At 38.6% G+C, this 72,089-nt stretch overlaps 1 long non-coding RNA gene across 2 annotated transcripts; it reads left to right on the top strand.

Moving 5' to 3' along the window:
- The first annotated feature begins 18,769 nt into the window (after positions 1–18,769).
- On the top strand, positions 18,770–36,716 carry LOC140686600 (uncharacterized). Of its 2 annotated transcripts, XR_012060436.1 has the most exons (4): positions 18,770–19,186; positions 23,825–24,010; positions 35,235–35,390; positions 35,738–36,716. It is a non-coding gene; the product is annotated as an uncharacterized lncRNA (long non-coding RNA). The 2 variants fall into 2 exon arrangements; XR_012060435.1 differs by having other exon boundaries at positions 35,235–36,716.
- The last annotated feature ends 35,373 nt before the right edge of the window (positions 36,717–72,089 follow it).

Below are 72,089 nucleotides of genomic sequence, written 5' to 3' on the forward strand. Positions count from 1 at the left end.
ACAGACAGAAAACAAACTTATGGTTACCAGGGGGAAAAGAGGGTGGGAAGGGATAAATTGGGAGATCAAGATTTGCAGATACTAATTAATATATATAAAATAGAAAAACAACAAGTTTATGCTGTATTGTACAGGGAACTATATTCAATATCTTGTATTAACTTATGGTGAAAAAGAATATGAAAATAAATATATGAGATACATGTATGCTTATGTATGACGGAAGCCTTGTGCTGTACACCAGAAATTGAAACAACACTGTAAACTGATTATACTTCTAAACTGACTATACTATATGTATATATATACATACACACACACACACACATACAAAAAATGGTCTATAGGTTCTAATGGGGAGAGAGGTTATATTTTGTAATAACTTCCATATGTAAGCATTTTGAGGTTTTTTTGTTTGTTTAACTCATAACAACATGATGAGTTTGATTAGCTGCGGAAACGGGTTCAGAAAGATCAAGTGACTTTCCTTAGATTGTACAACTTATAAGCAAAAGAATTAAAATCCTTACCCACCTCTAACCTTCACTTGCTATACTTGGGTTCTTTTATGGTTCCACCAGCCTCCCTTCACCATACCAGGCACAGGATTGATGCAAATAAGCAAATGAACCAAAAGAGATCTTCCAATTTGCTCTAATCTCCCGCTTCACTTTAGCAGTGGAAAACCAGCCTTGCTGGGCTAATGTTTATAACTTTAGGGAAATGGAGTGGTTTCACCATCATTTGCTATATTGGAATATCTAATATACCAAATTGGAGTATATTGGAATATCCAATATAGCAAAATACAATATTTGCTCCAACTCTGTCCTGGGCTCTGTGCAGATTCTCCCAGAAAAAGACACATGGACACAATCTGTAACTAATTCGGTTTTCCCATCCCCCACTTGACTTGTGTTAATAAGACTGAAATCTGGTTGAAGCAACTCTTTCATGAATGCATGCTTTCTACGCCTTCCCCAGGACTTGGTCCCTTGGCTTTCATCGGGCATGTCCTCAGTTTGAAGAACCTGACCACCACCAGGGTGATTTGGGACCACTACTGTACCGTAGCCTCTGAGTCTCCTTTGAGAATATCTGGAGTTTATTAACAACGTCTGTCAAGCAAAACAATAGAAGGATGACAACGTTTTGATTGCACTCTTCATTAAGGGATCTTTGAGAAACCAGAGCAATTATCACTTTTAAAAGTTATCTAATCCCAGCAGGATTTTATCATAAGATCTTAACTGGCATCAGAATAGAAGTTAAATAATTATAACCATTATTTTTGGAGTGAAGAGGAGTCTAAGGAAATGCTTTATTTTCCTAAGGTTGGCAGGCCTTTGAGAAAGCATCCATCTTTCCTCTATAGAAAAAAATCTATAAAAATCTTGTCAGGGAGAGCATTTCGCATCCTTTTTGGCAATACTCATGGTTTGAAGAGGTGGGTAGGGATTTAGATGTGAAACTCCCCCAGATTTTAAGGCCAGTTGTTGCAGCTACACAGTGAGAACTGCTTACAAAACCTGGTGTCGGATACCTTTGAAATAAAGGGCATTGTTTTTCAGCACCATTCCCCCTTGTCACTTTAATTAAACTAAATAACAGACATGTTCAAAAAAATGAAATGCAATTGGCAGTTTCACCCATTCTGTATATTTCCCAATTTCTCAAAGGGTTTTGAAAGAGCAAAAACTTTAAAGTGACATTCTGTGATCCAGGCACTGCTCTTTGAAGATTAGTCCCACGCTTTCATGAGATCCTCAGGGCACATAAAAGCAACACACCCATCTCTCGTTTCCCCTGATGTCTCATACAGCCTGGTCTGGAGTGAGGCAGGTACAAGTGAGCAGGGAAGTTTGGAACAGAAAATGACCTTGGTTGTCAGGCAGATACTGAGGCTGTGTTCTGGGGCCTGCTTAACAGCAGGATCAATGGGGGTCTTTCTTGGAACTAAAAAGGGGTCTTGTATTCAGCAGGCAGCCTTACTCCGGCTGCCCAAGGCTGAGTGTGTCAATACAAAGTGCACGTTCATTACGGCAGTGTAGACTACTGCTTAGTAACAGGCACTGGGGCCAGGCAGATCCAGCTTCCAAATCTGCTCTGTCCCCCCAACAAGCTGCATGACCTTGGACAAACCCCCTGATGGCTACAATTCTGAGTCTTCATCTGTTTTGCCGAGATCCTTACAGCCCCTCCATAGAAGTGCTGCTATGCAGAACATAAATTCCATAAAATCATCCCAGTTTTATTTACTGGTATATCCTGATGCCTAGCACAGGGTGGTGGCACATAGTGCCCAATAAATATTTATGTATTTAGAACAAAGAATAAATTGTTTTGTATCAATTTTAGTTAATGAATAAAATACTTAATCAATATAATTTAATCAAAACATTAAAATATTAGTGATAATATTTGATTAAAACATTTAATAATAAATAAGTAATTTTTATTAATAATGAATAAATAAATATTTTTACCTAGAATAAATGACATGATAAAATTTTTAGTATATTTGCAGTCTATTAAGGCCCAACAAATAGTTGCTATTATTATTTTTTAGTCCCAGGTCTTTCAAATTGGCCTCATACAGACTAAACAGTATGCATGATTGACACCTCTTTCCTTCTTTTACCTAGAGCTTAATTTTCTCTATTTTCAAGTCTCTATGAGCTATATTTCAGTGACAAATACTAAATACTTCTTGAGCATAATCATCATGTTCGACGTCAGCTATGTAAAAATTTTTCATAAAAATGTATTTGTAATTTAAATGGGAAAATAGATGCTGACACTATTCACCTTGCAAAGCTTTGATGATTCAAATAATTTCTTTGGTTGGGTTTTAACAGCTAAAGTGATGGAAGGCTGTAAGGATTCTTTGAATAAATTTCCTACTCCAATTCACCAATTTTTCTAATACTGTTTCACTTACTTCCTACTTAATTAATTTATGTAAAGTTTGTGAAACTTTGTTGAAATTTAAGGGGAGTTTCCCCTCTTTAATTAGACACAACTCAGATCTTTATGGGGTTTTCACATTCTCTGATCATCTGCTATATTTTATTTAAATAAGTTCTACTTTCAGTTTACAGAGGAATGAGTCTGTACTGAAATAGCAGCCTTCAGTTAACTACTATGACCAGAAGTGAGTCGAGGGCAAGGTGAGAGTTGGTAGAAGAGGAGAGGGTTAGGGATAGAAGTAGCAGAGAGACAAGTGGAGAGACTGTCTTCAGTCTGGCGCTCTCCTCTCCAGAGAGATGCAATAGGATTGAGCCAAGTTTAAGAAACCAGGGCATTCTTTCTTAAAGTATATTAGAAAGAGTCCACACATCAAGTATCTCCTAACACTGCAGCTACCTGAACCATAAAACAGATATTTTGGGATAGAGGACAAAAATTTGTATTTTTAAAGTCTTCACGTGGACACCCTTAGCACCAAAGCACACAAACCCAGGACATCCCACATGAGCAATGAGAGCTGGGCTGTAAATTCATCAGACCCCAAAATCCTTTTTATAGGTAATATTTTATAACACTTCCTCGAATCTCTTAGATCATTAATAGAAAAAGTAACCTACCTATGCACAGTGCTGAAAAAAATCCATATACTTTCCTAAATGTAATAAAAACCAGAAATAAAAAGCAATTTATAATGGATATACATTTGATACGTAAGTGTTCATATTCAACTACACTAGAAGACAATGAATCAGGTCATGCTTGTATTCAGATGTTATTACCGTGAATATAACAGCTAGGAAAAATGTTGCTCCAGGTGTTTTGTGTTGGCAACTCAAAAACTAAAGCACCGCTGCCATTAGTGATATAATTTTCCACAATGCTGAACAATTCTTAGTAAAATTTTGAACAAAAGACCATTTTCCTTTCAATTACATTGTATTTGCATTTTTGGCAAAATCAATTACATATAAAAATGATGCTAGGAATATTCTGTCTTTGTAGATCATATGGAGTTAGTTTCTTAGCTCAAATAATTACAAACAGGCTACAGGAATGTCCAACTCTCATGCCAAATGCAGGATGGAGCACAATTCATTGTGCAATTTTTTTCTCTTCTGTGCAGGAATTCCAACACCCCTAATCCACACCCTCCAAATGCAAGGAAGATTCCCTTCAATACACCAATTCCTGCAACAACTAAAAACAATCCTTTCCTCATTTTGTACTATTCTTCCATTTAGAACCATTGCACTAGAGAGCAAGGAACCAGTGAGAGACATCAGAGAGCAGAACCTATAGAACACCTGTCATGCGGTCACTGAGCCATGACCGAACAGTCTCTGTTCATTTGCTATGAACACCCAGAAATTCTTTACCTCCAGTATGTGATCTCATTGCCATAAAAACCCTTTGAAATAAGTTTATATCCCTCACTTCACATATAAAGAAATCAGCGTTTGGGGTTATGTGGCCTGTCCAAGGTCCCTAAGTGGCATGGCTGACATATGAACCAAAGTGTCTGATAGCCAAGGCATGGGCTTCCCACGGCACCTGACATCCCAGAACAAGAGGACAGTGCTGATCATCAGCAGTGCCAGTCTATGGTGAAATAGCCCACAGGAAAAAGGGAAAAGTTTAGGTGTAACTTGCAGCAGTGAATTTAATAGTATTTAAGGCTGGAAATGAACACACAAAGGAGCTGGGAGAATGGCTCTGCTCTCATGATCCCTTGTCCCAAATTGGATTTTCCAATTATCATTTCCTAGCCATGGGAAAGAAGAAGGAAGTGTGAGACATGCACACCCACCATTTTCAGGTGCAAGGCTCAGAACTGCACCCATTACTTTTGCTCAAATTCCACCAGCCACAACTTAATCTTATGACTATCACTAGTGCTTGGAAGGCCACAAGATAGTCAGTCTTTCAGTAGCTAGGACCAAGACGAACTTGGGGTGAGGGGCAATTCTCTTAGCAAATGAAGACCTCTATTTTTTTCTTTAACTATAGAAAGAAGGAGGATGGATATTTCAATGTCTCATATTACAGGAGAAGAAGTTGCATTTCAGAGAAGTTCAACATGGCCACTCTCACATAGCTAATAAGCAGAAGGCTTCAAATTCTTGGCTGTCAGAGTCCAGGCCCTTGCCCTCCAGCAGTTGTTACACGGGCCCTGCAACTCCTTTTCACATCCATTCCTCTGTTCATCTGTCCATTTATCACCAGGTTTGGGAGTAGACTTGAAAAGCAGGGCAGCAGGAGAGCCCACCAGGCCTAAGAAAGAGCCACCTTACCACACACTGCTCACCAAGCACACTACAGGCGGTTGCACTGAGCAAGGCCATAGGAATCCCAAGGCAACCCCAGATTGGGCAACGTTTTTGGGGGCAACACAAATCCAGCACAGACAAAGAGCCATGTGTACTCCACTCTCCATTTTTTGTGGGGGAGAAATTGTGGAGAAATGCAGCAAAGAGTCAAATAGGAAATGTTGCTTTCTTATTTCACTATTAATATACCAAATTTTGCATTTTTTTTCAGAATCACTATCATTTTGAAAGCATGAGATAAAAGAATCTGTTCACCCAGAAAGAGCATGTTAAATTAGGACAGTCTAGATAAAGTCCCCAAATTTTGAAAAATCTGGAAACCATCAAGTAATTCCAGCATAGTTAACAAAAGTGAAGGAAAGGGGCAGGGAAGAGAAAGAAAAAAGAGGCGAGGTGGTGGGCTGGTGGGAGAGGGGGGCAAAGGGAGAGAGTAGGAGAGGGGAAGGGAGGGGAGGAGAGACTGTTTCCCCAGCAACAAAGAGAGAGAAGAACATTTTATTCCTTCGAGCCTGTTCTATAAAGTCTAAGATGGAAAATGGTAAAAATGATATGTGTTAATAAAATCAGGTAAAGGCAATGTGGCCCCAAATATTTTATCATTTAACCCTCTAAGGGAGTCCATTCCCTCATCAGTGATAGGTGGAAGAAAAATTACCTTTCTAAGTCTTTTTTAGTCTGAAATAATATGATGTTATTCAGTTATCAGGGAAAATGACATTCTGGAAGCAGCCCTTCAACCCAAACACGGCTGCTATTCTTTGCTCTGACACTTGCCCTTCTTCTAACTGCACTCGTTTTTAGCTTTCTTTCTGGGTGATTCCTCTGAAACACTCATTTAAGGTGCATTTGGTGGATTTGTCTGAAGTTTCCCTAGGACCTGAAGTGAGGAGTGGCTCAGTCCCACCAAATGGAACATTGCAAACTTATCTCCACAATGATTGGTTCAGGGAAGGTCATATAATCCAACAGAACCAATAACAGGCATAGAAACTTTCATAGGTGGTGTTTTAAGGAGCCATGCTGTAGCTTCCGTTCCCTTATAAGAGAAGTTTTAGAGTTGTCATGGGTCTCCACATAGAAAATGAAAATGCAACTGGCTTGACAATATGAAGAGATTATTTTGTTTGAGAACCCAATAATGTGACTTCTACTCTGGGACTTTTTAGTTACATGAGCCAATACATTCTCTTTGGTCAGTTGTTGGCTTCTTTGGTCTCTCTGGTCTCTAAGTCAATTTGATCTTTTTGGTCTTTCTGGTTTTTAAGTCATTTTGGGTCAGATTTTCTACTACATGAATCAGCAAGAACTTTAGATGATGAAACTGATCAGGACCCTGCTGTGTCCCCTGCCTCCTGTTTGTAAAAATAAAGCTTTAGCCTTCCAGGCCTTCCCCAAGTCCCAAAGAGCAAGTTTAATCAGAGAAATGAGAAAATGTAGAAACAAAGGAAAATAGTCAAGCAAGACAAAATATTAACAGTTTAGCCATTAAACAAAGTCCAAGACCTTGAGTTCCTCCTCAAGGTCTATATACAATACCCTGAGTTATATCCTTAGTTTGTTTTGCAGATACTGAAACCCCCACCAGGAGGAAGAAGTTAACTGCATGCTGACCACAAGCAAATAGACCACAGACAGGTTGAAACCAGAAGGTTAATGATGTTGACTCCGAGTTACCTCACCACCAACCAATCAGGAGAATGTTCACAAGCTGATCAAGTACCCTGCAACCCTCTCCCTCACCATGCCTTTAAAAACCTTTCCCTAAACACTATCAGGGAGATTTGGTCTTCTAAGCATTAGCTTCTAGTACTCCTTGCTTGGCCTTGCAATAAATGCTGTACTTACCTTCACCACAACCCAGTGTCAGCAGACTGGCTTTACTGCACATAGGCTAGTGGATACAAGTTTGGTTCTGTAACAATGATGGGCATAAAATGCATCAAATCTAAGCACTGGAGGAGCAAGACGGAACACTGAAATGAACCAAGTCTACAGTATTTGGTATTCTAGAGTCTAATAGAAATTTATTCACTGCAAGAATGCTAAGAGGATGATCAATTTAATGTATTTGGGAATGAAGCTGATAACAAATGAAGGCAAAATTCCCTCCTAGATATTCTTTCCTTTTTCATTGAACAAATATAGTTATTGACTTGGCTAGCTCCTCGGCCTGGCCTTGTTCCATGTGTTGTGATGGATCTAGCTTCCTTGTGGGGAAACCTACAGTTCCTCATTGATGAGCCTACTCAGACTCATATCCTGGGGACAGGAATGCCATTCCTAAATGTTATGACTAGAAAAGACCCTAGGAATAACCTGGTCTTTCTTCTCAGACCCCAGTTTAGGGAATTTGAGCCCCCAAACATTAAGAGACTTGTTCAGTAACAGAGAACTAGAAACAACCAAGATCTGGACTAGAATTTGGTTCTCTGGCTGCCTGATCAGGAAATTACATCCAGATAAGCAGGTTTATAGAATGTCAGAATTATTATATCCATAAATCAGTTTTGACAAAAAGGAGAAGAACTATCGTTTCCGGTAACTTCTCAAGTCATCTTGCTGAGCTCAATGGGCAAGAGAAATTCAAAATGTCAAGACAACCTTTAAATAATTTCAAGTAAATATCCTACCATGAATGCTCATCTGAACTCCTCAGTCTCTAAATGGCACATCATAAGAGCAAATACACTTTAGGCTTCAGTTTCTCTAACTTTGTTAAGTTTTTACTTCTTTATTTGTAATATAATAATAATACTTCCCCATAGACTGTTGTGAAGACAACATGAGATAATATAAGTCAGCTGCTCAGCACACATCTTACACATGATCACTCTACTATTATGAGCACCATTATCACTACTATTTCTAATGGTATTACTGCTCTATGACTAAACCGGGGAAAATGTCGTTGAATAAACAACGCCAAAGTACATGTTCTTTACTTTAACAATAACTAAAACATGATTTTCTTTCCATCCATTGGTTTAACTAGTTAAACTCTTATCAGAAAAATGTTCTTGTATAAATGTCAGGATGCCCAGAAACTCTGTTGAATTGTATCTTTAAGCTTGATTTAATCACCTGTGTGAACTAGCGCCCTAAGCCAATCTAACCATCTTCTCTCAGAATTGCATTGATAAAAGATAAGGATTTTCACAACATTTTTGTATCTTTACAATTCAGTAAGTTTATTCTGTTGACTTGCTTTTTGTAAAAATGTTTTCTTATATGCTTTCTAGTCACTAAGCAAAGAGGAAATAAAATGAAAATGGAATAGTTTAGTTTCTTAACAAGATTGAAAGGAAAGTGTGTCTAACCAGCTTGGAGCCCTAGAAGCATCAATGCAAAACACATCTGGTGATAAACACACTCAGTTATTCTTGAATAACAAGAGGATTGCACAATTTAATAGGAAGCATTCAGTCCACAGTTTAAGTGCTATATTCTTAGACACCACAAACCATCAAAATGGTCCCTCTTGACCCAGGTAGGAAGAATGAGGTAGGAAATAGCAGATCCTTTTTGATGTAAAACCAAAAGTCAGTGTCTTTACTTGTGTCATCGAGAGAATGTACCAGCATAGCAAAGCATTCATCTTGTTTAGCCAGCACTTAGACAACATGGTCTTGACAGGAAGAGTCTAAGTCCTTAACCCATGAAAATATCTTCTGAAAAACCAATCGTAATATATTTTCCTCTGTGTTCTCAGTGGAATATAGAGGAAGAGAAAGAAAGGAAGGAACAGAAAGCTATTCTCTAAAAGGAAATGAAGCAGAGATCTATAAAAATGCAAAATCCCACAGACATATCCAAGATGGTTCTGGTAAGAATTCAGTGATTTGGCCCTTTGATTCTTGAGATTCTAAGTCATGACACTTTCTCTCCCCTTGATTAGAAAAATTATGCAGAAAACTTGAAAGGTTTAAGCATGCACCACCCACCCAAGATAATCAGTGTGATTATTTTGGAATATGCCCTTTAAAGAATTTTTTTCCAGGTCTACAAAATCATGACAAAACTTCATAATTATTATTTTTTGCTTGCTTTTAAATAATTATCATGTTATCATGATAATAATTCTCCTACAATGTGGTTTTCAATGATTTCTCACCACCCCCATTGCTATCATGATTATTCAAAGTACCATCATCTTTCATGGATTATGGGGAATCTCCCAAATGGTCTCCCAGCTTCTGCTCTTTCTCCTTTCAGATTATATCTCAAGAGATAGCACTTAAACCTATGTCAGACAGGCTGCTCTTTGCTTCAAATATTCCAGTAACAATAGCTTTACACTCAGAGTAGAAGACAAAATTTAGTATGTCTCCCCAAACATCCTCAGTATTTTTTTTTTCTGACCTCGTATCTTACTCACTCTGCCTCAGCTACACTGACTGCTGTCCAGGTATCCTCCTGTCTCGGAGCTTAGCCTGTAATCGTTCCTTCTGCATGTGTTTTTCTTCCAGGCACCACAAATCTGGCTCCTTTGTTTCCAGCTGGATTTCATGCCTGCCTCTCTCTCATTGTGACTTTCATGGGCCATCTTATCTAAAATTGCAGTACACCCCCATCCATACTTTCTTTTTTTTAGTTCCAGTTGTTTATTTGAAGGTAACCCCAAGAAATGCTGAGCAGGAATGGGAAAGTGAGACAAGGAAGGGAGAGGACCTTAAAGAATATGTCAGAAGACCACTACCATAGGCAACTGGGATGAATCCACTGGCGAGTTCTTGAGATGCTTCATGGAATATGCTACTGAAATGTCTTCTGGAGGTGCAAGGATGCTGAGGTATTTATCTAACCACCCACGTGGCCCAGTGTGTGCTCTTAACAGAGAGACACACAGGAAGGCATTAGCATGTATGGGGACTGTCTGCAGCGATCTCAGGGCATGGGGGTGTGGTGTGCTTGGCAGCAGTATGACACAATTAACATCTTCCAACTGGCTGTCCTATCTCTAGTCTTACCCTCTCCCTCCCACCCCCAACTGCTGCTCCCAAACTGATCCTTCTTGAACACCAAAAAGGTCAAGCTATTCACACGTCTGAAATCTGTCAATGCTCCTCCCTGCTTTTCAGAATAAAATCCAAATTTTGCCATTTCACTCTTAACCGCTCTTCAAGCTTCATCTTTTACTCAAATGAGGCTCTAGGCAACGATGCTAACTCTGGATTCTCTCTTAAACCACACTCTTGAGGTCCTCATATACAGCTATCCTCCCGTCTGAAGGCCACTCATAAATATTTAACAGACAGTTTACAATTGGCTACTCTATGCCAGGCACTGTGCTAGACACTGCTGATACACTGAGGACTAAATCACAGCTCCTGTCTTCTAGGAGCTCACTGTCTCACATCCACCTGATGCTTTTTCTCCTTTCCTGTCTCACTTTTCCCCTAAGCACTTTATTATTTAACATATTTATTTTGGTTATTTGTCTTGTCTATTGACTTTCTGTCTCACTATATTACGGTTTTGCAAACACAGAGATTTTTATTTGTTCCCTTGAATCTCCAGGGTCCAGGATGGCACATGGTATGTAATAGGAGAGGAGCCCAATAAATATTTGTTGAATGAGTTCTTTATTAAAACTACTTAATGAATGGCTTCATAGTATTCTTTTGTTTTCAGGTAACATATTTTACCAGTCAGCTTTTTGGCCTCTTACTTTGCTTCCATTTATCTTTTTTCAATAAGTGACACTTAGGTGAACCTCTGTGAACATACATCTTTGCCCATATTTATAATTATTTCCTTAAGTTCAATTCCTAGAAGGAAAATTGCTGGATTAAACCAGTTTATAATTCTATATCAATTGTATGTCAGTCCTGCTATATATGTAAGACAGTATTTTCTTTTTCACACCCTGACCCTGAATATAATCATTCTTTTAGCCAATCTGATAGGTATTTCATTGTGGTTTTAATTTGCATAGTTCTGCAAGCTGCATCCCTTTTTGAAAAGTTTTGCTGCGGCCTGTCCTATTTTACGTTATTTTCTAAGATGGCATGGAGAATCAATTACTAAAAGAACCACACTGAAGTCTACTTTGTCCTCTCTTGATCTCTACTCATTTTCTATTAAAACACGACAATAAAAAGATGTCACACTTAGAGATGATGGGATACTTGGATGACTGATGATGTTTTATCTCAAAAGGACACCACACCATTTTGGTGATAGACCCAACCGAACAGATAAACCTTTGGATAAACTACCGTAAGAAGGCACAGTTTCTGGGACATCTCCCACTTTGGACTTTGGTGAGAAGCTCTCAGTACCCCTAATACTGGGCCATCTGCTTTTGAGCTCAGAAAGCCACTTAGAACACCTATCACCTGCAATAAACTCCATCTTTCAGTATTCACAAGCAAACCAAGAACCCACCCAGAAATCCAAGGTATTGGATCCTCTTCTTTCCTCCTACTCTGTTTTTGTTTCCAGCGTAAATACAGGCAGGCAGAGTGAGAAATGTTAAATCAACTTGAAAGAAGTCTCTACCTATTAACTTTGAGCTAAAACTGACTGTACATGGATATCCAAGGCTTCAACACAGTGTTTCAAAATTCAAGCCCACCGCACAGATTAGTTCTGTTCTGGAAGAATCGAAACCTTCAGGCATCTTGGCTAGACAGTGGATCCCTGGACACACTATTCATGCCTAACACAGCCCTCAGTGGCTCCAGTGTATGTTTTCAATGAATCACATCAGGATCTTGACCAAGAAACCCAGAGTTGGTGCTCATTTTGGGAAGCCAATTTCTCTTTCCAGCTTAAAAATTTATTAGCAAAAGAACATGATCAAAGAGTCTACTGCTATGACATCAATTAGCGTAAGGAATCTACAAGAGGGGAATTTTTCTTTAATGTTTTCTCAGAATTCCTCCCTTTTATGAATTTGCTTGAAAAGGTAGGTTATATTCAAAAGCCTCCTTTAGGAAAACTTATCTTCCTTTTCTTATACTGTTAGTTTTTTTAAGCAGACTCTTAATTTTTAGATCTTTTTGAAGAACTAGTTTTCCCCTGGATCACAGGGGAAATAACCTCTCCCTTCCATTTCTAGTTTAGCTAAATTTGAGGCTGGGGCTTATCAAAGTCATCTGTAGGGAAATAAAGAAGCTGTCCCTGGTCTCTGTGCCAAATTCATCATGCTTAACCTCCTCTGATGCTAATGAGAATCGTAGTTGACTACTCCCAAAGGAATGCCACAGGAAGCTGAACTGTGTTCCTTCTGCATTTGAAAGGACATTAAAATGAAACCTGCAGCTGTTTAGAATGTGGTCAGGAAGACTTCCCAGGGACTTTTTCTCAGAACGCTGGGGCAGATATAATGAGAGGTCTAGGTCTAAGCTTTAGGGGAAAGAGATCAAACCACAGGAATCTCAACCTTTGTTCTTCCAGAAAAGTGAGAGAAATGTTCAGAATATAAACTGTAAAGTGCACCTTGGATCAGTGAGGACTCACAGCTTTGAGCACTTTATTTGCTGCATTTATCCATCCCTTCATGAGATGAACACGAGTTTTAAGTAAATGCAATGTTTCAGATATGAAATTAGATGCCTTAGGGAATATGACTAACGTGTTACTGAAGAAGATACCCCAAAGGGAAATAAAAAGGACCCTTTAAAATCAGCACTCAGTGGCAGGTGTATAGAAGGAAATGAAAGAGGTGCTATGATGGAGAATAGCTGAGAAGGATGCTTTACAATTAGGGTAGTCAGGGAGGGTATCCAGGAAGAGGAGACATACAGGTAGAGGGGTTAAGAATTAGAGGGTGCTGGTTATTCAAATAGCTTTTTATTCATAATATTACAGCGACTCAGAAACTTAGATCTTACTTGAACGAGTCAATATTCCCTTTTTGTCTGAGTGGGACACCTTGCCATTCAATTTCTTCGGTAACTTTAGAGGACCAGATGCTCCTGGTAACCTGCCATTCTAAGGCTTAGAAGACAACTCTGGACAAAGGGTTATTAGAGCCCTTCCCCTTCTGCATAAGAACTTAACCTTTCAGTTAATTTTCTAGTTCTGTTCCCCTGATAATCAGATAAGGGTAATATGTCAACTGTTGCTAGGCAATGTTGTAAATGATAAAATGACTCCACATGGGAAGATAACATATACACTGGGAGAAGTGCATCTACCTGATGGGAAGTCATAGCTATGAACTGTCCTGAGAGGGATAAGTACTCATATCTGGGCATGGCCCTTGAGTGGACCTCGGAAACTCTGCCTATGCTGCTATTACAAAAGATACTGATTCTGGTGGGCCCAGGGTGCTCACACACCTGCCTAATGTAGCTTCCTTGCACTCGAGCTATCATCTCCAGAAACACGCTCTGATAACCATGAGACCTGTCCCATGGACACTACAAGGATTTCCAGATTTCCACAGGAGAAGAATGCCTGCTGCTGCCCTCCTGGGAGTTTTGGATTCTGAATTCCAGCCTTTTTAGTGGACTGTGGCCTTGGTAGCTCTTGAGTTGGAATATTCATTCAAACCTAAGAAAACCCCTGGTAGGCGCTGCCCAGCAATACTTAGTGGAATTGAGAGCAGTGGAGCCCTGAGAATTTTGGGCGCAGAAGTCAAATGCAGAGTGATGGCCCTGAGTTAGGAGGAAAGCAACAAAATTCATCTTCACCTGAAGCTTACTCCTCTTCCTGCCACCTGCAGAGCCTCCTTTTCTCATTGATTCTATTACCAGCCATTTGGCAAGGCTGACAAAGAAGACATTGAAACATTGACTAGCATCTGCTCTGGTCTGTAATTTCAAGTCTCCTGGATTTCACAGCACAATCAATATTAAAAAATAATGAAGGAGCAAACACCAAGTTTTGTCAAATTTTATTCTGCCAACTAAGAGTATGAATATTGCAGCAATAGCAAACACCCTCAACTTTTAATGTCATTTGCAAGAGAAGTGAAATCTCAACACAAATGTTGGAAGGAGAAAATTCTTACATTGAATAAATTTAGCTTTATGAAGCTCTACTTTAAAACCCTCAACCAGCTTGTTGTGATTTTTTTTTTCTTTTTGTTGGTAATTAGGGGAAAAAAAATTCATCACAAGCTGACACTGGCCCGTGGCCAGTGTCTGGGAACCCCTACATCAGACATTGTCAAAGCTGCCTTCCAGCTCTGATATTTTCCAATTCAAATCTTGCCCACTCTACAAAGTCCATTTCCATCAAACAGCTTTCTGCAATGGCCCCAGTCTAATCTCTCCTCTCTGAATTATTTATATAGATGCAATCAATGCTGTGCAAATTTGACATTTGTTCAATTCTATCTTATATCATTAACTAAAATAAATATCTCCTCTGTGATCAACTTCCCAGTCTAGAAAGATGACACGCTCCTTAAGGCAAAGGAGGCACTCTTTCCCCTTTCTTACATATTACTTAGCAAAGTTCTAGGCTGAAGGTTGGCAAGCTTTTTTCTGGAAAAGGCCAGATAGTAAGCATTTTCAGGCTTATGGGCCAAGTGGTCCTTGCTGTAATGACTCAACTCTGCTGGTAGAGGGCAAAAGCAGCCATTGACAATATGTAAACAGACTGGTGTGGCTGTTTCCCAATAAAACTATACACAAAAGCAAGAGGCAGGCTAGATTTGCGTCATAGTTTGCCAACCAGTCTTGGCAAAAAAGACAGGCACTCTTTGCCTAGCTGCAAAAGGACCAAGGATTCCAGCTAAACTATTGATGTCCCACTGGTGCTGCTTAGTACACAACTGATTTACGAGCTGTTCACTTCTACATGGGAAAGTCATTTTCTCAGCCGAGATCCAGATGTTAGAACTAGAGAGAGAAAGAACACCCACTCAGTAAGCAGACTGACAAAATTAACTTCGGGTTAGGACCTCAGGGAAAACTTCCCCCTATTAATTTGTAGCTGAGCCTAGAAGAGTCTTTTAATAGATTCTGAAGGTTAGACAGTAAAACCTAGTTTTTTTTTTTAATTTTTATTATTACTTTTTTAATGGAGGTACTGGGGATTGAAGCCAGGACCTCGTGCACGCTAAGCATGCACTCTACCACTGAGATTTACCCTCCTCCCGAAATCTAGTTCTTTATGGCACTGAGGATGTCCTCCATCAGGAACACTAAGAGGCAGAGGTAGAAAGGTAAGGAGCAAACGATGAAGATGAGGAAAGGGAAGAAAAAGAGGAGGAAGAGCAGAAAAAGGGTCTGACTTCTTATTCTGGAGGATTACTTTAAACTATACTATTTTGCTTACTTTTCTATAATCTCTAAAAAAAAACCACTATGATGAGAGAATGCTGGAGGTGACAAGTTCTCATAATGTCTTTCTCTGAAATGAGACCGATTCCCCATTAGAATAAAGATTCATGTGCATAAAAGGGTTGACGAGGGGTTTGGTCTTCACGGAGTTTATCCCGTTTTGTAAAGCACTCTAGACAGCAATTGTTGAGGAACACAATGTAAATTCTGGGGACTGATTGATTGATGGATTGATCTGGGGGCTGCCCTACTGTTTTTAAAACATTTTAAATTGCCAGCAGTGGTTCTGACCCACTGTGCAGACATTAGGAGGCAGGTACATGCTTCCATTCTTAAATGACAGCCTGATGCAAGCCTATTGTTTTAAGGTATTTTGTCTTTATGGGAATTTGATAAGAATTGATGGCCAGACAGCCAGTAACAGTCAACTCTGTTTACCCGTGTGGGAGTCACAAGAGAGCACACCTTTCACAGCCCCTGCCTCACAGTTCAAGTTCAAAGAAATGGCATGCAATCAGTTCATCACTATGTATATTTGAAATAATGTGTTCCACTGCAAGGCATTTATTAATAGAACAGCAAAAGGTAGTGTTTTGTTCCTACTGTTTGACACAATAGCAGTGTAGTTCTTTTCCCTAACCATTATGTCCTCACACAACAGGCACTGTGGCCACAACTTTCAGCATATTTGTTTCATTTAAGGCAACTACTCAGATTGTCTTAGCAAATCTGAGCAGTCTCCAATGAGAAATAAGTTCTCTCACCCAATTAATGACTGTATGACAAACATATGAATAAACTAACATCACCACTGCACACTTAAAAGTTAACTGTATGAAATGAAATCAGAAAATGGACCCCAGGGACACAAATTTGGGGGCAAACCAACACTCACGCCTCCTTGTGGAAAACTGCAATCCCACTCTTACATACACTCATTGCTTTTTTGGTGAGATTTCCATTCAAGAGCCCCTGTCCTCCCTTCTGCTAAAGGCCAACCCAAATTAAGCCAAAGAGAATTGATCTTCTGGAATGTGAGTCTTTGGGAAGTTGTACAAAGATGGAAAGCCCACAGAAGGTCTTTCATCACAATGCTCATGCCTTGAAATGCTATCAGTTAGGGTCTGAGACTCACATCCTTGGGGCCATGAAGGCTCCTGTTTCCACTCAGTGTCTGTAGCCTTCTTTGGATTCTGTGAGCTGCCCTTCATACGTCTAATACATTCCTTTTCTGCCTAAATTAGCCAGAATCCAGTTCTGTTACTCACAACCAAAGGACCCTAACTGAGGCAAGGGGTGAGTAAGAATTTTAAGGAAAATAACAGAGTTTATAGTTCACCTTTTATTTTCTTTCCTATCTGAAAGATCTATAACTATAAGGTGGAATTGACCTTTCCAAGTGTGAAAAGATAATAAAAATGTTACAGGCTGCTAAAAAACGCTGAGGATTCAGTAGGTTTTAAAAATCAACAGCTTTTTAAAAATAATAAAATAAATAATAAAGTTTATCCTCATACCATCCGCTGCATATGGTCATGCATTTGGCGAACATATGGAAAGGCACATTTGCTTTAAAATAAGAGTGTAATTATTGTGAAAACCACAAAGATCAGCATCAATATGTTTCTATGGCTCCATTTTATGGGAAAGTTGGACAGATAGGAAGTTGAGTGACTTGCTGTCATAAGAAATCTTCAGTGGATGTGGGAAAAGAAATCAGGTTTTACAACTCCCTGTTCAGGCATTTTTCTTAAAATACTCTTGCTACTGAGCGATCAAGTCACTTGTGAGTGAGTTATTACCAATTTTGAGTCCTATGGCTTTGTTTAACTGTAACCTTTACCTCCAAGTTCCTGTCATTTTTATTTTCTTTTGAACTCTTATTTCAACTAGCTAGAGCACGCACCTCTTCTTTTGTTATTTTTCTGTTCAGTATGACTTGAAGTGGATTCAATTTTCCAAAAATATCTCTCTGGTTCAACAGTTTCTACACCGAATATGGTAATGTGACTCTTAATGAAAGCATTTCTCTCTCTTATTCTGGTGAATCCTTATCTCTGCTGAAAAATTATTAAATAACCGAATCATGATGCCTCTCTTTAGGTGAAAATGAGCTCTGCCTTCATAATTTAAATATATGGGCCTGGAAATGTACTTCTCCACTTGCTGTGAACCACATTCTACGCAGAGTAATTATATGCTTTTGCTGTTCAACTGCAATGAACTTGTAAGGCAATAATACTCTAATCAATGTCTCATGCTTATATTCAGCCAGACTATCACTCCCTTTAATGTGCAGTGCACTGACTTCTCAGAAGAGCATCAATGAATGACAGCCTGTTTTCCTTCTTAACTGTAATTGTGTATTTACCTTGAACCCTAGGATGTGATCATAACAGAGGCTTAGTTGCTCCTTGTGCTTCAGTGGGGCTTTGCGTCCATGGGTAAGATGCCTAATTGAAGGTGTATTTGGCCACCTGAACTCACAAAGATTAAGCAATTTAGAACTAAGAGCAGCCACCATGGTGCTTTACAGGGGCTATTACAGCAGTAGCAGTTTAATTTTCTGAACCAGACATCCAATTACAACACAATCTTTAGCTAATATGTTTTCAAAGAGAGAGAGGGAGAGAAGAGGTGGGGTAGAATAAACACTCTGCCAAACATTAAGAGAAGTGAATTCCAGTTCTGCCACTAACTAGTCTGTGATCTGGGGCAAATTCTCTCACAACTTTCAGCCTAAAATTTATCTGTGAAGTAAACATAACAAAATATGCATTACATAGCCCCAAGAATTATTAGTGGATTCATATATAATAATATATATTATGATAAAATCTTAGAAAAATATAAAGCACTGGGGAAATATTTAAGCATTCTAGCTAAGAGCTAGGTTGCCATGGCACCAGGAATCAGTTTTATGTATCACTGGATTCTGACTTGGATTCTGGCTTCTTCCTCTACCCAAAGAACAGCAGCCATGTCACTCGAGTGAGACTGATTAGCTCCCAAGCTGGCACTAAGCAGCAGGCACAAGTCCATCTCTCCTGCCACAGCGTTAGTTCAGGGATGAATACCCAAGCACAAGGCATTCCTGAGCCACTGACATTATATTGGTTCAGGGTAGACACATGATTCAATGGCCCAAAGAGAGAGAAATTCAGGACTTCTCATCTAATGAATTATAAGCCTGTTCCAGAGGGTGTGGTGTGTAGATGTGAGGTAGGGATTGCTTCAGCCATTATGATACCATAAAGAAGACCAATCAGAAAATGGCAGAAGTTAAAAGGCTACAGGGAAACAAATCCAATGGTACCTAATGCCTGCCCATCTTCAGGACCGTTTCAATCATGGGAGCCAAAAGCTTTCTTTTATTGTTCAAGACAGCTTCAACTAGATTTCTTGATATTTGAGCTAAAAGCATTCTGATTTATACACCACCTCAAGGACATAATATGGAGTAAGGATTAAGAAGCCATCAAAGAAATGCCAATTAAGTGAGAGGAAAAAATAGAACAGCTTTAGAAGAGAGGAGAAGGATATTCCTTCATCTTCCTCCTCTTTTTTTCTTTCCTCAAGATTCATGATTGGGTTTCCTGAGAAGAAGTATATAGGACGGAGAAATAACTAGATCTTGGATTAATTAAGGTAACTCTTCAAATATCAATGACTTAAGAGAATGTTAACTTAGAATCCTATTTCTTACGGGGAGTGGGGAGGGGAATTTGGCGCCTGGCATTTATACAAGAACCCAGGTTGATGAAGTCTTGGCACTTTCGCACGAGTTACTTCCAAGATTACTCAGGTTGTTGATATCTAGCCACTGGATGCAGGAAGAAAAAGAAAAGTTGGTCACACCCCTCTTCTGTTAGATAAAACTTAATGACATAGCAAAGCCAACTCCAAAGACACTGGAAAATGTAGTTTAGCTGCTGTGCTCAGAAAAAGCAAGTAAATGGGTGTGTTAACAGCTATCTGGTCTTTGCCTCACACTTACAAGGGCTATGGTTTTTTCCTTGTGGGTTTGGTCAGAAATGGTTTATGCTATTATTTAAACATGTGTCAGAGCCAGGCAGACAGAGTACTGAAACCATCCAGGCAAAATATAGTAAAGAATGGCAAAGATTTGGTCAATACAGAGATTGAGTCATTTTGACCAAAGGAGGGAGCTGTTGACGACTCAGCCAAATATCATCACAAATTTAAGAACATCCCAGAGCCAGGTAGATAACATAGAGTAGTGAAAGCAGCCAGGCAGAATACAGTGAAAAAGAGCAGTGATTTGGTCAATACAGCGATTTAGTCATTTTGTCTAAAGGAGAAAGCCAGCGGTCACTCAGGAGCTGTTGTCACACAGGAATCTCAATTCAGTGTTCCTGGGTCCTCTCACTGCCCAAGATCAACTGGAAATCTAGATTTTTATGTGTAATAATTTGATCCTTAAATGTTGGAAAATAGATTTTTTAAGTCACCAAGAAAACCAAAAGAGCCTCGTTTCTGATACCCAGCTCCATTTACCGACCGCCAGCTTATGACACACACTGTAGACTTCTTAGTCTCTCAAGTAGTTTCTTTGAGCATACAGCTCTAATACTCAGGTGCATATATTAATTAAAATCATACAAATAACCCACCTGTATTTCAAATATGACTAATTGTTAATTTCTAATCATTTGGATATAAAAGTAAATTAAACTTTTTAACATTTGTCCCCACACTCTAAGGGATTAGGATACAGGCATCATATGTTGAGATAACAGTTCTCACAGTCTGCTATTTTTCTTTTGACATTTAAATTTTTCTTTAGAAATTTTTGTTCTCTAAAATCTTTATCATGTATATTTATCTATATAAACTTAAACTGATTAGACTTCCCATGATGTCCATCAACAATTTTCTCTTAGTGATCTCAGGCCAACAATGACACTGACAGTTTTGTAGCACTGTCTGAGGCCCATTTCTCCCTCATGTCAAAGGGTTGCAGTTCACCCCACGTTCTGAGATGACACTCTAAGGGTTTTTTTTTCTTATTCTTTTTTTAATCTCAAAGCCTTCATACATATTTTTACTATTTATAGAAAGCCACTTCTGACTGTGATAATATATGGAATTTCAATGACGATATGTTTTATAAACTTGAAGATCTATGAATATATGTTTACCAAGAAGAATCTTTATAAAATATACTCAGTAGATAAATATCATATAATACTCTTTCAAAACATAATATTCAGGCTTGGAAAGACACTTGTTGATAGTTTCCTTTTCTGTAGACCCTAAACATTTTTATGAAGTATATATTTTTTGCATTTACTTAATTTAACAGCATTTTTCATTGAGTAGATTCTTTCTACTGAGTTCTGTGTAATCTAGAATGATATAAGAGAACCAAAAGTCAGCAATGGGTAGACACTGTAATTAAATACTATCCCTTGGACCTGTTCATGGACTTGATTATAAAAAGGAAAGTAGTAGGAAAGGTCTAAAAGAGTGCTTTCATATCAGTTAGTCTTTGAATTAGATAGCTGAGAGAAATGCACGCATATGTTCAGGTCAAAAAAAGTACGGATATGTCTGGGTCATTGAGATCAATGTGAACAGTGAGGGCTAAAGACCTACTACTAATGATTGTTCAAAGCACTAACGGGTAGCTTTGTGTTCATTTCCTTTTGTTTCTTTAATTTTACTTTCACCTAATGTTAGCCAAAGAGATGTCTTTAAACCTGAGGTTGTGGAGATTGTGACTGTTTTTTTTTTAATAACAGCTTTATAGAGATTTAATTCATGTGCCATATGACCAACTCATTAAAGCATGAAATTCAGTGGTTTTTAGTATACTCAGAGTTTAGCTGCATAACGATCACTGCAATTTCAGAACATTTTCATCATTCCAAAAAGCCCATGTCATCAGCACTCACTCCCACTTCTCCTCAAACGCCTCAGATCCAGGCAACCACAGACCCAGTAAGTAGACTATTTATAGAAGTATGGGTAAGAGAAGAGGCTGGCTTGGATTACAGGGTAGCAGGCTGGAGGGTTTGGATGAGGATTTGAGGAATGCTTTATAAATTACACACCATAAAAATATAAGTAGAGGAAGGAGACCTGAAGGATGAGCATAATGTCAACAGGCAGAGAGAGTGTGAGAAGAAGAAAGCCAGAGGAGAGAATTTCACTTTGAAGATTAAAGGGCACATGAAAGGGAAGAACAGGGAGCTGAGTTACAGACTAGAGCAGCAGTCATCAAAATGGAGTTCCCTTACCACTATCGGCAGTATCATCTGGGAACTAATTAAAAGTGCAAGCTCCAAGGCCTCACCCAGACCTCCTGAATCAGAAACTCTGGGAGTGGGACCCAGAAATCTGTGTTTTAACAAGGCCTGCAGTTGCCAGCGGTGCACACCAAAGTTTGGGAGCCACTTTTTAGAGAGTGGAGTTGAAGCAGTGTGAGAAAGGGCTGGAAAGGTAAGTGGGTACCAGTAGGGTGAGGGGCTCTATTGAAACTGGTAGCTCATGGAGAGGTCACGAGAGCTTTAAGCAGAAGAGATTAATCAGACTGCCAATTCGGGAGTAGTAAATTGAGAGCCCTGCAAGGTGAAATTGCCTAAATGAAATTCAGGTAATTATAGACATCTAACATATTTATAATTGGAGCACAGAACCTGGGATAAGAGTTTTGTTTCCTCCAATCTTAACTAAAATAAAATGAAAAAAAAAAAGCATTTTCAGATTCTTATAACTGGAAAATCATTCCATTGGCGTGGGTAAGAAATCGAAATAAGCTGACAGTGTACTAACAACACCTAAAATCTTATCAGGAGGAAAATGAGAGACTGTATATGGAAAGAAAGTAAATAATCATCAAAGACCTCTTTATCATTTGGACAGGGCTGTTGTGTTGCACAGCTTCATAGAGCACTGTTCAAATCAGAGTTCATGTGAATCATGCCCCCTAGCGGTGTGTAAGTGCACAGCTGCTACTACTACTATCTGACTCCCACCTGCATCTGTGGTTGTCACAGGGCTATAAATCATATATATCCAAAAAAGGTTTAATCTCTAAATCTCTTTCATCACAAGATATATTGCTAAGTAAAATAAGCCAGTTTGAACAAGCTACATACTGTAAGATTCCAAATATACGACTTTCTGGAAAAGGCAAATCTATAGAGACAGTAGAGAGATCACTGGCTGCCAGGGGTTCAGGGGATGGAGGGGAAGGAGGAATAGGTAGAGCACTATTTAAGGGTGGTGAAAGTACTCTGTAAGATACTGCAATGGTGGACACATGACATTAGGTGTTTGTCAAAACCCATAAAACTGTACCACACACAGAGTGAACTCTAATGTAAAGTATAGACTTTAGTTAATAATATATTAGTTTCATCAGCTATAACAAACGTACCACATGAATGCAAGATGTTATTAATAGGAGAAACTGGGGGATGGGGTTGGGCATATGGAAACTCTCTGTACTTTCTAGGCATTTGTTCTATAAAACTAAGACTGCTATAAAAATAATCTCTTAAATTAAAAAAAAAATCCATGGGAGAAAAATAGATAACTTGATAAAGGAGATAAGACTGACCTCAACTGGGTCATAAAGAATAGTTAGAAACATCAAACATCAAACTATAACATCAGAAGTTTAAAAAATGGATTTATTTAAGTAAAAGCAAAATTAAGAGCCACTTAAAGAACTAGATACTCCAAAGTAATTGCAGTTCTCTAAAAATTAAATATTCTGTCATGCTTCTCTGCCTTTGCACACACTGCTCTTTTTCCCAGAACACCTTTCTTCTCCTCTCCGGTGGGAACATTTTAGTCATCTCTTTTATGACTGCTTTTCTGACTCCCTAGAAAAACACTTTTTGTCACTTTGTATGAATCTGTCCTGCAGCACTTTCAGACTGTCTTGTGTAAAGACGATACTGGATTCTTTTTAAGTGATTTTTATCTTTTTGTTAAGTAATAAAGTAAATCATGGTAAACTTGTTCCTTTATCTATTAGCTACTGTGAACAATGCCATTATGAAAATGGCATGTATGTACATGGATGTACAAATATCTCTTCAAAATCCTGCTTTCAGTTCTTTGGGATATGTAATCAGTTCAACTACTATTATATGGTAATTCTATTTTTAGTTTTTTGTGGACATGCTATACTATTTTCCATAATAGTTGAACTATTTTATATTCCCAGCAGGAAAGCACAAGGGTTCTAAAATCTCCACATCCTCTCCAATACTTACTATTTTCCATTTTGTTCTGTTTTGTTTTTGATAGTTATCACCCCAAGTATTCACTGACAGACGAATGGAAAAAATGTGGTACATACACAGAATGGAACATTATTCAGCCTTAGAAAGGATGGAAACCATATCACAATATGGATGAATTTTGAGGACCATATGCTAAGTGAAATGAGCCAGTCACAAAACGACAGATACTACATGATTCCACTTATACAAGGTATCTATTTTAGAGGTACCCCTCTAGGAATCAAATCTATACAAAGAGAAAGTATAATGGTGGCTGCTAGGGGCTGGGAAGAAGGAAAAACGGGGAGCTGTTTCATGGGCACAGAGTTTTAGTTTGGCAAGATAAAAAAGTTCTGGAGATCTATTGCACAACAATGTGAGTATATTTAAGACTACTGAACTTATTAAGTGGTTTAGATGGTAAGTTTAATGTTAGTGTTTTTTATCACAATCCAAAATAATAAAAAAAAAACAACCAGAATCTCTGAGTGTGTTACTGTTTTTAGCAGATCAACCAAGTTCAGGGGTAATTTCACAGCCACCCTTGACTATGTTGTTGCTAGAAAGTCAGGGAGTACTTACTCTTTTCCATCAACAAGCTGCTTTACAAACTTGGTTGCAAGCCTCAGATCACAGCCCCTTCTACAAGAGCGAAATAAAAATATTCCGTTTCTATCTGGAGCCACTGGGGTCTCTAATCATCTCTAATTGCTTGGACTACTGCAAATTTCATGCATAAAATATGCTCCCTTTCTCATCTTTCCTCTTATAAATTTATAATATTGTTAGAGTGAGTTTTCATTATCTTAAAAATTATCCCTGTTTTAGACATTTTTATAGTTAAGTACTGAATTTGTTCTGTCTCAGTATGTCTGCATCATGCTGCCTTCTCTCAAAAGGAGTGTAATTTCTTATTTCTACAGCTAAACATGTTTAGTTGAAAAAGAAAATATTATGCATCATACAGCTGATAACACTTTTTCTGTTTATCCTTTCTGTTCTTTTTCTCTGTGAACAGATCTTTTTAAAATCCAAATCATACATTCTACATCCTAGAGCTAACCTGCTTTTTTTTTTTCTGGTTACTATTACGCATCTTTATAAATAATACTGCCTTGAAAATACTAGTTCCTAAATCAAAGGACTAAGCTTTGAAACTTCCCTAGGATTTATTTCTATAAGTGGAATTACTGAGCTAAATAAGTTGTATATTTTCAGAGCTTAGCTATAAATTGTCAAATTATCTTCCTTTTTAGAACTCCATCACAAAAGTGCCTCCTGCACTATATCTTTGCTAAGACTGTGTACAATTGCTGTTTTCAATATTTTATAAGCTGATGCTTGACTAAACCAATTATTTTATTGATTTAATGTACGTTTATCTGATTTCTTGGGAGAAGAAATACATTTTTAAAAGTTTATTAGTTATTTCATTTCTTCTTTTTATTGTCTATTAATTTTCTTTCCTTACTCTTAAACACTGTCTTTCTTATTAAGGTGTAAGAACTCTTTATATATTAGAGTCAGTGATCTTTTGTCATATATGTTCTCATGTTTTCTTGACTTGTGGCTTGCCTCTTAATTTCATTTATGGTGCTTTGAGGGAAGTAAAGTGGCTTCAGTATTTATGAAATGAAATCTATCAATGATTTATGAGAAAGTTCCTCAAGAAGTGTACCCTGATTTTGATTCAGATTTTTGTCAGTACTGGGAAAAGATGCATTTTTGGTACAGCACAGAAATTGTGACTTAAGGCCTAGAAATCAGACAGGCCTACAGAGATTGGCATTTTATTTGCTTTGGAATGTGTTACTCAACTTCTCATATCAAGCTGCCTTATCAATGACATGAGGTTATTATAAACATTAAAGTTAAATGTCTTTAGCTCTTAGCTTAGTGGATGGTTTATAATAAACATCTAGCAGCTCTAAGGATGATGATGATGGTTATTTAAATCTCTGACTTTTATCTTCACGACCTACTTGGCTTTCTCAGAACTAGATCCAGGTATATATTCTTATTCCTCAGAGATTCAGCTTTGCTCCATCACTCAAACTCTTTTTAAAGCTAAAAATATCTATTCTAGGTTATTCTATATCCCAATTTCCAGAATTGGGTGATCAATATGGTACCTATAACTTCTCACAAACGACAAGTGGTTTTGGTTTAAAATACTTGCTGCATAGTCTTAAGGAAAAAGGTAAAGGCTACAATAGTGCCAGTAGCATGGTGATATCATAAAATTTAATAAACATTAGATGAACTTCCATGGTTACTGGTTCGAGAAGCAACACTTCCCTCCTGTTCTCACCTAGTCTAAATGTGGAAGTGATTGACTTTCTGCCCTTCCTTAAAACTCTTTGTCCTTGTGTTGTAAGATTCCCCTTCACCTTCAAAAAGGCTTCTTGCCCCAGGATATGAGACTGACCAGGCAGCTGAGGCAAAACAATGTCAGATGTTTGCATTTCAGAGAATCTTCCACCCAGGCTCTCCTACCTCTGTGAGCTCAGTCCCCTCGGGGACACTCCCCTTTGGGCACAGTCATTAAAGCGCAGTTTTTTGTGTGTCTCTTGAAGCAGATGCTTCTTTACATTGTGTTCACTGGGCCCAGTGCTCTGAAGACTAGGTCCCCACTTCTGAACTTCTCCCCAGTCACAGGTTCTTTTGTCTGTGTCTTGCCTCCTCGTGTTCTCCGAGCACTTTCCACACATGAGAATGGATTTCTCTGACAAGGAAACCCCAGAAAGTTCACTTCGAAAGTAATAAAACAGATTCCGAAGCTCCAGCGACTTTTCAATGAAATAATGAAAATAATTGAAAAATTTTTATTCTTATCTTATCCCTCACTGCTCCCTTTCTAAATTCTTAAGTTTATAAGGGTTTCAATTAGAGAACAGATTCTTTAAGGTATATGTTAAGAGCTTTTCTAACTCAAAAAAAAAAAAAACCCCCAAAAAAATACTTTACAGTTTTTTAAATTGTTAATGCCGTTTAATGTGGGTATTCATCTCTCTCTGTCCATCAGTTTTGAAGAGGTGTGCAGTAGTTCTCAAATTTCAGTGTGCACGAGGATTCTTCTTGGGATTCCCAGGCCCTTTGCGAAGATTTTGATGCTCAACTTAGGGACCTATGTTCTTGGCACTCTAGAGCATATGATCCTTGTACAATCTCTTTTGCTCCTCGGGATGGTAGCAAAACAAAGACTGTCCATCCCATGCATCCTCTCTGGTACTTTCATCTGTGTACTAAACTGCAGTGAATGATTGCTCTGGTCAGGCAGACACATGCTCAAATCCAGGCACTCACCTTTACTTCCTGGGTAAATTTGAGCAAAACATTTTTCTGCTTACTCAAGCCTCAGTGTTGAGGTCTCTAAAATGGGACAATAATATAAATAGATTGACCTCATAGAATTATTGTGTGGATTAAATGAGAGAGCACATAAAGAGCTCAGTACCTATTAGGTATTATTATAACTGGAACCGTAGGCATGACACTGGCTATTGTATGGATTACTGAGCAGTCTTCATCAATTCAAAGCTCTACCTGAAGTACATAACCCACTGTGACACTGTGATGGAAAATTCCTCCATCATTAGATGCCTGGGTCTCATTTCAAGGCATTGTTTCTGAATTCTATACAGGAATGTTAGCCTCTCAAGAAAGACTGCCAAGACAGAGATTTTTTTTTCTTTCCTGTTCCTTACTCATAACCCAAAGAAAACTTACAAGCTACTTTTCAGCCACATACACAGTTCCCCACAAACATCCTTGGAAGCATTTTAATTGGCATCAGTTTCCTGAGCTTCCCAGCACCACACTCGAGTTTGCACAGGAACCCAATCTGTAAAAGCTGACAGACAACCACACGAGATAGTCTGCTGATCACTCCCTCCAATCCTTCCCTGGTGATGTTCTTTCGTTAACGCTCATTTTAGTACTGTCAATAGCTTTTCCAAGACACCCTGGGGAGGAAGCCTCTGTGGTTATTCTTTCAGTGTCATGAATGAATTATTCATGTATGTCACCGCGATTCATAAAAAAAGTGAAAGCAGCTCCAAATATTCTCACAAGTGTAGTTTTAACATGCAAGGTACACGTCCTACTGATACACGCTTCAGTGCTTTACAACCTTTGATGACTCAAAATTAAGTGACATATTTTGAGCAGCTGAAATGGTGTGGAGATGAGTGAGAGTTCTGTGTTATGTAACTCTGCCTTATAGTTCTGTACTTTGGAAAACTCTTTAATAACTATGCAGACTTCTCCAAAGTCCTCAGGAACCCTTTCTAAAGCCCACCTGTGTGCAACTGTGACCACTTCGAAAACAGTCGAATTCTCAACAGGCTCAGAATATATTTCTAAGAAAAATCCTTTTGCAGACAATCAAAAGAGCTCTGCTGAAATTTCATGCAATTCTTCCAACGGCTTATGTGTCTAGGTAACATCTCAACTGCACAGCTAACAAGCCAAATCAAGCATAGTCCAAAAGAAGAGGTAACCACAGAGAAAGTTAATGGCCCTTCTTGTCATTACGTGACTACAAATTGAGTTCCCAGCAGACTCCTTGGTTCTGGAACACCTATCATGGTTAGCAAGAAAGTGAAATTCCTCATGTGTCTTTGGTTACACAAAGTTGAGGAACTGATCTGAAGAAAGACATGAACATTCTTGCCTCATGCAGTTTTCCCCAAGAAGCATCAAAAAGAAATCATGACTCTAAGGTAGCAACATTCTGTCAGGAATTTGAAATCCAGCTCAGCCCTTAAATCAAGATGTCCCAATGGCAGAACCTCATCATACTTCCATTTTCCAGCTGACAATTGAGAATATCGTATGTTATCTTTTCTCTAGTTGTGTCCCATAGTTTGAAAGAATTCTGCCTACTAAATAGCAATGATATTGATGATCTTCTGCATTATTAAGCATATTATTATGTACCAGGTTGTTACTCAAACCCACTTACCTAAAGTTAAAGGCAGTCCTCTTAACTACTCCATGAATCAGCCTTTCATATCATATCATTTTCAATGTTTTAGAACAAAGAAATATATAATTGCAAATATGATATTTTAGACATTATATAATCAGCTTTAGCAGACAGAGGGTAGAATTCTAGATAAAGCAAAATATTTGAAGTTTTTATCAATCTACAAATAAGTTTTATTTTCTAATATAAGCTTTCATTGGATATATTTTGAAATACTGAAAATAAATGAGAAATCTTTATTTTCATCTCCTCCCCCATTACAGCCTTTCTAAATTCTTAAGTTTATAAGGGCTTCAGTTACAGAAGAGATTATTTAAGTTATGTGTTAAGAGCATTTCTAACTCAAAAAAAATGAACAAAACATAATATTTTACTTTAAAAGTTTTTCAAATTGTTGATGCACTTTAACATGGTTATTCATATACCTCTGTCCATCAGTTTTAAAGGGGTGCCCAGTAGTTCTCAAATTTCAGTGTGCATGAGGATTCTTCTTGGGATTCCCAGGCCCTTTCTGAAGATTTTGATGCTTAACTTAGGGACCTATATTCTTACACCTAGACAACTGCATTCTCAACCAGCCTCTGACAAGATTCTGGAGCAGATAATCCCCAAACCAGAACTCCTTACTCCTTAGTCAGAATGTCCTCATTTTCTCCCATGCCTGCACAATTCATTGTCCACATGACATCAGGAGTGATCATTGGGGTACCTTGTTTAAAAGCTTCCTTTGGCTTCCTGATACATTTAGAGAACATTCAAACTTGCTAGCTTGGCCCACATGGCTGCACTTCTCTGGCCTCTACGTACCTCCTGAGTTCATCTCTTGTCACTTTCCTCAGTCTCACTCTGACTGAGCACCTTTGTCTTCTCCCATGGCTCAAAAAGGCCTGACTTGGTCTGGTTCTAGGTCTGTGCTCTGGCTGTACTGACCGCTCTGCAAAGCTAGTTCCTTCTTGTCATGCAGGACTCACTAAAATGTCATCTCCTGTCAGGAACCTTCCCTGACCACCTCTACTCCAGCAACTCACTCCAAACTCTCTTAATGCTATCTCCCTGTTTGATCATCTCCATCAAGCTTGGCCTGACCATTCATAGGGCAGGGGCAAGAATTCAAATGAAGGACCCCCATTTCTCTATTCCTCCTTGGTTTGTCCCTTCCCAACTGAGAGTCTCACAAATATGTGTGGATGGAAAATGACACAATTCCACACATATCCAAGATCCAGTCCCCACAACAATGCCCCTTGGCTATCCCTCAGGTTTAGGGGTTCCTGCATGCTTCAGCTGCACCCACAGGATAGGAAAAAGGTATTGGAGGGTTCCAGAAGTGGCCAGGGCCATTAGATGGGGGAATTCTGGGGATCTGAATATCTGGAGCACATTCCCATGGCCCACAAAATCCTCACCTTCTAGGAAGAGGTGGAGGTGTGGCCAGAGGATGGCCAGGACAGGGTCTTCTGATCCACATGGCCCAGGGCTGGGGCGGGGGGGGGGGGGAGAGTTGTGCAGGGGCTCTGACAGATGACAGAAACAGGTCTATCACTTTCATAATCTATAACAACAGCTACTCCTTCCTTGACTGCTTTCACATTTTCAAACCACATGCATTATATAAATTCGTAAAGGCAGGTATCTTGTCTGTCCCATCTGCAGCTGCATCTTCAGCGTGTATGACAAAGCCTGGCATAGAGAATTTGCTAAATTAAAATCTGTTGAATGATGAATGATTAAATCATAATCGCTTACAAATATGCATAAACAAAACAAACGTTAAACACATGTCAATCACGACCACCATGACAAACATGCCAGGAGCCCTCCTATGTGCTTCTCATACAAGACCCTCTTTGTTCCTTAAGACAATCAACCAAAGTAGGTAGGAGGAAAATCTCCCCCTTTACAGATGGTACAGAAAAGTCAAGCAATTTGACTAATATACGGCTAGTAACAGGCTCAAGAGGCTGTTTTCTTTTTCAAGATGAAAAACTGAATGAAGTGTAGGAATAAATAAGTGAGTGTGCAAGGGTGGGGGGGGTAAAGAAATGATGAGTGAATGAATGATCATCAGTACACCAAATTGAAAAAAAGAAATACCTTCTTCAATCATATTTAAAGAAAACAGGGCAAAATTTACATTCGAATACAGTTCAAAAGTGTATCATGTGAAAGAACTCATAAACATACAGTTTTTCCTCCATGAATGAATTTCCCAAGTATGTGGGGAATGGGCCACAGTGCAAGATGGTGGAAGAGAGCATCGTCTTGCTCTCATAGACAGTGACTTATCAATAACGGCCATCTGAAAGGGTCTAAACAAGCATCCTTCTAGCTGTGAAAAGAAGATCCTGCCTTTGGAGACCACCAGGGCTTTGGAAACTTGAGAGCAAGAAAGATTTGAGCATATGGTAGAAGATTATTCGCAGGGCATCCTCTGGCTCCCTCCGTCCACATAGTACCGAGAGTCCATCAGACTCAAAGCTTATGAGTGTATCTTCTTCAAAAAGCTAGAATAGTTGATTTTTTATTTCACCTTGAGAGACAGCAGAAGATGGATTCCTAATGTGCTGCTTAATTCTATTTGAATATGGAAAGAATTCTGTTATGTTTCACATTTGAATGAAGTTTTTAAATATTTTAAAATAGCAATTTTTTTCTAATCAGTGAAGAAAATAAGCTAATTTGGAAAGAGTTAAATTCTTTGTGTTTGAGAGTATGTACCATATGTTATTTTCTTAATACCTTAGTTCTAACATTAAAAAAGAGACAGATATTTTGGCCCTGAAGTGATAGGGTCATTCTATTCCTGATACTGAATGTACTGCAGAGATAGGCCATTTGAGCAAACAACATGAAATCATAGAAATGATGTAAACTATTATTAGTATCACACAAGAGTGTTTTCATATTAACTCTCACTTCAAAAGTGCTCTTTGAACAATTTTTTTTGAAAGCCAGCTTACTTCAGGGTAGAAAAGCAGAAACTTATATTTCTTCTCTCAGTCTATGTCATCATTTGTACTATTTTGTTTTTTACTGTGAATCAAAGCAGAATTGCTTACCACGCAATTTTCTTGGCAAATAAAATACCTTAAGATTGGCATCAAGATGCAAATCCTTTTCTTTGCAAAATAAAGCCCATCCTCGCTATGCATGGGTTGTTGGACTCCCAACAGGACTGATCTCATGGTACACACTTTCTAGTCTTTCTCATAGATCACAAAAAAAAGAACTGTAAACCTACAGACACATCCCTTTTCCTAGAGCCTGGATAAACAGACTACAACTTGTCAAGCACTTCTCCTTCGTTTCTGTACTGCACTTACGCAAGGAGCAGCTAATTCATACTCTGCATTAGGAGCGTCACCCACGTCTACAGTGAGAGATCTACAAACAGATGCCCAAGAATGTAATTGCTCTTCCACAATGTATGCCACTGATATTTTGCAACATCCATCAGTGTTATTTGATAAGGGATTTTGCCAATAGCTCATTCTGCTTTCCCTGTGATCATACTATTTGTCATTAACATGGCAGCTGCTTTTATTAGCTTCTTGGCACTAGTGTGACTTGTACCTGTGTTTTGGCAAGATGAATGCAATCTTGAAATACGCTTCTGTAGTTCTGGTCTTTTTTTCCACCACTGACAACAAAAGGCATCAATTTTGCATCAGAAAGCATTATTTTGAGCTTGTTGAGGAAAAAGAGGTCACTCTTCTTTGAAGATAATGTGAACAGTTCTATGGCTTTATTCCAATATTGGATACAGTTTTTTCGTGAAGTTTCTTGATAGCTTGCTAGTCTAAATTCACGCACTCTTTAAGATATTCATGAAATATCTTAAGACTCATTTTTCTTAGAACAATACCTATTCACATTATGGATAAGCACTAGAGTCCCAGCCACTGTTTAAATTTGCAATGTGTTCTGAGTTGTAGCCATGTATATCCCAATTTAATCACCACTTTTATGCACCAATGAACTCCTCTTTGTGACTTGCACAGTTTTCAATAAGCGTAACATTCAATAGGAACAAAAACACAAATTTAACAATTAACTGCGTGTTAGCTGAGATAAACTGACCCTCAGTCTTGGTCAAACATACACAACTCTAAAATGCAAAGAGAATTCTGTGACTAATGCAGTAAGGCTTATACCCCATTCTGTGAAATGCATGTAAAAAAGTGTGTTTATTGGCCTCACCCCATAATCTCTGAACAATCTGTGGCGGTCATTGCAGAAACCCCTGGGCTGGAAACTAGCAGGGCTGGGGAAACCCCACTTTGAGAAACACGTTGCAGGGCAGTGATCGGTTCCTTCCATAGTCCTGTTTTTACCTTAAGAGACTTGCCATCTTTGGAAGAAGACCCCACCGGTACACAAGCGGAAGGCCGTGAGGGACACTGCAAGGTGATGACAGTCCCTGTTCTTCTGCTCGCTCTGCTTCCTGTATTTCCACCTTTCCCTGTGTTTTGCCATTCTGACAATAAGGCCTCTTGAGTACCATTTCCTGGACACCTGAGTGTGAATTTATATAAAAAGATATGTCTCTCATACTGACTCTGAAAGTTTGTATTAAGCCTACCTTTGAGAAAAGGAAACTGAAACTCAGAAAGTTTATTAACTTGTCCCCTAATCACTTACCAGTGAGTGGCAGGGTTGGGCGCAAACCCAGGCCTTTTGGGCTCTAAATCTGGTGCCATTGGCCTGCATGCTCACTGTCTTGTTAGAATACACATAAAATCTGTTTTTACTTCCTTGTTCTAAAATCTTCAATGATTTGCCACTCCCTACAGAAAGAGGACAGTGTGGCCTTCACATGCTCATCCTGCCCTGACTCCCACAGGCTGACCACTTCCCAAGAGCACCATGTCCACCTCTGCTCTCATGATTAAGTTCAGAATCATCACCCTCACTTGCCATCCATCCCTGGCTTTGTCTACTTATCAAAATTCAGCCCACCCTGCACACCTCTGCTCCTGGGTCAGGCAGCAGTCCCTGATCCCCCTCAGATACCAACTATTCCATGGGAGGCACTAGCAGAGCATGACGGTGACACCTGGAATGACATATTCACATCACAGTTGTCTGCCCTACTGATTGCCATTATGTGGTCAACCAATCATCAACAAAGGAACCATCTCCATCCATCGGGTGGCTATTTCAGTGGCCTGGCTAAGGGAATCTTTCCTACATCAGTTACTTGCAAAGCTTAATGTACAGAGTCATTTGGGTAGTGTATTTAAAATTCAGATCTTCAAACTATACTCAGGAAAGAGTTTTCAGCAGGAAATGACCTAACTTGATGCACTTTTAAAACCAGATCACTCTGGCTGCTGTGTAAGAGGGACGGATGCAGGGAGACTAGTTAGATGGCTACAGTCAAGAAATACATGACATTGGTTTGGATTAGGGGTGGCAGGGCCATGGCAATAAGTAGGTGGATTTAAAAGCTATTCTGATTGAAAGCAAAAGGGACATGGGAGAAAATGCACGTTGCGGGTGAGGATGAGTTGAGTTTTGAGGGCCTACAGTTATATAGACGGAACAACTGGGAAATTGAAAAGTTTGGAACTTAGGATACAGAGGTGGGCTAGACAGGATTCTCAGAAAATCACGCACATTTTGGGAGGGAGGGTTTAATGATCAATGCAGATGAGACTTCCCAAAAGCAGGTTATTGCAAGGAAAGAAGAAACATCTTTAGAGGCATTTGCTGGTGAAACACTTACATTATCCTGTTCTTATCATCCTTGTAACTAACACTTATGGGACACTTACTATGTTCCAAACACAATACCAAGCACTTTTTAATCTCAGAAAATATTTCAAATATCCAGAAACTCCAACACCAATTCAATGTGGATTTAACAAATATTTACATTTTGTCAGTCTTTTGTCAGATTGTTTTAAAGAATACAGTTGAGACTAAATATTTGGCGTGCACTGCCTCAAATATTCCTCAAGACTATGTGGTGTGGTGGGTATGTGTACCACCTCCTGTCCTCAGTCTGTCCCTCCAGCAGCATTCTCTAGTGTTCCCTGTGTCCCCTGACCTCCATGGAATGCACTCAGTGTTCTCTTGGCTTTTGGCTTTCAGTTGATTTACCACAAGAGGGAGCATCCACTGGAGATTGGAGGCAGGGAGGAGGGCAAGTCAGAGTCTGTCTCACCATGACATCACCTTACAATGATTGTATCCACGGCCAGAAGGCCACTGCTTCTCTCAGAGTATCTTGTGCTCACTCTCTTCAGGTTCCAGTATCCTCTCCCTATCTTGTCCCTTGGGGTCGACAGGTAGGAACAGTTCAGCTGCTGCTCACCCTGAGATCTGGGATGGCATCTCCCGCCTTCCTCTATGCATCACCTCTCCACTTTGTAATTAACCCCTTGGCAAGTAAAGCTCCTCAAATTTACCTGATTTGGATATGTCTTCTGTTTCTTGTTAGACCCCTTCCAGTGCAATCCTATGTTACAGTGGAGGAACCTGAGGTTCACAGAGGAGGCAGCAGCAGAATCAAGACTTCATCATGAGCCATCAGACTCCAGAACATGTTGTGTTCTTACCCCTCTGTAACATCACCTCCCTGTGTCAGGGGAGGAAGGTAAAATGAGAATGTACAGAAAAAGCCAAGCTGGCCATTGTGGAAGGAATGTTCTAGTTTCCTGAACAAGCTAAGCTTGGACCTAACTCTGGGTCTTGCTTTTACTCTTCCTTTGTGTGTGGTTCTCTCCTGAACCCACTCTTTATTATCATTTCTCTCTGAACATACATTCTGATAGCAGCTTCTTCAAGTTCCTAACTTGTGGTACTCACCCCCTGTTACCCAGCAACTTTATCATATCACCATGTTTTATCTTCTTTAGAGCACTTATGTTCTCTGGATTTACCCTCTTCATTTATTCATTAACTTGCTGATTAGTATTTTTCCTACCTCTCACCCTCTGGCAGATGGAAGGTCTACGAGGCCAGGGAACACACAGGTGGTGTTTGCACTCCCATTCCCGCTGGTGATGACATGGCCTGATACACGCAAGTAAATGCTCAACAGTAATCAATGAACGCACACATAAACAAGGAAGGAAGGAAAAAGTGAAAGCAATTACATAATTTTAAGGCAAACTCAGATAACAGTGAAGGGGTGACTGGTGGCCATCTAGGAAAGAAAGTAAACACAAATTATTCTTTCTAGATGTTTGACATTGAAGGGAGAAGGGGGCACAATAGCATCGAGCCCTGGTTTCTCAGCTGAAGAGATGGTTCCAAGAAAACAAAATCCATGCTTCTGATGTTCTATTAATTAAAAGGATCACTTGACTAGGAGTATATGATACTTTAACCTTTGCAATGACAGAACCAAAATAAATGCCTTAAAATAAGAATCAAAAGAAACTGGATTATATTTCTACTGGTTTCCACATCATATTGATATATCCCTTACTTGGGAAGATATTTCCCCCCTTTTTTCTTATTGTGAAATGGCCAGCTTGTTGCATTTCTGTTGCTGCTGCAAGAAAACAAAAGGACACCAATGAAATGGTTCATTCCAGAATCACTGTCCTTGTAAATCTTTGTCTTTTGAAATTCAAAGGTCAATGATACTTTCTATATGCAAATGTAGTTGTTAAATGTATTGCAAAGGACAAGTCCTGGTGATTAGGGAAAACTAGAAATTTATCACAGAGATGGCTTCAGGAATGTGGGGATCACCATGCACACAGTATGACAACTAATGACAGTCTTTTTAATTCTCTCCTTTCTGTGGCCTCTTCCACATACACACAAAGCCAACATTTACTATGCTCATGTGTCAAAACCAAATTCAATATCTTTTTAGACACTGTAATAGATGGTAATCCTTCATTCTGCTAAAGATTAAGCTGAACTTCTGCCCTTTAATAAAAACTTTAATAAAAATTCTCCTGGCAAATTTCATGTGGTCAAGTCTTATTTTTAGTTTTGATTTGGATGCTTTATATTGAAACTAAACAATCTGAAATGACAGGAACCACTGTTATTGTAATATCTTGAATTTGATATGATTCTTTTCTCCAAGGAGCTTAAAATGCTTTCACATACAGTGGTTTATTTTTCAAAATGTCAGTCAAAAAGGGAGATGTTGGTTTCCACTTTGCATTCTTTCTTGCTCGAAAATGTCTGAACTACTCTCACAGATGTATTAATTTGTGAAAAATTAGAGAGAGAGAAGGAGAGATGGTGGCATCATGGATTTCTAGAATTTGGGCATAAAAGATAGATAATCCATTATTCTGGGTTGCATAGTAAGAGGATGTGGAATGTTGTTTTAAGTCAATGAGACTTGGGGGGGGTTTATTACTGCAGCATTGACTCACCTATCCTGATCATCCAGTATAAATAGAGTCACCTGTATTAAAAAATTCTTTGTATCATCTACGAAAATCACATTTAGTAAAAATTCTGTGCCCCAACCCTATATCTAACACCTACCTACTGTGTAGCTACAGTAAAGCAGAGATCCTTTCTGAGTTTCAATTTCTGTTTCTATGTAATGAAACCAAAACTGCCTACCTCACATGGTTGTTGTAAGAATTAATGGAAAACTTCACCCAGTGACTGACATCTATTAAGAATGTATTAAATGGAAGCCATAAAATCCACAATTTCAGTGTAATGAGTTATTGACTAGCACTAAAATAGGTCAGATTGGCAAGTCATACATCCTGCTGTATTCTTCAATTCTGCTTCTGTCTCCAGAAATTCTAAGCCTTCAATTGTAGCAGCTTCTACTAAGCTGCTGTTGCCTCAGTCATGTTGGTTTTCCTAATTTGTTAACTACACTGAGTGGTAACTAGGAGCTGTACTATTACTTTACCTTGATCTGGGCTTTCCCAGCCTTAAGTTTCTGGTTTTCTCTTTGGAGACAGCAGACAAAGCTCCTTCCTTATCATATCTTTAGGTGACTATCTAACGTCAGTCAAGTCTTCAAAGTGCTCATTCTAGTCTAGTGATGATTTGATTTGTCTCATTCCTTAGGAAAGATGCCTCTATTTATCTCTCTATAGTCCTGTGTGTCTTACTCCAGCTTTCCTTTCAATATTGATTGGTGTCTTCCACTACGTAACACTGAGAAATCAATGGTAGCTTTGCATCTTAAGAACTTCTAAAATAATTTTTGTTCTACTTTTTTATTAGTTGTCTGAAAAAAATCATGTGCTTTTCTATTTAAAAGCAGTATGTTGTTTCAAAGGTGAAAGACTGAAAGCTTCTCCCCTAAGATCAGAGGCCAGACAGGGAAGCCCACCTCACCACTAGTTTTCAGCTCTCTACTAGAAGTTCTAGTCAGAGCAATTTGGCAATAAAAAAAAAGACAAAAGGCATCACACGTTGGAAAGGAAGAAGTACAACTATTGTTTTTCACAGGTGACATGATTCTATATAAAGAAAATCCTAAAGAATTTGCATACTCACACACACAAAAAAACCTATTAAAGATAACAAATTCAGCAAAGTTGAAGGGTACAAAATTAATATGTAAAAATCAGTTGTATCTCTATAAACTAGTGATGAACAATCTGAAAAGGAAGTTAAGAAAATAATTCCATTACAATAGCATCAGAAAGAACAGACTACTTAGGAATAAATTTAACCAAGAAGGTGCAAGATTGCACACTGAAAACTAAAAGAAAGCCACTGCTGAAAGAAATTCAAGGAGCCACGAGTAAGTGAAAATTTCCCTGAAATTTTACCTAACACATAGTTTCACTATTACAGGTTGGGTATATATTATTATAGACTTTTTTTCTATTCAATATCAACCATGCTTCTTGGCTGGAAGCAATGGAAACTGTCATACTGTATGACATTTGGTAAGCAACATCACCTCTCTGAGTTTCACTTTATGCATCTGGTAAATGAAGATAGTATCAGGACCTACTGCATTTAGTTATTGTGAGGATTAAAGGAGCTACAACATATAAAATTTATAAAACAGCACCTATTACAAAGAAAGATTCATCCATGTTTCTTATTATATTAACATTTTAATTGGTTTTGTTATAATTGGGCTTTGAAATCAACTATAGCTTATTATTTAAAATGCTCCATTATACCTGGCCTTCCCTTACAGCCTAACTTACCACTCTCATGCCAAAAAATTATTTTTCTCTAAGATTTGTTTCCTTATTTTTTGATTCATCATGGCTTGTTAATTTTCTTCTTCTATACTTTAACTTACCAAGACATTTTTCTCTTAAGTGGCACTTCCTTCTATCAGCAAGTCCAACCCAGAAATTTATATAAAATCTACTCAAGTCTCAGCTCTTCTCTGATTACTAGGACCCTTGATATACATCTCATGGGGATAGTATGTGTGTTAGGTTGCATTATTCTTTAAAGTATTTGCCTTTCAGGATGAGACCCCTCTCCACAGGAGACTTTTCTAACCAAGGCTATATGATTTGCTTGAGACAATGGAAAGCAAGTGGAAGCGACATTCACTACTGATTCTGGTGATGGTTTCATAACTTTGTGAACATATTAAAAACTGTGAATTATATATATTAAATGAATCAATTGCATGTGAATTATATTCAACAAATCTTTTACAAATATACAAGTATATAATACTCAAATGTAATAAAATTTAATATACATAAAATGGAATTAAAGGGAAGAGATGATAAATATTTTCAATTATTAAAAAAATGTGATCTATTTCAACGAAGAAAAGCCACAGGGAAGGCGTAATTAATGTTTGTGAATTGTGAACTTTCTGAGATACTCATTACAATTTCTGTGAGTTATAAAGAAAACCTATTGTCAATTTAATAGTTGATATTCAACATATCATATCAATATAACAGTATCAGTTTAGATTAACTTCATCTATAAATGACAGAAATCTCCCAATAATGATTGTATAAACAGTACTGAAATACACACTTCTCTGAAATAAATGTAGGTAGACCAGGACAGGTAAGATGGCAAAAGAGCACCAGGAAGCCAGGTGCCTTTTCATTTATTGCTTCACAATCAACTCTTGCCTTCTACTCATGCTGCAAGACGGCTGCTCCAACTCAAGCCATCATACCCACAGTTTGGCCCCAATGAAACAAGAAAGGACAGGAGAGGGGCATGCCTTCTTCTTTAATGTTGTTACCCAAAAGCTACATATACCTATTCTACTTACTTACATTACCATGACAAACTGAAAGAGATACTTGGAGTTTTTATTTTGCTCAGCAATCAGCCCAGCTCGCTTTAGGGGTTTTATTCTAAAGAAACAAGGGAGAATTCGTGTTTGGTGACAACCTGTGGTTTCTGCTCAACCAAAAGGCAGAATGACCAGAACTGCCGCACAAATACTTTCATTATGTTCTCGGCCAAAGGTCATTTACAGAAACCCTGCTCTTTATATTAGCCTCTATTGCAAATACTTTGTGAACATTAGTGAACCTCATTTAGAGAGAACAAGCAGCCTAATGCAGGGTCACAAATAAAACAAGGAACAGGCAAAAATATGAAGTGTTATGGGCTAGGTAACACTAAATTTGGTATGCGGCAGGCAAGTGAAATGGAGGGGGTGTGGGAAATTGACAAGCTCTGTCCTGCTGAACGTGACAACTGGGTCACAGCGCCCATTTATTAAAACATGTAGACTCCTGAGTCTACAGTTAAAAGACTTTCCAAATATTTAAGAGAAGCCAGATATCTGAATTCTTATTGAAATTTGGATTTTATAGGAAATCTCTTTTTTCTTAATTTTGTTTTTAATATTTAACAACTATGTGCAGCTTCCCTGTGGACCACTGACTTGAGACAGCTGGCTGAGAACAGTAAGACAATGTCTCAGCTACTTAAAAATGGATGGCCCATCAGACTCAGAAAGTAACCTTTATGCTGAAAATTATTATACAGGGTGGTAGAAATAAGGCAGTACTCACTCATAGTTACTGACTTACGGAGTAACAGAACGTCACCTGTGTTGAACATTTCCTGTTAGTAGGTATTATACTTAAGCCTTTTTACATTCATTATCTTGTCTCTCTTCACAAAAATCTTGTATTTTTTTTTTAAAGGGGAGTGGATAAAAATTGTGGGCCAGAAGGCTTTAGTGACAAGTCTAGGGTCACACAGCTAGTAAGTGATAGAGTTAGGATTTAAACCTGGCCCTGTCCAATATCCAAAGCCATGTTCTTAATCATTATCTAAAATCATATGCAATTTCTATGCCTTTTCTGGAATAGGGTAGGGTAAGTTTGCCACAACATAAAAAGAAGAATATAGTAAAAAGGGATGCAGAATCTCAACACTTAACTGGAAGGACACAGTTTACCCCATTAGAAACACAGCATGAAGGATGCAAGTTGGAGGATTAACTAAAGTCCGAAAAGTCTCCAGAGAACCTCTCTGTTCAAAATATCATACATTATCTTTAAACAACACCTGGAGGCCCCTCACATCATTTATCCCATTAAATGAGAAAGAGATTTTGATGGTAACCATTTCGTAGCTTTAAACCCACAGTGGAGCTCTGTCACTTACTTAGCACAGGTGTTTAATTGTGATAAATTGGAGAAAGTCCCAGTATTCAGTGCCCTCAAACTCCCACTACCATCTGGGTAGAGTAGGGTAGTGGCTTCCTGTCAACAAACTTGGTTGTAAAATTTCAAGGGCAGTGGCCTATGGGAGAGCCACAGGGATAGATCAGGAGATTGGGTGGGCATGGCGGGGCAGAGCATTTACAGGATAACAAAATATGGGGGATAAACAGAAAGCTTTTCTGCATATCACCCTTTTGATAAGCTACTTCTTTTTCAATGGAATATTAAATATCAAAACACTTGAGTATCTTGGTGAGCGACAGATTACACTGTCATTTTGTGTGTTAAGGGAAATTTATGTTGACGGCTTTTGGCAAATCTTTCTGCTTCCAGAGAGTGCACAAATGTTTCTGTGGTCCGCCACAAGAAATCAGTGCATGTTTTAGTTAATCAAAAATGGATTAAGAGGGGAACTTCTGTCTCCAGCTGATAGGAAGTAACAGGGGCTAGATTTATCTTCTCACCAGAAATAATGGAAAAATCAGATAAAATACGTGAACCAATGCTTTTCAAGACACTGAAATGAACATCAGGCAATGAAGGAAAGTGATTTCTGAAAGACAGAAAAAAGTGAGATGCGCCCTACAACTGAGCCAGCTAACTGACTTAAGAGTTTCCAGGCCACAATACAAGGACAAGAACTGAGGCAGGCTCCTAAGGTGAAGACACAGAGCTGAGAGTCTGGGGAGACCAGGGCTGCTGGAGTCAGCAGAGTACTGAAGAGGAGGGCTACACACACACAGGGTCTTCCAGAGAACTACAGAAAATCTCTCTTAGTCAGTAGAGGAATGATCTATGTGGTGTGGGAGAAAACTACCAGAAACCCAGCAAGGACCACCTGAAATGTAGGTGCATGGCACCTTTATAATACACAGACCCAGGCAGGACCAAGAATGGAGTCTATCCTCTCCAGCCAGGTTGGAAAACCTTAAAATTCACTGGGCATTGGGTATTCATTCAGAAGAGTCTTGCCTTAGTAGTGGTTAATAATTAGCCCTGCGTAAAAAGTGCTCTGCTTCTACCTAACAAACTTTTAAAAAGGAAACTGAAAATAATAAAATTAAATTAAACGCTTTCCAAATGATTGAACTGCATGCTAAAACAAAACTCAAGAATATTTATAAGAATAGAAAACATCCAATACCCAACAAGATAAAATTAACAATGCCTGGTATCTTATCAAAAATTATCAGAATGCAAAGATGTAGGAAAATAAGATAATAATGAGGAGAAAAACAAATGACCAAAACTGAACCAGAACTGACACAGATGTTGGTATTAGCAGACAAAAACATTAAAACAGTTAATATAATTGCATTCCCTGTATTTGAAAAGTTAGGTAATACATTAAATACTGAAACCCTTAAGTCTAACTTCTTGAAGTATAATATAATATCTCGGATGAAAAGTATACTGAATGGTATTAGTGGACAATTCATCATTGCTGGAGAAAAGTATACTTTAATATATAGCAATACAAAGTATTTAAAATGAAATGCACAAAGAAAACTGAACAGAGAATTATTAAGCTGTGGGACAAATTTAAGCAGTCTAATATTCATGTACCTGGGGTCCTTAAGAAGAGAAAGGCAAGAGGGGAAAATATTTGAAAAATAACTTCCAAAAGTTTCCAAATTTGTTGAAAATAATAAAACCATAAATCCAAGAGACTGAACAAATACTCGATGCAAAGAATATGAAAATAGAAAAATCACACCAAGGCACATCATAAACAAGTTGCTTAAAAGTAGGGAATAAAAAGAAAAAAATCTAAAAGCTGCCAGAGAAAAAAGATGTATTATATACAGAGAAATAGAATGAGGAAACGGCATATTTTGTACTGAAAATAATACAAATGAAAAATAGTAGAGTACTATCTACAAAGTACCCAAAAAGAAAAGAAAAAAACTGTCAATCTAGAATGTAAAACTATATCCAGTAAAAATATCTTTTAAAAATGAAAGGGCAATAGAGACTTTTCAGGCATACAAAAGCTGAAATAATTCGCTATCATCAGACTTGCATTACAAGTAATGTTACAGGAAGACCATTAAGTAGAAGGAAAAAGATACCCTTTGGAAATAGGGATGTACAAAAAGGAATAGAGTGTTGGAAATGCTAATCACATGGATAAATAAACAAGCTTTTTTTTTTCTTTATAATTTAAACCACTTTAAATGATAATTAAGTGTTCAAACAAAAGTAATCCCAATAGACGTGGGGTTTATAACATTTGTAAAAGAAAAATATACAACAACAATAACACAGAGGCAAACAGGAGAGAAATTGAAACGTATAATTATAAAGTTTTTAATATGCAAAGTGGAGCACCATCACTTGAAGTTAAACAGTGGCAAGTTACAAGTACATATTATAAAGCCTAAAGCAGCTAGTAAATAGCCGCCCAAAATTTTAAGCTAGTAAGGTGATAAAAGAGGCAAAGCACAATATAGATCCAAAAGAAGGAAGAAAATGTGGGAAAGGAAACAAAAGCCAGATATTTCAAATAGAAAATAAATAGCAAAATAAAAAATTAAAATGTTATTATATCCAATGTTAAAATGTGCTTAATCTCCACTTAAAATGCAGAGATTGTTAAATTGGTGAAAAATGCAAGCAACCAATCACGACATGCTCAAAAGAAATGCAGTTTAAATATATAAACACAGAGAGGTTAAAATTAAAAGGTGGTGAAAGATATACCACACTAACACTAATCAAGGAGGTGGAGGGGGCTGTACTACTATCAGACAAACTAGCTTTCAGAGCAAGAATATTTCCAGGGATAAAGAATATCATTTCATTATGATAAAGGGGTCAATTCATCAAGCAGGCAAAGTAATCGAAAATGTTTATGCACCTAATATCAGAGCTTCAAAGCAAGAATGATAGAACTGCAAGGAAAAAACAGACAAATCCACAGCAGCAATGAGAGATTTTAACTTTTAATACCATTCTCTTGATAACTGAAAATCGCAATCAAAATTCCAGGAGGCTTTTTTGACACTGGCAAAATTATTTTAAAATGTGTATGGAAATGTAAAGGGCCTAGACGAGCCAAAACAACTTTGAAAAAGAAGATGTTGGGGACGAACAGTACCTGATTCAAACACTTACTGAAAAGTGACAGTAATTGAGACATTGTAGTATTAACGTCAAGGATTAGCATCGAGTTAGACAAACAGATCAATGGTACAGAGTAGAGATTTCAGAAATGAACCCATGCGTATAAGGACAATTGATTTTGACAAAAATGCAAGACAAATTCAAAAGAGAAATAAGAGTTTTTCAACAAATAACACTGAAACTGAAATAAGGAAAATTACTTACCTTCCACCATATAAAAATATTAATTCAGAGAACTAAGATGCTAAACCTAAAACTATAAAATGTCTAGAAGAAAGCATGGGAGAAAATATTTGTGTCCTTGCGCTACGCAAGTACTTCTTAGCTATAACATCTAAAGAGATTCACAAAGAACAAACTGATAAAGCGGACATCATCAGAATTAAAGTGTTTTCAAAAGACACTGTTAAGGGAATGAAAAGACAAGCCACAGTCTGGGAGAAAATATTTACAAAGCACATATCTGATAAAGGATATGTAGCCAAAATAAATAAACAATTCTCAAAAAAGAAAATCTAATTTAAAATATGGGCAAAAATTATGAACAGACTCTTCACAAAAGAAAATACACAATGGCAAATAAGAATATGAAATGATATGACATCATTAGTCACTACTGAAATGCAAATTAAACCCACAGTAATATACCATACATACCTTTTAGAATGGCTAACATTAAAAGGTCTTATCATTGCAAGTAAGTAAGGCAATTGGAATTCTCATCCACTGCTAGTGAGAATGTAAAATTAAGCAACTTTGCAAAATATTTTGGCGTATCTTAAAATGTCAAACATACAGCTACCAAATGACCCAGCCATTCTACTCCTAGATATTTACCCAAGAGATATCAAAGCATATGTTCACACCTCCATGCTCACAGCAGCTTCCTTAGTAATGGCCAAAAATTGGAAACAATCTAAATGCTCATCATCAAGTGAATGAATAGATTGTTTGCATGAAATACAACTTAGCAATAATAAGCAATGAACTATTGATAAATGCAATAAATTTGTTACAGATGAGTATCAAATAGTTATGCTGAGTGAAAGACAAAGAACATACCCTTTTCAATAAATGATGTGTGGAAAATAATATCCACATGTAAAAGAATGAAACTGTTGTCTTATACCACGTACAAAAATTAACTCAAAATGCATCAAAGATCTAAACATAAGAGTTAAAACTATTAACTCACAAGAAAATGTGAGGAAAGTTCCACAATACTAAATTTGGCAGTGACTTCTTGGGTATGACACTAAAAGCCTAGTCAACAATCAACAAAAGAAAAAAATAAACTAGACTTCATCAAAAATAAAGACTTTTGTGTATCAAAAGACACTATCAACAGACTGAAAAACAACACATAAACAGGAGAAAAATATTGGCAGATATTTCTGATAAGGGATTAATAACCCAAATACATAAAGAACTTCTACAACCAAAAACAAACAAGATTAAAAAATGAGCAAAGGATTTGAATAGACATTTATCCAAAGAAGATACACAAATGGCCAATAAGCACATGAAAAGATGTTCAACATTTCTAATCATTAATAAAATGCAAATCAAAATTGTAATGAGATACCAGTTCACACCCCTTAGGGTGGTTATTATTTAAAAAAAAAAAACAAAAACAAAAAATAGAAAATAACAAATGTTAGTGAGGATGTGGAGAAACTGGAACCCTTGGGTATTGCTGGCAGGAATGTAAAATGATGCAGCCACTATGGAAAACTTTATGAAGCTTTCCCAATAAATTAAACACAGAAATATCATACTATCTAACAATTCTACTTCTGGGTATAAAACCAAAAGAAATGGAAGCAGAGACTTGAACAGATATTTGTACACTTAGGTTCACAGCAGCATTATTCACAATAGCCAAAAGTTGGAAGAAACCCAAGTGTTCGTCAACAGATGCACAGATAAACAAAATGTGATGTATCCATGCAATGGAATATTATTTAGTCTTTAAAAGGAATGAAATTTGAGACATACTACAAAATGGGTGAACCTAGAAGACATTATGATATATTAAATAAGCCAGTCACAAAAGGACAAATACTTTATGATTCCACTTATAAGAGGTATCCAGAGTAGTCAAATTCATAGAAAGAGAAAGTAGAATGGTAGCCAGGGACTGAAGGAAAAGAGAAATCAGAAATTACTGTTTAATGGGTACAAAGCTTCAGTTAGGGAAGGTGAAGTTAACTCCAGAGATGGATGGTGGTGATAGTCAAACATCAGTACGAATGTACCTGATGCCACAAAACTGTATACTTTAAAATTGTTAAAATGGTAATTTAATATCATCCATATATTACCACATTAAAAAAAAGTCTATATTGTATGATTCTATTTGCATAGAATTCTAAAAAAATAAATAAATAAACCTATAGTTATATAAAGCAGAACAGTGGTGGCCTGGGGATGGAGGATGGGGAAATAAGGAAGACAAGGTTTACAAAAGGGTTCATGAGGGCTCTTTTGGGGTTGATGGGTATGTTTCTTATCTTGAAGTGGTGATGGGTTCATGGATATATACATATGTATGCATATGTTTAAACTTATGCAATTGTACACATTAAATGTATATATAGTTTCTTATATATAAATTATACCCTAACAGAGCTTTTAAAAATTGATTAAGCGTAGATAAATAGACCTTGAATCAAAGACCTAAATGTAAGAGCTAAAACTATAAAACTGCAGTAATTCATCATGGCTTTGGTGTTGGCAAAGCATTTTAGATATGACACCAAAATATTAGCAATACAAGAAAAAATGTAGATAATTGAAAATCATCAAAATTTAAAACTTTTTTGCTTCAAAGGAGACCATCAAGAAAGTGAAAAGATTAAATGGGAGAATATATTTGCCAGTCATACAATTAATAGGGACTCATATCCAGTATCTATAAAGAATTCTCATAGCTCAATAATAAAAAAACAAATAACCTAGTTAAAAATCGACAAAGGATTTCAGCTGACATGTCTCCAAGATACACAAGTGGCTTAGAAGCAAATAAAATACTACTCACACCCAGTAGGAAGGCTGGAATCAAAACTCAGAGAGTAAGAAATGTTAGAGAGGATGTGAAGTGGTACAGCCACTTCAGTTAACAGTCTGGCAGTTCCTCAAATGATGAAACATAGAATTATCTTTCGGCCCAGTCATTCTACTCTTACGCATAGACTCAAGAGAAATGAAAACATATATCCACCCAAAAACTTATACATAAAAATTTGTATCAACATAAGTCATAATAGCATGTATGTAGAAATGTAGAAACAACACAAATGACCATCAATGGGCCAACAGATAAATAAAATGTGGTATATCCATATGAAGTACTATTATTCCACCATAAAAAGTAATGAAGTGTTGACACCTGCCACAATGAATGAATCTCGAAAACATCATACTAAACGAAAGAAGCCAAACACAGAAGACTATATACTACATGATTCCATCCATATAAAATATGCAGAACATGCAAATCTATAGAAATAGAAGATAGACTAGTGGTTTCTTATGGTAACCAAAGTGTGATGTTTGATGATACTAAAGGGTAAAGGATTTCTTCACGAGGTGATGAAACATTCTAGAATTGACTGTGGTGATGACTGCACACAACCATGAATATACTAAAAACTCATTGAATTGCATGCTATAAAGGGGTGAATTGTATGGTATGTGAATTACATCTAAATAAAGTCATTTTTTTCAAAAAACTGTAAGTAGACTGGTATGCTAACATATTTAGGATAAAATTTGATTCCATCTCTTTCCATCTCTTTAATAAAATGATTAGAATTATAATTTCATCAGTCAGAACATGCTAGTTTATGCTATAGTAACAAACAATCCTCAAATCTCAGCAGCTTAAAACAATAAAGATCTGTTTTTCACTCATGTGTCCATCACTAGTTGGCAGGAGCTCAGCTCTTGCATTCATATTCCAGGATCCAGGCTGTGGAAAGAAAATGAGAACTCTGTAGGGTCTCATATAATAACCAAACGCTGTGCCTGAAAGTTAGTCTTATCCCTTGTACACACAACCTATTGGTCAAAAATAGTCATGGCCTCTGACAACCGCAGGGGACCAGGATATTCAACTGGACTTTTTCCTCAAATGCAAAGAGCTGGAACTATTTGACAAGTAGCCCTAATATTGACCACACAGCTAATACTCATTCAGGGCTCACTGTGTATCAAGAGCTGTTTTAAACCCTTGCATGTATCATCTCAGTTAATACTCACCACAAAAATAAATAAAACTTCTGAGGCTGATGCTATTAGCATCTTCAACACCAGTATCTCACACAGGAGAGAACTGGGGCATAGGAGATGTTCCTAAGGTCAGTCAAGTAAATACTAATCGGGATTTCAATCCAGACGAGGCACCAGAGTCTATGTTCTTGACCTCCACCCAATATTGCCACCTGGCATTTACACAGTCCACTTTCCCTTATTCAGACTGAAATCTATCACAAAATCCAAAAGAGTATAAGAAAACTGTAGTAATGTGTATTGTTAAATGAAAACAGGTTAGAATTCAGGTCTCCAGGCTTCCATCTGGTGTCTTTTCAGGACATGGACGGTTTGCCTACTGTCCTTGCCTACTGTCCTTGTTTCTCAGCTCATCTCAGCACTGCTGAGGCTTCTGGCAGCTTCAGACAGAGCAGCTCTATTTTACTCTTTCTGATTCCACATATTCCATTTATTTCTTGGCTGATGAAAAAAGCAAGCTGGGACAATTGTATCGTCCTACTCACTAATCCCCATCCCTATTAAGAGATAAACCCTAAACAAGAATAGCTTCAAGCAAATGGATACATCAGGCTCCTTTTCTATTTCTCTGGTTAAAAGCACTTTCTTCTACGTCACAGTAAGGGCAAATGTTTTGATAAACACTATCATTTATGTGAAGCATGGACTAAACCAGATCCTGGCTTGGAAAAAATTATGATACATAAATCATAAAAAGGCATCATTAAGTATAGGAGTCAGCAGCGAGAGACTGTAACAAGGACCTAGTTCAAGAATACCAGGACTTGGTGGTTAAGAAATAGTGGCTTTGATCTTTCAATGCAGCCTATTATTCAAATTCAGGGCTCACTGCTTTAGTGCTAAATGACCATATGCGAGGCCCAGCACAGTGCTAACCTCATGGAAGATGTTTAATGATACTTGTTGAATATTTGAGGGAATGAGTTGAAACTGGGGAATAATTGGAAGGAAGCATTCCAGGACAGCCAATAAAAATAAATTGGGTGGATAGGACACCAACCAAGCATAATACGAAAGACATTACACAATCCTTGTGTTTCTTTGTTGTTTCCTAAAATATAGTTTCTGTTAATATTTACAAAGAGAGCAGACATTTGAACAGATTAATATCAAACAAGAAATTTGGACTGCATCTTTGGCATCAATTGGTAGAGTGAGGACCCACTGGGAGAAAAAATGGGGAGTCTTCCCAAAACGGCATGTAAGAAATAAACATCTTTTTCTAGTTTGTGCTCTTAAGTCTTGCGTTAGCAGTACGAACTAGTCTAATGTGGTAATAATCTCTCTCTGGGGTGGTATCTTAAAAGGGAACAAGCTTCACAATTCCGTGACCTTTCAGAAGAGGGATCCCAGCAGGGATCGGGCGTCTTGGCAAACACCCTCCAGCACTAAGAAATGTTTGAAGACACTCAGCTTTGAAGAGTGCCTACCATTATTGTGAGCATGCATACACAATCAGAGAGAAAACCACCCAACTCTGATTTTCAGAACCTATTTGAACTTTCCCCTAAATCTCCTTTTTGATAGAAGACGACCGAACCTTCTTCAGAGGCAGTGAGGAGCCACAGGAGAAAGCACATTTTCATCAAGCTGTTATTATGGGAATGCTGCCAACAGGAAAAATAATGGGCAAAGGAAGAAAATTCTGATTATCCCACCAAGAGTCTTGAAGCATCTGTGGCTTAAGGCCAAGAGATGGAAGGGAAATTAAATGACAAAATAAATCAAAGATGTCTTCACCCTACAATGTGTTCGAAAGGGCAGAAGGCTGCCTGCTTGTGCTGCCCAAGGTTTTCCCTAAGTAACATATTTAGAGTTGATTTTTAGCTCATTATTGCAATTTTCTTTCAAGAGATTTAACAATCACAATTCAATTCAATGTCTCCCTCTCTGTCTTTTATTTGGGGGGGGCCGCAGTAAATCAAGCATTCTCTATGGGTCCTATCTATGGTTTTCTGTTACCTTGGAGACTTTTCCCTTGACAAAGATAAAAAAGGAAGACTTCAAAAGATTTTAGAATCAAGGGGATGTCACCTTTCATATAGGAAGGAGGAGGAGTTCAAAGATGGGCTAGTATAGGGCTGTCCATGGGAATTACTAGTAACACAGTCATGAACACTGAGCACATGGGAAAACCATAATAATTTATTAAAATTACAAACATTTCTCAAACATTTCTCTGTTGCAGGCACTCTACATAATCTATATTCATAATCTCACTTAATTGGGATGAGAAACATGGTGGTCTGCTTTCCAAAGGATATCATTTAATTGAACGTCTTTCCAACCAGGAAGTACTCTGGAAATTATTTTATGGTTTACAGATGTTACTTATTAATGTGATGTGCACATCATGGGGTCATATTTTAATATATCAACCAATGTGTTTTTCATCCCCAGTAACTCCTTTTCATCCTCTAGCCATTCTCCATGTAAGCAAGATTAGAGAGTGCTCATTGCATCAAAGAATAGTTAATACAGCAGAAAGGCAGAGAAAATTCATTCCTTTCTTTTCTTCTTTGTTGGTTTTTTTTTTTTTTTTTGGCTTTTTGGCTTTTTGGCTTTTTGAGCTTCAAAAGCTCTGCAGAGCTCACAACATAAACAAAAAATCTGGGAGAAGAATGATGGTAAGAAGTATCTTTTCAACCTCCAGGCCAGAAGTAGGACAGCTTTCTTCAGCGCCCCTGAGAAGTGGTCCTGGATTTAACCTCTTGGTAGGGTGCAGCAGAAACCTCAGGTTAACCTGGAGGAATCTGAGACTTCAGAAGACCTGCACTTCCTTCCCCAGTCCATCCTGGGGAGGTGACACGCCACCTATCACTCCCTCCCCATGAGAACCATGGGGGAGTTTAAAGTGGAGGTGGCTGCAGAGGTTCTCCAAACGAATACGACTGACGCATCATCAGAGATTTTCCAGATTTCATTTGGCTCCAGGAGAAGCCAAATGTTTCTCTGATCTCTGAGTGATCATGGAAGGAGCTGAAGCCAAACTGAAAGGCACCAAGGTTAGGATGGGGAAAAGGAAGAGCAGCGATGAACTGATGTCTCCCAGACTTCACAGTCATGCAGACCCTTCACACAAACCAATGTGGGTGGGTGACAACACCATGACGATATTCCTTGGCATATCCTACTCCTCACCCAGTGCACACGCACAATTCAGGGCAAGAAATGCATTGTAATGACCCTCAATAGACTGAAATTAATTATCTGCCTCTTGGAAGAGTGAGTGCTCGAAATAACAATTAAGCTGAGTTGTACAAAAATAAGGAAAGCTGTGTTTCTGCAGGTATCCCTGATTTCCACATTGTCCCAGTGCTCAGGGCTGATGTATGAGAAAGGATTTAGGTACCTCATCCAGTGACCCCTGGGGAAATCCAGGCTAATCATACTACCTTTCTGAATTTCAATACCCTCATCTATTGAGCAAGACAACTGGGCTGGAAAAAAACTATGTTTTGCGGAAGTACCTCAGGGGCGGCCTAGAAAAGTAAGAGCAGGTCATTTCATGGGAACTTCTTCAAGATTCCCCTGCACCAACCTTCAACTTGGGCAGCTCGATTTTACACTGATTTGTCTTTTTCTTTATGTATTGGAACCAAAGTACTGAGGGAAGAGCTGATCGTTTTCCTCTTTTCACGGCAAATGGCCATCATGGCATCGCTCCTGACCTTTTCTTACGTCACTTTTTTTCTCCCCAGTCTCCACTCCTGTTTTTCACAGTAATATGGGCTACCTCACCTATTTACAAAAGCTCCCTTTTTACTTTTTTTATATTGAGGATTTAAACAAGATTTATTTTGCAGGAAAAAAAAAAGATTAACTCCAGTTCTATGTAAAGAAGTATAAATACCACTCGATTAGTTAACTACTTCTAAGGTCCTCCCTACTTTCTATATCCTGGAAGATATTTTGAGGTAAACTGTAAACATCTTCTCAAAAGACATATTGAAGCCCTAACTCTCAGTCTCAGTACCTTAGAATTCAACCTTAATTGAAATTTAGGTCTTCGCAGATGTAATTAGTCAAGATGACGTCAGGTGGGAATAGGGTGTCCCTGACTCCAAGGAAACTGATGCCCTTGTAAGAAGACAGCCATGTGAAGACAAGGACAACAAGGAGAATGCCATGTGATAACAAGGTCGGAGACTGAAGCGGTGTAGCTGTAAGTCAGCCAACACCAAAACCTATCAGCAAACTCGTAGAAGATGTCAGCAGTCAAGGAAGGATTTCATTACAGGTTTTAGAGGGACCCTGACCCTGTTGACACCTTGATACCTTAATTTCAGACTTCCAGCCTCCAGAACTGTGAAACAATAAATTTCTATTTTTGAACCACCCAAGATGTGGTATTTGTTATGGCAGCCCTAGGAAGCTAAAACTGAAGAGAAACAGGAAAGAGTAATTTATGGGTATAATAATTCTGCTTTTCTGTTACTGGATGAATAGGAAGTATTCCAGTATGTCCCTCTCCCCTTTCTACCATTTGGTACCTACAGTTTATCATTCTCTCTACTCTTCCTAGTTTTTTACAGCCCACACTATAAGATGGATTGCCAGAAGACAGAAGAAGCCATTTCAGTTTTTTTTTTTTAAACTTTTCTCCTAGCACGAGACCAGCCTACTAGGGAACTGCATCTATAAATGTGCACACTCCCACACACAAGAGGTTTTCTCATTCTCCAGACATGTTTTGCAGTCAGCCCCAAGAGCAGGATTCCAGAATTCTATCAAGTCCTGCTAGCTTAGCAACTGTTTCATGATGGTTTCTGCTTTGTTGACATCACATGTTTGATTGCTGCCCTGTAGAGATACAACAAGTGTATCTGTGCTGGAAGGCTTCTGTTTGGAAAGCCCTAGTTCTGTGCAGAAGAAACAGCACTAGAATGAAAGCACCATGGTTCTGGGATGTTGCCATGATCTGCTTTCTTGCATTGATTATTTATGAGGCAGGGCAGACCCGTTTTCAGAATGCATGTCACTCCACTCCAGGTTTGCTCAGGGAATGCTTATCCAGTCCCAGACTCAAGTGGGTTAAGATATTTTATGTAGATGATTCATTTATGCACATATATAACCATACACACAAACACATTTATTGAATCCCTGCAATGTGTGGGGCTCTGTGCCAGAGATATAACAGTAAATAAGACTGAAAATCCCCTGTCCCAGTGGAGCACATATTGATGGATGGAGTGGGACAATACACAAATTGAATAAAGATATATACGACTTTAGAAAATGATGGTTATAAGGAAAAAATGATGCAAGAAAAAGGAACAACTAGCGCTTAAAGGAAGTGAGCGGTTTATAATTTTAAACAAGGTGGTTGGGGAAGACCTCACTGAGAAGGGGACATTTTGAGGCAAGAAGCCTGCTGTTTCCTATGGGGCAGTAGAAATAGTAATGAACTTGGAGTAGAAAACCAGTATTCAACTCTTGCTACAAACTGAATTATGCTGCTCGCCCATATTCATATGTTGAGGCCCTAACCTTCAGTACCTCAGACTATGACTGTATCTGGAGATAAGGTCTTTAAAGAGGTAAGTTAAAATGAGGTCGTGAGGGTGAACTCTAATCCAATATAACTGATGTCACAGGAAGAAGACTGGGACAGGGACACATATACCTGTCCTTCGTGAGGTCACAGCAAGAAGGGCAAGCCAGGGAGAGGCCTTAGCGGAAACCCAACCAGCTGACACTTTGGTTTTGAACTTCCAGCCTCCAGAACTGTGAGAAATAAATTTCTGTTGTTTAAGCCACCCAGTCTGTGGCACTTTGTTAGGGCAGTTCAAGCTTACTAATCCAACTCTGAACTCTGACACCTACCAGATTGCCCTCTTGACCTCTACACTTGGATGTCTGACCTCTCAGACTTAAAGCACACAAAAATGAGCTCTTCATCTCCACCCTCATCAATCCCGCTCCAGCCACAGACTTTCCCACCTCTAATGATTTCAGCTCCAACCTCAGTTTCTCAGACCAAAAAGCTTAGTTATCTACAGTTCCAGTCTTCTGTCAAACCCTAAACTCACAATGCCTGTGGGTCCTACCTCCAAAGCATATCCAGCTCTAGTGACAGCTCACCACCTACGGTGCTGCCATTCTGCTCGAGTCACCACCATCTCCGACATGAACTTCTGCAGTGGACGCCTAATGGCTCTCCCAGCTTCCACCCATGCCTTTTTATGGTCCACTTTTGCAGTAGCCAGAGCCAACATTTTAGCTCACCTGCAGCTTCCCCATGCTGACAGCCTCCAATCAGGACACACCTGAAGTCTTCCCTTTTTTCCACTGTAACACTTTCCTACTCTTCTGTCTGCCTTTGAGTCTTTGTCAAATAGGAGCGACTGGAGCCAACCTCCCCACCCCCAGCCCCCGACTGGAGGAAACTCTGAATAAAGAAAGTGACTTTGCTTGTTCCCATTTTGGTGGCTTTCATGTATTTCTACAAAAAATTTGATAATAATTCAGACTCATTTTAAGGACCACAGTGAATATTTTTAAACTTTATCTTTACTCCATAAAGCACTTATTTTGCAGATTGCTTCTGAATTGAAATAGAAAGAACATTAAGTACAGATAACTAAGCCATTATTGGATTAGATAGAATTGTGTGAGCTTCTCTTGTGCTGTTCTCTATCATAGGATCATACTTAAACCACCTCCAGCATTCTCTAAAAATCTGAGATGTACCTAAACACTTTAACCATTTCAGTGTTTCACTCTGATGACATTCTCTTTCTTTTCTATTCATCATGATTTTCATTTTGTTGCTGTTCATATCCTTTCGTTCTTTCATATCCTTCTTGGACCAATGGCATGCCCTTTTCCTGGGAAACAGCAGGAGATCAAGAGGGCGAGTCCAAACATTTCAAGCCTCTGCTCCCATCTTGTCTGTTAATGGTCCACTGGCTAAAGCAGTCAGTGAACAAGCTCAAAGTAAAAGGGAGAAAAGATCACTCTAACTATGGGCATGGAGCGGCAGTGAAGGGTTGCTGAGTAATGATCTCCACTGCAGACAGACTGATCTGCATTAGAAAGTCATCCCTTTCTACTAAGGAATTTCCTTTTAATGTGCAAACTCTAGTGGAAACGAAAAACATAAAGCCTCTCCATTAACAACCCACCATAACTTTGTTCAGTTGGCTGGTATGCAGTGTCCATGGATAACTATGAAGAATTTCTGGAATGAAACAGATGGATTCATGTTAACAAGGGGGACTGGGGTTCTGGAGAAACAGAAGCCTATGTTCATATCACATCATGGAAAGGCACATGGGAATCCAAGTGAGTCAGATGCTCCAGGGCTAAGGGAAAAGATAAATTTCACCTAACACGCAGGTGCCCCTCTATGTAACGGGGGAGGGAAATAAAAGGAGTTTACAGATCCTTTAGGTTTACAGCCTACATCAATTCAGGGCTTACACAGAATATCTCCATTATCATTTTTATTGCCCTGTGCTCTGCTATAGCTTCACTATCAATCTGGAGTTAATTGTTATACAAAAGGCGGCTTAAAGTCCTGTCCATGGGAGAGCTGAATAAACAGTTTTTTGATTCTGATTCTGGGAAAGCATACTCCTCTTGGTCACATCTGGTTTTTAATTTCTCAATTGTATTTTAGATGAGGTCATCAGAGCTTCCAGGCTGGGTCATGTCATGAAATACACATACCTTGTAAGGCTCTGAGGTCTAAGGAAGCTTCCAAGGAGTGTTAATCATTGTATTAGTTGGGCTTCAAAGGAATGAGAGAAGTAGAGAGGCCATGGGCAAAACTGAAGTTTAAATTTGCCTACAAATGTTAAAATGTGAACATAGGTGAGAGTTTGCTGAGTGTGAAGGCAGGGGAGTGGTTCCTTATAATCCTGTTTGGATATTTACAAGGATGTAATTGCAATAGAAAATAGCCACATTTGGACAGAGCACAATTCCTCTCCCCAATGCATCAGCCTCCTTTAACTATACTCTCATGCAAATTAGCTCAAAATATGTCTTAAAATCCAACTGCTCTTGGAATAAAGGGTGTTTTCCCCAAGCCCATTTTAAACAAAATGAATGGCATATACTCTCATAAAGGGAGATGACTGACATTACATACGCTCTAAAATTTTTCTTTTCAAAATCATGACATTTTCTAACATAAAGAGATAGTGATTATATTATACACTCCCCAAACTTAAAAAAAAACAAAACGCTACTGGGAAAACAGAAATAATATGTCCTACAAAGAATGCAATTAGGCAGAACTAGATTAGACAATCCACAGAGGATAAACCACAGGCCTGATTATCTTGAATTTAATTTGCTGCTTTTGGTATTTTCCTCCTGCATTTAAGTGATTCCACAGAGATCAGCCTGCAACAGCTTCATTTTTCAATTGGTCTATTTAATTTTTTTTTTTTTTGCATTAGGCATAGTAAAATATAACTATCCAGACCTATCATCAGTTTTCCAGCTACCTTTTCAGTTCCAGTGGGAAAGTGACAATAAGGTACTTGATATGTAAATCATCTCCCCTGAGGTCGGTAGAGTCCAAATTTCTTTTAAATGGGGCTGCTTGAAATCTTATAAATACAGGGATCTGCTGAGAATGGACCCAAACCTGGTGGATGAAATAAAAGATCCTCTGTGTCTTCTCTGCCTCTTGAAATGCCAGCGTTTCAAAGAAACTGCCAAGAAGCTATAAACAATCAAGAGGTGTCATTTTTTTTCACAGAATAGCCAGGAATTCTTATAAGGGGCAAGAGATGTAAATTTATAACTATTTAATTCTGTATATAACTCATAAATTACACTGCCTCCTCCTCTAGGTGTATGGACTCAGCCCGCCCCATGCCCAATGGTATGCAGATTTTAGCTTCTTTTATATTTTCCTCACGAAATTTCATCACATTCACGATACTGTGAATATTCTGTTGCCTCTACTACAGATTTAGCAGGGAAGATGGGGCATTCTTCCTACATGCAGTCCCCACTCTTGCAGTGCAACTGCCTACATTCTCAACAGTTTGAATTTCTCCGAAGTTCAAGTGGTTCTTCCCCCGCACCCTTTTCTACATCATTCAGACTTGCCTCTCTTTATTCAAACAATTGAGCTCTGAACTCTACAAATCTCAGTGTTCGGTAAAACAGAAACGTACTATAATGAGTTTGGCAACTGATTCTTGCTACTTGAGGAAGCCCCTTTTGGTTTTCCCATGCTACTAAATCCAATTCCACAATTTTTTGCTCTAATCACAAAGAGTCATGCTCCAGGAAGTGAACTGGTAATGCAATATCACCTAACTTTTTTTTAATTTCTTTTTTTTTAATTGAGTTATAGTCAGTTTACAATGTTGTGTCAATTTCCAGTGTACAGTGCAATTTTTCAGTCATACATGAATATACGTATATTCATTTTCATATTCTTTTTCACCATGAGCTACTACAAGATCGTGTATATATTTCCCTGTGCTATACAGTATAAACTTGTTTATCTATTCTATATATACCTGTCAGTATCTACAAATCTCAAACTCCCAGTCTGTCCCTTCCCACCCCTCTCCCCTCTGGCAACCACAAATTTGTATTCTATGTCTGTGAGTCTGATTCTGTTTTATATTTAAGTTCATTTGTCTTTTTTTGTCTTTTTTAGATTCCACACATGAGTTATCACCTAACTTTTATTAAGTACTTCTTTCTTCTGATTTTTTGGCTTGGAAAAGAGATTGTAATAATGGTACTATTTGGGAGGGGGACTTGGAGTTGCATGAGTGGAATTCTAATTTAAGACGCTAGTAAGCAGTGTATTTTCTCTTTCCTTGGCTATCAAAGACTGTAGAACTTTAAATAATAGTAGGTAAAACGGAGAAGAAAATCTGGTTCTGATCATTCTACTGGCGACCTTTTTCTTGTAATATTATATCCTGTGTGCAAAGTGAGTTAAGACTTCCAAGGGAAAGTCACAAGGCTAATTTAACACCCTCGATACTTGACCCTGAAGGAAATAAATTGTATTTTTTTTTTTACTATGGTTACTTCTAGCCCAAAGGTAAACTAGAAAGGTAATCTAGAAAATAATTTGACTCTGTTATAGCCAGACACTACATAGAAGGCAATCCTAAGCATAAGGTGAATTTGCTTTTTTCAATGATGTGTTTATTTTTTAAAAGTTTTCAACTATTTGTCTACCTGTGATTTTTAAATGATTACCTTATGCATATTTAAATTGCTTCTATAATGTACATGTTGATTTTACATTATTGCTTTCATACGTTCACATTTTATAAAACGAGTTTACTCAGGCTCTTCCTAATGGTCTTTAACACTAGTGTTTTTGACATCACTACAGCTACATTCTTAGTCATCTAAAGTGGTTCTCTAATGACTTCATTTTTCTCTAAGTTCTTCAAGACTTTTAAAATCTATGTATGTGGTTGTCTCTAGAGATTTTTATCCCAAACTACAGTATTCATTTGCATAACCTGAGAAGATTTGGTTTCTTATTCATCCTATAGGCGTAGTCATACCCTCTAATTACTGGGTGGTCTTTTAAGGATCTGAAAAAGCTTGTTTACAACAGGCACGCAATGCTTGCCATTATGAGGTCACACACTCCAGAGTAATTACCAAACTCCTGTTAAAATGTTCAGGTCTTGACTCTCTTGTTAACAATTCTACCATTTGACCCCTGTGAGGTTTTCCAACAAGCACTGATTGAGGTCATCTCTGGCTAATGCAGAACTTCAAACAGTTCTTTATTTGATAAAAAAACAAAAGAAGTAATTGAGATATGTGGTAAACAGAATAAAACCCAGTCCTCCAAAGATGTCCGTGTCTTAATCCCCAAAATTTGTGAATATGTTCGTTTATATGGCAAAAGAGAATTAAGTCTGCAGATGAATTAAAATTGCTAATCAGTTGATCTCAAAATAGAGAGATGATTGTGGATTATGAAAGTAGGCTCAAAATAATCACACTGATCCTTAAAAGTGAAGGCATAAGGATGAAGGATTAGTCAGAGACAGGAAATGACGAAAGAGGAGGCTGGGAAGATTAGAAACATGAGAGGTACTCTGAACTGCTCTCTCTGCCTTTGAAGACATAGGAAGGTGGCCAATAGCCAAGGCATGAGGGCAGCTTCTAGAAGCCAACAGCCAGCAAGGAAACAGGGACCTCAGGCCCATAGCCACAGTCCCATAATCCCTAAATTTGTGGTAATTTGTTGTGGCAACAATAGGAAATGCGTAATAGAGAATACTTTTAATTTTAGAGATTTTGTCAGGACTTGAGAAACAGGTAACATTTGTTTTTTAGAGGAATAATTTACACAGAGAAATTATGCCTTACTTTTAGCATATGCAGTATATCACAGTGGGATGTGATTCTATCATACAATTATTACATCGGTAATACATAGAGAATACATGACTAGAATGCATGGCCCATTCCCTGATGTTACAGTGAGTAACACTCACTCAGTTCCTTAATGTCAAAAAAAGAATTTTTTAAGTCTTAGGGTAAACATTTCTAGAGTTAACCAAAGATAATCATTTGCAGCAACAAAAAGTTTTGAGACAAAGGGGGATATATTCATTTTATTACTGTCTCATTGTTCCACTACCCAAGAAATTGGAGCCACATTAGTGAATTTCAAAGTTTTTGTCAAAATGTTGCCTCTACCTAAGAATAATATACTTTCACATCACTTTAAGACATTAAAGTGAAGAAAATGCCAGGTATGTGGAGGAGAGGCCAGTGGATGTGCACACTGCAAGTGCACTGATCATATTTGTTAAAGTTCATAGAAACAAAAAATAAGGGATTTGATTTAACAAGTAACAGGAAAAAGTAATCAAATCCATTTCAACTTTTGGAAACTAGGAAATGAATTCCTATTTATGGAACACTATTTAGGCTGTGCTACATTCAACACCATCCTTACTGCTGACAGAAAGGGATGATGCTATTCTCCCATTTTACTGGAGGAAAACAGAGGCCCAGAGAGGTAAAGTGATGTGTCCAAGGTTACTCAGGAAGTGAGGACATATAGTCAGGGTTTGAGTCTAGGAATTTCTGTCTCAAAGTTCCTGACCTCTGTGTCACACTGCCTCAAGTCTGAGAAGGAGGCAGGTAAAGGGAACATGAAAGAAAGTCAATATTAAGTAACTTTGTGGTGATTTACAAGATCACTTATGACAGCGCCTAAACTTCCAGCATAAACTCGAGTTAATTGATTTCCTTGAATACATTCAAGGGAGTACATGAATTGAGGAAACTGCATTTTTCTAGAGAAACTTTTCCCAATTTTTGTCAGATTCTGAAAGACGTACATGACCCTAAACATACAAAAGCCATCACACCAAAAGAAGAGATTCTTCCCTGAGCCTGGTTCTCCTGCCATCCTTGGAGTCTCCATGCTGGTAACCCAGTGCGAACTGTAGGTAATAATAATTACTTATGGACCAGAATCAAGGTGGCTCTACCCTACCTCCAGGTAGACGTTCTCCAGAGCAATGCTCCTGTGTCGTACACCTTGGATCTTCCTTCCCCCAGTATCTTCTCGCATGTTCACTCCTTCCTGATCTGAGGGATTCCTTGGTAAAACAGGAAAAAAAACAAACAAACAGAATAACTTTGTTTGCATACAAATAAAGTTATGCTATCAAATACAGTCCATGTTTGTAGAAGTGCTACTGTTTTAGCTGCTTTGCTATAAAATATCTGAAAGACGTGGCTCTGCAAGGTGACAGACCATAAAAAACAGCACGACGCTAGAAGGAGTGGAAGGGATGAAAGCGAGATAAGAAGAGGGGAGGGAAGAAGGACAAATTGATAAAGGACTCCCGGGGCCCACCAGTGATGGATTTCGCAGGGTCCAAATGGTGTCCCCTTGAAGGGAAAGTAGTACACCAAATGTGTTCCATACTCCTCTGGACTCTGTGACCCAGGAGGTAAGACAGCTTTTTCTTCTGGTATGGACTGCACCTAACAATACTGCAGGAGAATCACAGTATTTAAGATTCCAGGAATCAACAAATTCATTCTGGAGCTCAGCTTCATTGGTTCAAAGGCACACAAAGTTCAAAAACATAGTTAAGTTTCTCTTTGCCATCGGAAACTCCTAAGAAAGCCTATTTTAGACCCTGCTAAGGTACAATAGTTTTTTTTTTCTTCTTGTTTTGATCACTTCAAAAGGCCACCAACTTTACAGGCAGCTCTTAAACTTGATCTATTAACTCTCCCAGGGAGCACAATGGCCCAGTAAACGGCACCTCAGACAGCTTGCTTTCCTCCGCACGCAGCGGCTGGTCAAAGGGGACCCTTGGGGCTGGGGATTCATATGAGAAGAAAGAAATAGAGGCTGCCAACAGGCCACTTTGAAAAGACAATAAGGAAAATGTCAGGTGCTGAATTTTATTTGTGTATCAATCATTTCTTAAGCAGGTTCCATTATTCCTGTTCACTACCCAACCCTTTCTTGGTCGCTACTTTTTTTTTTTTTTACCGTATACGCAATTTCTTTTGCCCCCAGGTGGAGAGGCATTTTAATTTCTTAACTCCATTTCGCCTCCAATTTACCAAGCATGGCTTCAAGATCTGACAAATAAAATTTTATTAGTTTTATGCCATTCACTTAAGAGCTAGCATGCCTAAGACAGAAAGGTTTACCAAAAAGAAAGGTTCTCCAAGCATGCATTTGAAAGATTTCCTTTGCTCAATGGTATGAAGAATTGTTCACCAGTTGCTTGTTGCCTATTTTCAAGAATCCATCTTAGATATTTAGTTTTAGAAGTAGAATGAGTCTTAGAGATCATCTTGTCCACAAGGGTCAAATATGTTTCATCTCCAGGGCCAATCCTTATTGCCTGGGCACCGTCACCAGAAATATTGTGTTAAGTTGGATTCTGATGCTTAGTTTGGATTCAGAGCAAACTGAGCCATGATTAACTTCTACTAAGTGCAGGGTAGAGCTCATAGAGATAGCTGTGATTCTGGCTCTAGCCTAACCCATTAATTTACAGATGACAAAATTAACTCCCAGAAAGGTAAAATGATTTAACTCAAGGTCATGCCCAGACTTAACAGCAGAACTAGAGAGAGAATTTAAGTGCAGACCTGAGTTCCTCACACAACCACAGTAAGTCCATAGGATAAGACGAAGCTGTGTGTATTTTTTGATTAACCTATTCTAGTTTCCCATCTTTGCTAATTTCAGCTTATCCACGATTAATTTCTTCTTTTGGCATATAACTCTCATTTAAATATTCTGAGAGTGGAAACATTTCACACCTTCTTTGTATCTTTATATGAGTTACTTTCCCAGATAATTTGCTAGGATAGCATAAAAGAGAATGAGAGAAAGGCCTCTCCAGGTGAAGGGGGTACACTGATGACTTAATAATATTGCCTCTAATTGGATATAGAAGGAAGACAGAAAAATGCATGGCTTGGTAAGTAGGGGGTGTGGTGTTGTGATATTATCTGCTGCCTTTGTCTCCCTTGAACCCCCAGAGTTCTTCAGCCTCCTGACTTAGCCCTTCTTCTGCCTAAAGAACTGTCCCCTTAAACACTGCCAGGCCCCATGCCTTCACTTCTTTTACAACTCCACGTTGAAACATCATCTTATCAGATTGATCCTCTCCCATACTTTATCAAAATAGCACATCTCACCCTGTCCCTTTGTCCCTGTACCCTAACATGTTTTATTCACAGCATGTATCACTTGACCATTATAAATTATTTATGGCTATTATAAACATACCGTCTGATGCAGAATGTATTTTACCTTTGTAATATACGATGTGCTGGCTTTTCTCCCTCACAGCTAGACTGTAAGCCCCAGTGGTAAGCATAGTCTGTTTCATTCCTGGAGTTTCTCAGAATGTGGAACAGCCTCTGAGGCCTAAGCTATCCCCTATCTGGTCCTTGATAAAGAAAATACAGACCCCTACTACATAGCATTAATAGGGATGAAACTAGTCAACGGTTGGCCACAGTTACCTTTCTGAAATTGACTGAGATGGTCTGCCCAGGAGATAAGGGATGGTGAAATCAATTATTGCTCAGCATTAACTCCCCAGACCTTGAGCAGGCCTCAAGATGCAAACCTCTGAGCAAATTCTGGATTCATTCCACAAATGTTTCTTGTGTACTTACTACATGTCCATCTTATTCAGAGACTCCGTGATACAGCACTGAACAAAAGCAAAAGTCCTTGCCCCTTGAAAATGTACATTGTGGCAGCAGAGACAGATAATAATGAATGAAAACACTAAAGAAGTGAAGTACATAGTGCATTAGAAGTGCTCTGGATGTTGAAAGGGGGCAGGATAAGGGGTGTTGAGACTGCCTGCAGGAGGAAGAAGTCTATCGTTTTATATAACACGTGGGATAAACTGAGAAGAAAACCTTTAAGCCAACACATGAAAAAAGTGATGGAGCAGCCATCGGGATCACCTAGGGGAGAAGATGGACGGCAAATAGAACAGCTGCTGCAAAGAGCCCGGGGCAGAAGTGAGCCTGCTGGTTTGAGGAAGAGCCAGGAAGCCCCTGCAATTGAAGGGAAGGACGGGCATGGCGTGGGTGTCCACAGACAGAGTACACTGTTTTAATCAGAAACTCTAATCGGGAGGGACATACTCCCGGGGGCATTTAATTCTGTCAAGTAAGATGCTGTAGAATATTGTTAAACTGAGTACATTTTATTGTCTCAAATTAACTGGCTCTCCCCACATTTCCAAATGCCAGACTTTGCCTCACTTACTTGGAGTCTCTATATTGAGAGAACCTTTGACCTTTGGACTTCTGTGTCTCTGATCCTAGAATTCCCTCAAGAAGGAAACACCCACCGTGAGGAACAGAAAGCCAGGGGCTGAGTGCCGGCAGTTCCTCCAAGAAAGAACCTTTCTTTTGGAGCCTCAGTTTCCTCATCAATGACATGGACAAAGTAACAATGCCTGTCTCCCAGGTGAACACTGCATGACATAAGTCAGCACTTAGCTCAATCCTGTAAGCATTTAAATACATGCTAGCAGTTATTATTACATACCCTGTCTGTTCTGTGCTCGGACTCCTCTGCTGATGAGCTGATGAAGGCAGGGAATTGATTCTCTCCTGAGGTAGCTCCTTGCTTCTTTGGGCAGGCCTGGCTGAAAGGCTATCAAACCCAAATCCACTTGTCTGCAATTTGCATGTACTAGTGCTGGGTTCTAGCCCTTCAAGTCAAATAGATTTCATCCATCTTCCACCTGAAAGCCCTTTAGTGACGAAAGGTAATCACTACATCCCTCGCAAGCCTGTTCTTCTAGTCAAGCCTTTACTCTGTTTCCTTTCCCTCACACAGTAGCTTTGTCCTTTGACCTGCTCCCTGGCCTTACATCTGTCTTAAACTACACTTACACTTCTTCCCAACTTCTTTCCCCTTGCCCCCCTTCCAATTTAATTAAGTGCCCTGCTAATTCTACATGTCCAGGTTTGCAAATACGTGTTCTAACTCTAGCCCAGATTCCTGCACTTGGTTAGCTTTACTGCAAACATCTGAGCTCTGGTTTGACCAGCATGAGGGCTGAGAATGTGAACCAGTCTTCCGCTCTTGATCCTAACACAGGAACCCCTAACTCATCGTGAACTGAAGGTCAACATATTTCCCACAATTCACTTCACACATCTTGCTTCTCAACTGCTTGTGCCTGATTTTTTGTTTGCACCATTTTTGTAAAATGGTCTTTTGACCCCAAACCAGATCTTACTGTCTTCCCTGCTAAAATGGACTACATCAGCTTTTGTTTGTCTTTCCTTAATTTATCGTGATCTTTTGATATCACTGGTAACTTAGACCAATATGAAAATTTCAATGGCATGGTTTCAAGATCCTTAGTCAAGTTATTGATTAAAATATTGAGCTTCCCACGACTACAGACAGAGCCTTATGATGTACTCCTAGAAAGTTTCCAGACCTTTAATAAGATTCCACATGTAAGATAATTCAACCGACTGTAACTCACATGGACTTCATGATACAGTCTTGACTTGCCCTTCTGACCATGAGGTTATTATGAGGAATTTTTTCCAATTCTTTGCTCTACTCTAGATACACAACATCTAGTAGCATCCTATGATTTATTAGTCATATATTAACCTGGTATAAAAGGAAAATGATACAGTTCTGATGAGGCTCTTGTTATTTACATACAGCCCATTTAGAAAATCAGATGATGTCTCTTGCTTAAAACCACTCATTGCCTTCTCTGGCAGAAACAGTAATGACCACCAAATATCCGATGTGCTCTTTTACATTCTAGAGATCTCTTGCCATTAGCAAGTCCTTGTAACTAGTTCTGGCAAGGGAATATGAATGAAGTGATGTGTCACTTTCTGGCTGAATGAGTGATAATTCCATGTACAATTCTGTGGTATCGCTTACCCCTGTCTTGGTGGCTAAGGATGACTGGTGCTCCAGATGGTGTAGCTACTCGATGGAGGAGCCTCCACTGCCTGTATCTCTGAATTACTCTATGGAGAAGAGTCCCTGTTTACCCACCTGGGTTGTGCATACGGCACACCACTTCCACCTCACTTCTTCCTCTCCAGCCACCCTGACATTGTCACTAGTTCTGGAGGATGCCACATCCTTTCCAGACTGGAAGCTTTCATGCATGCTTGGCCCTGGGAATCCAAGTTTCCTCTCCCCCAAATGCTCTTCTTTGTTCTCTGGACTTATTTTGACTACTTTTCCTTCAGGTCCAATACCACTCCCTCAGGAAACATTTCTTTACACTCCCAAAAATCTGTTTGCATTCCTATTATCATATGCTTTCACAGTATCCTGTCTCTCTCCTTCCTAGCACTCTGCAATCTTGCAGTTATAAAATGTGCAATACTTTAATTCTATTTTCTTTGCTAGAATGTAAGTTTCTCAAAGTAGGGGCTTTGTTTAATTTCCCACTGTAACCCCAACACCTTGCATGATGCTGGAACAAAACCCTCCAATTACTGACAACTACTGGATATTCGCATGAATTTGAAAAAAGACAAACCCAATAGACTTTACACTTGTTCTTGAATTCCTCAAGTCCAGTTATCTGATTTCTTTTGATCTCTAAAGGCCAAGACACTTAATATTATGCTTGAAATAGAATTACCTTCTTCTTTAAATTTAGTTTATCAGCTCTCTATATGATGAGTCAAACAGAGGCATAAAATGGGTGAAAAGGGCAAAGATGATGAAACTTGGCACCCCAGCTGTGCAACAGTCACCAGAAGACTGAACACTGGAACAGCAGATGAGCTATGGAGCTTATGCATACTGGGGATGGGCAGTTTTGTCTGACCCAACAGAGCTGAAAGGAAGGATGATATTTAAAGGCAGTCACAGGTACCAAGAGCAGTTACGATGTTTCCTGGGACCGAACACAAACTACAGATTAACCTTTTAGTGACAGCCATGTGCAGACCACACTCAGTTCAAGTACATCACCTATGAAACCCAACAACTGCTCCTACAGCGCCTAGCTTGGTGCTGGGGCATAAAGGCTTTGAACAAATCATAAATGAATCTTTGATTCTGCTCTTCTGAGTCATAAACAAGTTTTTAAAACCATTGGGTACAGTTATTATCCTAATTTGACATGTCTCAATCAAACCTAACTTAAGCATCTCCAGGGTGGGAAAGTTTCAAGACTAACAGTGGCTTTTGCGTACAGTATTTAATTCAGCTAGTGTCTGAACGTGTGTCTGCCTCTGTCAGGAATGGGAATATTTGCTTTTGTTTCTAGCGCCACATACTAAACAACACATAACATGAGACTTAATGCAGTTTTACATATACTTTCAACATCTGGGTACGTATATATGGATATATGTATGTGTATATACATGTGTATGTTTGTATACTTTTTAAGCATTTTAAGAGCCAGAAAATATTCTAAGCATTAACTTTCAAGATGAAAAAAAAAAGCTACTTTGTATCTGTATTTCCCACTGAATTGAATGTTCTGGAATAAATCTATCAGTTGCTGCTCTTCTTTCTCAACCTGAAGGAGCACACTCTAGTCAAGACCATCAATGCTGCAAAGACTTGGAGACAGGCGCCAGCCGCTGAGGACTTGTAGGCAGGATGAAATGGGAAGTCAGTGGGGATTGGGGGTTCCCATCTTTTCTCCATCCACAGTCCCTTCATCTAATTTTACTGGGACAAAAGCTCTAGTGTTAGTTATTTCACTTCTTTACTCTTAGCATTTATCACATGCCTATGGCACACATAACACTTGTTTTTGGTACAAAAGGAAGTTGTGGTAAGTAAAATTCTAAAATACCTTCCAATGACCCTCACCACTCTATAATCCCATTAAGTGTGGGGGAACCTGTGACTGAGATGAGCTGTCACTCCAGGAACCAGAATCTACCACAACATGATCGAGCTTTGAAGTAAATTCTTCCCCAGAGCTCCCAGATGAGAGCCTGAGGTATCCACCACCTTGATTGCCCATGTAATACTCCCAGTCTAGTTCTGCTGAATCTCTGACCTATGGAACTGTAAGATCATAAGTCGCAAATTATTTTAAGCTGTGGTAATCTGTTATACAGCAATAGCAAACTAATACAGAAGTAAATGAAAATTAGAAATTTTGATTCAAATTTCTGAAGTTTACTCTCCAATTGGAAAACTAGGGTTTGCATTCTCTACATGTTCACTCCTACCCACCACGCCCCCCAGAATAAAGAAAGCAAACTACATTATTGTTTTTGGAAATGTAAAGTCAGTGTCAACCTTGCATACTTCTCTAATGTTTTACAAGTTCCTTCTATGCACCAGATACTGTGCTGGAACCTGAGATCCAGAAATAGACTCAGTGTCTATTCTCAGGAGGGTTCTAGACTGGAAGCTTGAACACAACCCCAGGACAGGTGCACAGGCTGAGTAACCACAGGAACACTGGGATGTGGATGACTGGTTTTACCCAGTACAGGCAGAAAAAGCTTCTTGAAGGAGGTGACAACAAAAATTAATCCTCAACTTCAAAAGGCTCAAATGTCTTACAATATTAGGTTCAAACGTGTCTTGTAATATTTTCAGACAATTTCACCCAATGATTGTACTTTAAATTGTGTATTGTTCAACGGACATAGTGATGCATTTAACTGCCTCCTTAGAAATTGCGATGCCACTTATGCAAAATAAAAGTCGATATTGTCTCTGCTAGGTAATACCTACCATTGCCCCTGAAGTCATTTAACTTGATTCCTTAGATAGCAAAATCTCAACAGTTGAGGAATTTGACAAGTACTTGTTGATGAAAATTAAAATGCATTTCTCTCCTTTCCTCTTAAATACATTTGCACAGGATTTGAGAAAATAGACTTTTGAAGAGAGAGGAAGTATTTACATTTCCCAAACTGTAACTTTGTAGTGAGATGAAAATGAGAATCAAAGAGAAACTCAGTGTTATAACCTTTAACAATCATTTTTAAGAGTCAAGAGGAACAGTGGAACGTTTGTGTATATATAAGTAGAGGTACAAGTCAGATTCTCATTTGAAACCTCTGTCCTTCAGAAGAAAATGGAACAGGTACATTTGCTCTCTAATTTTCTCAATTTTAAATGTAATTTCTCTTTTTTTGAGAATTGCAAATTGCCCTTGAATTTTACGAAGCTTTTAACACAAGGGCAAAAAATGAAAGGGAACTGTCCTACAAAGATCACTTTTGTGCAAAATATATGTGTATCCCCATGCACGTACATGTTTCTCATTCTCAGAACAAACTGGAATCTGGAATTTTGACAGAGAATATCTTCCCAGGTTTCTTATGTCTAAGATGCAAGAATAATGACTATTGATCTTTGGTCTACATTTTAAAAAGAAACGCACTTTATCCATTGGTTCATGATTAACAGCTCTCACAAAATAATGGGCAGCATAATTCAAAGTGCAAATTGATATTAAAAGGGCAAGAACAGAAGACCATAAAATATAACTACAACCACTGAAATTAAAGAAAGCACACCTACTGAATGAGAGGAAGGGAGAAGGCAAGTGCCTATTCGATGTGAGGCTTTATTTTATAAATACAGCAGAAAAATTTTACTGAAGACGCAGGAGAGTTTGGAAGGGGGCAGTTCAAAGGATCACACTATTTGTATGTTACTTAGCTGCTCTTTATAAGCCAGTTTAGCTAGTTGGGATCACTGGCTGATAGCAGTCAAATGACTACACACACACACACACACACACACACGCACGCACCCCTACCCTGATTCACATCTCTACTTGAAATTCTCACCATTAGCATCCCTCTTCAGGTAATCTTGGTGTCATTTACTGTCAAACCTGGCTAAAGATTAAGGTAGTATGTTTCTTAAGGAGTACACATGTTAACTAAGTAATACAATACCAAAGGTGAGTTTACTTAATTTGCTTTAGCACTTTCAAGTACCTAGCAGATAACACAGCTCCAAGGAAATGAGATTTGAAAGGGGTCAGTTTTGTTGAGGACCTAAAGATCTGGCGGGGCTAGACTCACTGTATGATATTGGCGGTGGATCTGATGCAGGCAGCAGACCCTGAAGACCCTGAAGACCCTGAGATGCTGACACAGAGAGGGGATCAAGGATGAGGCAAAGCGGCAGTACTGACAGTATCATTTGCCATATATTCTTCTAAGCTCTTTAGATGTATCAACTCATTTAGTTCCCAAAACTAGGCGGCAGGAACACTTATCCCCATTTATCTAAGAAGACACCAAAAGTCACCTCCAAGAAGCAGTGCCACTGGTGCCAAGAAATGCCAACAAGTGTCTCTAGTCCCACTGGGACTGACCCCTGAAGTCTGGCTCATGCTCTTGGCTTGGAATCTCCAGGAGGAGGTGGTGTAGGCAGTGGCTGAGAAGACCTAGACACTCCTGTGTTCAATCCTAGATTTGCTATGAATTAACTATATGACTGTGGTCACTTGTTGACCTTTTTCAATTTCAATTTTCTTATCAGTAAATTGGAAATAATGATAGTACCTCCCCTCATGGCTTAGTTATGAAGATTAAATGACATGTCACGTGTAAGGTGCTATCTGGCACAGGGACTTCTACCTAGGATATGCTCGGTAAATCCCTAGTAATAACAATGTGAAGAGCAAAGAGGCTGTGTATCAATGATGGTTTGATCAGAGAACCGTAGCTTCTGTGAGTGCTATAGAATAAGGAATTTGTTATGGAGTTAGTCCTTGCATGACTGTGGGAGCTGATAGGGAAATCTATGCAGACTGTGGCTAGTGGTGAGCTCAGCATCACTGGAGGTGAGGCAGACTGTCAGGAAGGAAAGCTGGATGAGGATGAGCAAAAGGATGATGTGGAACTCACGCGGACAAGGAGAACTTGTGCTTGTCTCAGTGCCTCCCACCTTGACATGGTGTTGAGATGCCTAAGAAGCTGGCTGCTTCTATATCTGGCCCAGGGTTCAGAGAATCTGGCGGAGGACCTGTGGCCCACATGCTGCCCCAGACCAACAGCGTGTACCAGCAACAATACATGCAAGCTCCATGGCATCCCGTACCCTACCCCAACCTTCAGAGTATAAAGATATGGCTACCACATTGCATCCAGCTTCCAAATACTGGGCAAAATTTCCCCTGTGGCTAATACTACGGTTACAATACAGGGAAGGGAATTCTGGGAAAACTAGGTCCAGTTAAGCCAAACTGACACTGTACAAAGCCAACACATTCAGGGACACATGTTCTAGTCTCAATACTGGCTAATTTCTTTATATTTTAAAATATAAATAGAGATGCTATCTCTAAACAACAGCCTGACTCTCTCTAGGAACCACTTTCTGATGGGCAACAATAAATTTGGGCCTATACCTGTCCTCATCTGGGCTTAACCTGAATCCAAGACCATGCTTCTCACCAGCTTTGGAGCAGTAGCTGCTGCCTGTACGCCAGCTTCTGCAGGGCCGGTCACATCATAGTGCTAACCTACCAGGCTTACTAAGCACTCCTGGTTACAAAGCTCCGTGGACTCCTATTACAAGAGGATCAAAAGCAAACTCCCTAAGCTGTCCTCCCTGTCTAGTCTCATGCAGCTTTTATTTTACTAACTTCGTGCCCCTTTATCATTCTGATCTACTTTTTAAAAATTTAGCTATAGTTGATTTACAATGTTGAGTTAGTTTCAGGTACAGCAAAGTGATTCAATTATATATATACATGCACATATATTCTTCTTAGGATTGTTTTTCATTATAGGTTATTACAAGATATTCTGATCTACTTTTAATGCAGCCCCTCCAGATCGTATTGTAATTGAAGTAGGTCTCCCACTAG

This window comes from Vicugna pacos, chromosome 17 (assembly GCF_048564905.1).
Source record: "Vicugna pacos chromosome 17, VicPac4, whole genome shotgun sequence".
Taxonomy (NCBI): Eukaryota; Metazoa; Chordata; class Mammalia; order Artiodactyla; family Camelidae; genus Vicugna; species Vicugna pacos.